Raw genomic sequence first — 70,856 nt, forward strand, 5'->3', positions numbered from 1 at the left:
GGGCTCCTCAAAGTGTGGTCCCTGGACCAGCAGCATCAGGGCTACCTGGGAGCTTGTTAGAAATGCAGTCTGTGGCACCACGTCCCAGACCTGCTGAGTTGGAGTATGCATTTTCATAAGATCCCCAGGTGATTGCTAAGCAGGAGGAAGTTTGGGAAGAGCTAGGCTAGTGTCCAGCCTTCAGCCGGTCATATACGATGAATATCCATTTCTGGCAGCCTGTACCGGAAATAGCCTTCTACATCCCTTACTTTAAATGGTAGTAGTAATGGTTGCAGTAGTGAACATATATTAAGCACTTGCTATGCGCCAGATACTATTTGGGGTGCATCCCAGCAACGCCGTGAACTCGGTCCTACAAGCATCCCCATTTTACCAACGAGCAACACAAGGCAAGGTTAAGTCACTGGCCCAAAGTTGTGGTGAGTGAGTAATGGGACCGCAATGCAAACCCAAGCCCCCTGCCTCCAGAGCTTATGCGTCAAGGGCATAGTACCTAGAAGAATCCACACCTAGTGAGCAAAATAGTCGATTCCATGCCACAGGCACCCACTGAATTGCTTCTCTGTCTGCTTGGTCTAGGCCCCAGAGATTCAGAGATAGACAAGACACAGGCTCTGCCTTCAAGGAACCTCTCAATCCAGTGTAGGAGACAGATATCCAAATAAATGATGAAAGGGGGTGGTCTGCAATCCCTGCTGCACCAGCAAGGATGAACACAGTGCAGCGGGGGATCGGAGGAGGGGAGCCGGGAGTCCTGCCTGCGGCCAGCTGGGAGGATTTCCACGCCGAGGCGCCTTTCCAGTGGGCTGGGTTGCACCCAGTCAAGGCTTCCTTTGTAAATCCCCAGGCTCTTAGGCATGATTAAAGTGCTTTCCAGATCAGCCAGTGAGGCTAAGATTTGAGGGAGAAGAATTTGGGCAAGGCGGGGTGAGGTGGTGGTGGTCAGGGCCTCTGGATTTGAGCCCTGTCTTAGGTTTTAACTATCCATATAGCCTTGGACAATTAGGCCCCAAGTTTCTTCAGGGATGAGAGATGATGCTACCGATGGGATTTTAAGCTGTAATTGAGGACCCAGGGGCCTGTTGGGATTTCTCTGGGGCAGGGACCACGTCTGCCTTGTCCACTGCTGTATCCCCCAGCACCCAGCCGGTCACCTGGGCTGGAGCTGCCGCTCCATAATACTTTGTTGAATGAATGTTGAGTGAGGAGTCACAGGCAACGGGGCCCAGAGTGACCAGATCCCAGCCCCCCTTATGCCCAGAAGCCCTCCATCCTCAGCAGAATCCAATCAGTCTCTTCTCTCTCTCCAGGGCTCTGCTCTCAACCCCAAGCTGGACTCAGTGATGCTTCTCTCCATCAGGGAAATGGGTCCCTGGAGATGCTCGGCCACTGCTGCCCAGTGAGAAACCCAGAACTGACAAGGCCCTCGGAGACAAGCCCATTGTACAGATAGGGAAAGAGGCAAAGGGAAGGTCCTGGCCCTGCGACGTGCAGGGAACCTGCCGCGGGACTGGAACAGGCAGCCACATGTTCTTGTGCCATGTATAGGGCTCCCCACCTGTCCCTGCACTTGCCCAAATGGGACTCCCAAGGGTCAGGGAAAGAGAGGGGTGCAGTGTGAATGAAGGAAAAAGGTCTGTCATGCAGAAAGATTGGCCTTTGAGGCCTAGGAGGCCAAATTGGGGGTGGAGGAGGGTCCGAGGTGGCAGTACCAAGGACAAGGCCATACATGGGCACGAGCTGGTGGGGAAGCAAGGGGAGCAGCAGGCAGGAAGCTGCAGCTGGAATGTTGAGGACACCTGTTTCCCATTAGGCGTTCCTCCTCTCCAGCCTACTCTCTCCTCTGGGAAGCAGAGGGAGAAGAAAGGCTGCGATGTGTAGGTGAGCCCCGTTATGCAGGACGTATTGGCAGGAGCTCCCCAGGTAACCCCCTCGGCTGTGCGAGTTATCAGGCCCAAGGCCCTCCTCCGGGCCAAAGCTCCAACCTACTTGCCCAGCTTGTCTGTCTTCCTGACGCTGGCTCGGCACCCTCAAGTTCCCTGGCCTGGACGCTCGCGAGATGCCCTCAACCCACTGGCTTTGAGTCAAACACACCCAGGTTTGAATCTCTCTTCCAACACTTGCCAGGTTACGTGACCTTGGTTAACTTACTTCTCGGAGCCTTGGTTCCCGCAACTGCAAAGTGGAGAAAACGATCCCTGCCCGGCCATGCCCTCCCAAAGCATAGTGGAGAGAAGGAGCCGGGACTGCACACTGAATTCCCTGAGCTCCTGCCTGTCCATGGGCACTGGCGGGGGTCAGGAGCCCCTCGCCTCTTTCCCCCCATCCATCCTGGCCCTGCCTGGTGGGGAGGCACCTCAAATATCAGGCCCTCTATGCAGTGGAGGTACCTCTGACCCCTCAAAACCGTGCCTTACACCAGCCATCCCCAAAGCAATCTCAGAAGCCTTTTCAGAGCACAAAACACAGCCACACATTCACCCTCTACACCCACACACACACACCCACACACACACAGGCTAAGGAAGGGAAGGCACCCAGAGAGTCCTCAAGCAGACCCCACCCGTAGCAGGGCCTCCACTAAGAGCTTGCCATGTATCACCTCCTCAACTCTTAGCCACACCCGTAAGAGTTGTCATTATCCTCTCCGTTTAGCAGGTAGAAAGGCAGAAAGAACTTTTATTTTTATTGAAGTATAGTTGATTTACAATGTTGTGTTAGTTTCTGGTGTACAGGAAAGTGATTTGGTTATACATATATAATATATATATATATATATATATATATATATTCTTTTTCGGAATATTTTCCATTATAGGTTACTACAAGATATTGAATATAATTCCCTATACTGTACAGTAAGTCCTCGTTGTTTATCTACTTTATATATAGTAGTTTGTATCTGTTAATCCCAAACTCCTAATTTATCCCTTCCCCCCCTTTCCCCTTTGGTAACCATGAGTTTGTTTTATAAGTCTGTGAGTTTGTTTCTGTTATGTAAAAAAGTTCATTTGTATCATTTTTTTCAGATTCCACATTTAATTGATAGCATATGATACTTGTCTCTCTGTCTGACTTATTTCACTTAGTATGATAATCTCTAGGTCCCTCCATGTTGCTGCAAATGGTATTATTTCATTCTTTTTCATGGCTGAGTAATATTCCATTATATATATATGTATATATATATATATATATATATATATATATGTATATGTGCCACATCTTCTTTATCCATTCGTCTGTCGGTGGACACTTAGGTTGCTTCCATGTATTGGCTATTGTAAATAGAGCTGCAGTGAGCACTGAGGTTCATGTACCTAGAAAAGACTTTCTTACTGCAAGTCCCCCAGCTCCAGAGTGGCTGAGGCCATATCCGTCAGACCCCAAAGCCCACCCAGCCTGTTTTGGCCATCTTATGTGACCATCTCTCAGACGTGAGGGGACACAGATCATTATAATTGAATGTACCAGGGCATATTCACATGATGGAACACTGCACAGCAATGAAAAAGAACAGTCTACTGGATGAATCTCCTGGACATCATGTTGAGTGAAAGAAGTCGAACCCAAAAAAGAACATACTATAGAATGCCACATTCATATTCCATTTATATGAACTTCAAGAACTGGCAGAACTGATCCACGGCGATAGAAGTCAAAATAGTAGTTACACTTGGGGCAGGAGCGGGGATTACTGATGGGGAGGAGGCCTGAGCCTTCTGGGGTGTTGGAAATGTTCTACCTCTCCATCTAGGTATTAGTTACCTAGGTTGATTCATATGTAAAAATTCATGGAGCCGTAACACTTAAGATCAGTGCATTTGATTGTATGTAAATTACACCTCAATAGAAAAAGTATTTTTAAAAATCTAATGTGCCAAGAGCTTCCCCCAGATGTCTGCCTGGCTGGCTCCTGGTCATTCAGGTCACCCCCTAAATGTCACCTCTTCAGAGTCCTTCCAGTATTCACCCCCTCCCCTAATCTAATCTAGTAACTTCTACCACCTCTGTGGCCCAGTTGCTCTCTCTTCTGTTAGCTTGTTTCCTTTTATTTTTGGCATGCACCACCAATGTGCTGAAGTCCCCGGTCACTGACCCTTCCCAACTCAGTGTTCAGTGATTTCACATTGGTCACTTGGAATCAGCCACGATGGGAATATTTATACCACAGAAATCAGCAGACACTGCAGGTCAGGATTCTCCCCCTCCAGAGCTGGCTGTTAAACATTTACCAGCACACCCTGTACATCTCATTCTCTGAAATTATCTTATAAATTTGATTACTTATTTGCTGTCTGTCTCCTCTGCATGTAAGCTCCACGAGGGAGGGGTCTGTGACTTATTATTTTTAATCGTTGTATCCCCGGTGCCTAGAACAGTGTTTGGCATCTAGTAGATGCTCAGTAAAGGCTGGCTGAATGAATAAGGGTCTGACGGTAACGCTGTGGAAGCACAAAAGAAGGAACAGTTAACTTTGTACCAGAGTAGGAAACATTTGTGCTGGAGCTTCAATAATAAGGAAGAATTTGCCCAGTGGAAAAGAGAGAAAGGATTTCCCAGCATTCCCAGCCGAGGGAAGGAAATGGAGGCCTGAAAGAGCATGGGAGAATCTGGGGAAAGCCCAGCAGCTGGAGTGGCCATGTTGTAGGGGGGTAGGTGGGGAGAGGTGTGGGGAGCAATGTAGAAAGGTAGGCTGGGATCGCAGTGTGAAGGGCCTTAACTCTTGAATGGAGGGCTGGACTTTCTCCTGCAGGGAGCCATCGAAATGTTTTAATTAAAGAAAGAATCTGATCAAGTCTTTGCTGGCAAGATGCCTCTGCTGGCAGGGTGGAGGGTGGGTTGCAGGGGTAGCTGCAGGCCCAATCACCTCTCCACGGTTGCCTGGGACGGAAGGCTAATCTTTTGAACCCGCAGTCCTCCTTGCTGTTTTCCCTGCCTGTTTCCTCTCCCTTGGCCCTCAGTGAAGATGGAAAACAGCTGGCCCTTCTCTCAAAGCCTAGTGACCCTCTAGGCCCTCGGCCTTAGTTTCCATTGGCCACACTTCTCAGTGTGTGGGGCAGCTCATGCGGCCCTGCCAAGGTTCTCTGAGCGGGGGGGGGGGTGCCCAGTGTGGGCACCGGGACTGTCTGTGCCTTCCTAGTGTTCTGTCAGCCACCCCACGTGTTCTGGGACCCAACCCGCCGAGCCCCAGAGCAACGGTAGCCACCGCCACGGTTGCCGCTAGAGGAGGAGGGTTAAGGGGCCTTTGTTGTCTAGGGCGTTGCTATGCAGGGCTGGCCACAGGCAGCTCTGAGGTTGGCTTGCGGTCTGGTGGGGGGCTCATGCTTGGCAGCGAGGCTGGCCACCCCAGCCTGGGCTCCTGCTCCAGGCAGGGAGGGCTAAATTAGAGCCTCCAGCCTTCCAATTTAGAGCACCAAAATAAACCCCGGAACATTCCTGCTGGAGCCCCAGCATTCCTGCCTCCAGGCAGAAGCCAAGCTCTGCCCTCGACCCCTAAGTTACAGAGGTCAGGGAGCCAGGCAGCCCGGGATAGCTAAAGGCTAGGCCACGGAGTAGGCAGGGGGCAGGGGTGTGGGCACCACATTGGGGCATTTGTCTGTGTTTCTATAATCACTCCACTTCGCTTCCACCTGATTCAACTCATCCCACATTCAATGTCAGGCACTGGGCTAGCTCAGCCCTGGGGATGACTTCGGGGAGTCGTATTAGGACTTACCCACCTGGGAGATGCCTTAGAGACCATCTGGGCCATGCTTCTCATGTTACGGTAGAAAAAGGAGGCCCAGGCATGAAAAAGGACTGACTCAAGGTCGCACAGCGAGTTAAGGGGCAGAGTCAGGACTCGAACCTAGGGCTCTAGTGCAGAACTAGCTCCACCTGAGGCAGGCCCAGGGCAACGTGCTGCTGGAGCTTCAGAGGGCATGTCAGCGGTGCCCTGGAGGATCCCTGGCACTCTGTTGACATGCAGGAACTGGGGGAGGCTTCCCAAAGGCAGGGCCTTGGAGCTGGGCCAAGGCAGAGGACAATTCAGGCACAGAGAACAGGTCCACAAAGTCGCGGAGGTGGGAAATCTCATGAGATCGTCTCCTAGCCAGAACCAGGAGCCTGACATGGCCCAAGAGTTGCATGGGTCCATGGGTGGACCTCCCTAGCATCAGTTCCAGTGGAAACCTCCCCCAGGAGTACCTGCTCCTTCTCTGAAAAGGAAGAAAGCTGAAACGATGATCATTGTCAAAATAATAGCAAACATTTGTTGAGAGCTTACTATGTTCCAGGCTTTATGATAAGTGCTCATGTATGTTGTCTTATTTGATCCTTGTGACAACCCTATGAAGTGGGACCTATTATGACCCCACCCCCGTTTGAAAGGTGAGAAAAGTGAAGCACATTGAGGTTTAGTGACTTGATTGCAGTGACACAGCTAGCATCGGAGCTGGGATTTGAACACAGGCAGTCTGGTTCTAGGGTCTGTGTACTTAATCACTATACTATAATAGTGTCATTGATAATTATAAGAATGAGTTAATGTTTATGGAGTACTTACTATGGGCCAAACATTGTTCAAAGTTTTTCACAAGGAGTAGCTTGTTTAATCCTCACAAACACTTTATGAGGTAGGTTTTATTATTATCCCCAACATACAGACGAGAAAACGGAGGCATAGAGAGGTGAAGTAAGGGCTAGTATTGCTTTCCGTAAGGCCGTGCCAATTGGACAAGGGAGAAAGGACTTGCCAGGCAGAGGAAACACAATGGAGGCCTGAAAGAACATGGGAGCATGTGGGGAGGCCCAGCAGCTGGAGTATATCGTAGGGTGTGGGGAGGGAGAGACATCGGGTGGTCCTGAAAGTTGCCCCATCCCCACTGAAGGGGGACTTTGCAGTGACCTGAGTGAGAGGGAATGAGGGCCTTTCCCTAGTTGATCAGGATTTGGGAGCTGGGCTGGTAAGCCAGAAACATCCTAAGAACGCCCTGCCCCAGCAGGCCAGGCTGGGCCACGGCAGGTACAAGTGTTGGAGGCAAAAGGTGCAGAAGTCAGGCCACCTCCCCCATGGGCAGGCAGGGCCGGAGGGCATCTCCGTAGGGTCTCTTTCTTTCCTCTTCACCAGGAACTCGCCCTCCTGGGGAGTCTGATCATTCTCAGAGACACGGAGAGCGTCAGGCCCACAAGAGAGGCCCTTAGTGTGACATCCGTTCTCCTGGCACGTCCTCATGGCAACAGGGGCAAAGCTAAGCTTCACAGTGGTGAGGGCACTCATCCACTGCCCCTCAGCTCAGAAGTGGTGGAGCTGTGGTTCAGCTCCCAGGCCCCAGAGTTCTTTCTTCTCCTCACCTCGCCACCTTTTGAGCAGGTCCTTGGAGTCAGAAGAAACCCGGGCATAGATGATGGTGGAGTTCTCACCCAAAACCATGGAGGCCAGAAGGAAGTGCCACCATATTTCTAAAACTCCAGAAGGAAAGAACTGTCAACCCCAAATTCAATCTCCAGTGAAAATATCCTTCAAGAGTGAAGTGGAAGTAAAGACGTTCTCAGATGAAGGAAAACTAAGAGAATGTGTGGCCAGCAGATCTGTTCTAAAAGAAATGCTAAAGAAAGTTCTTCAGAGGAGAGGGCAGTGAGGGAAACTCAGGAAAGGGGTAGACTTCCTCATTTTGTCAAGTTGGCCCTCAGCACCCTCCCCATCCCTGACCCTGTTGTTCTCTCACCGTCCCTCCCAGCCTGGACGCCCATGCCCTTTGCCCCCTGGCAAGGGCAGGGCTCAGAAGCCCTAGGCCTGGGTCTGTAGGCAAGGCAGAAAGCGAAGGGCGTGTGCACGGGATGTGGAATCCTGGAATGCAGAATGGCACCTATCATCACTGCTGACTTGCTGGGCAAACTTACGCAGGTTTCTTGTCCTCTCTGAGCCTCCGTCTGGCCACTGGGGATAATGACCCTTTTGTGTGGCTGAGACAAGAGGAGGAGTGGAGAGCCAGTTAGTGGTGTGTGAGAAGGCTGTCCAGATGTGAGGGATGGTTATTATCATTCCTCTGCTGGCCTCCCCTCTATCCAGCCAGCCAGGCATCTGCAGCGGGGGCTGGGAGCAGGCCACTTAGCAACTCGGCTTCCTTTTACTTCCTCCCTGGGGCCTTTGCAGTTCTGGATTCCAAGGCTTTGATGGAAGGGGTAGGAGCTGCCTCTTCCATTAGCAGCCTGGGCTGTCTCACCCGGGACTACCTCTTTCCATGGATTCTTTGTGGTACCAATTGCTTCTTCACACACGCTATTGAAAGGGAAGGACGTGGACCAGAAGCAGGGTGGCTGTTCCCCTGGGAGTGGCTTGGGGGTAGCAGCTGACCCTGCTGTGCTCTGTGCTCATGTGCGGGGCTGGGGGCTTCTTGGGCTATAGGCCGGGCCCTGAGTGCAGAGCTTAGCAAGGGATGGAGAGGGGAGCCGGGAATCATAGCTGCTGAGGCTTGGTTACAAGGTGAGCAGGACAGGGATGCAGCCAGGCCTGGACACAGAGCAAAGGCTACCGGAGGAGTCCAGAGATCTGGCTTCTAAGCCTGTTGAATTGTTGCCAATCTTTGGCATCATTCTCCTTTCCCTCCCCAAGCCTCACTTTCCCATCTGTGCTCCGAGCGTGCGTGAGTATGTGCGTGTGTGTGTACACGAGTGTGTTGGGGAGGACTGGATAACTAATTTTTCGGGTCTCCTCAAGTCCTGACACACTGTGGTTCTAAGTGAGTGAGTTAAGGCCTGAGGCAAGAGGCCCAGGGGAGGAGGGGGTCCTGAAAGCTATCTGGGGGAGTTGGTACGACATGGTCCTTGCTAGAGTACTTTGTTGCCTGCTCGAGGACCTGGGTATTCCAAGTCTGCTCATTGTCATCTACATAACCTTGTGCAAGCCACATAATGTCCCTAATGTCCTAAGGCGTGAAGCCTGAAGAAAAGCTTTTCTTTTTTCCCACGTCCCCCACCTTGGTAGGGCACTGCCATCTCAGCGGGTGATGGGAAGGACAGGAGATGCCCTTTGCCTCTGCTTGGAGGGCTCTCGGAACAGCTATGTGAGGGGCTCAGCACCAGTAGGTCCCCAATGTGGTTTCCACATCCAGCTTGGCCTGGTCTCCGGCACAGCCCGGCTCCTTGGCAGGCTGGCACCAGGTTCTCTCAGTCCGCTGGGCTTTGAGCAAACTGGCTTCCCTCTGACTGACTATCCTAGGGGCAATCACAGGTTTTGGCCATCCTGCTCCTGGCATCCCACTTTCACTTTTGACCCTGAGGTGACATCATGTTCAAGTTCACAGGGCTTTGAATTAGCCTGGGGCCAGGCAGAAGGTGATCCAGACTAGTAAGGGAGATGGCTAGGTTGGCCCCTCCAGATGTGACCCTAAAGAACACACGTGACGAGGAAAAAGAAGTTGTTTGGCCACATGGCATGTTCAGAAAGCCCGGGGGTTCTTGCGGGTGTTGAGTCCAGGGTTTTGGGTCCAAAACAAAGTCAGCTTCGGTCCAGGCTAAAGTAGCTGGAGAAATGGCAGGGAGAGAGGGGAGTTTGTGAGGAGAGAAGGTCAGAAGCCAGTCATTTTCTCCCCATGTAAAGAAACAGGGCCATTTAAGAAATGGTTCCCAATTTCAGTGTCAACTGTAAGGGCTGGAGGAAGAGCAGTGCCAGAGGTAGTAAACTAGCCTGACTGTCCCTTGGCCCTGTGACATTCTTCCCTGCCTTGCTGGGTGCCTGCCCTTTCTCCGACGTTGGTTCTCCGGCAGACTCTGAGCCATCTCAAAGTCTTCTAGGAGATTCTTTTCAGTTTAAATTAGCTGGAATCAGATTCACCCAAAACCCCTGCTGGATACAGCCCCTGCTGGCTGAAAGTTCAGAACAGGCGTCGTCATCCCACTCTCGAACAGATTTGATGCACAATGAGGGGTTGGACCAATTCAGAATCTAGGTCTCTTGGGTCGTGGTGCAACACGTTAGGGTGTCCTATTTCCAAGCTGTCAGGCTAAGGCACATGGTACATGTCCCATGATGGATGGATGAATAAATTAACGAATAAATCGCCCCCACTCCAAGCTATCCCATCTATCCTGTCCTCGGTGCCAGACTCCATCTACCCCTGAGCACCAGCCTGCCCTGGGCCTCCCTGCCCATCCGAGCTCAGGGAGAAGGAAGAGAAAATCAAAGTCACAAGATAGCAGAACTGGCCTGGCCCTTACTCTGTGGAGCCCAACTGACCCAGTTGGGGAGGCCACGGCCCTGAGAGGTGAAGGCACTGGCCAAAGGTGTTAGGACTCAGCTCTCCTGCCTCCATCGTAACACATGGCAGGAATTTTTGTTTAGTTTGTGCTCCAGAGGTCCCACTCCGAAGCCATTCCTTCCCAGGATGCACTGGGACTTCAAAGCATGGCAGGATGGCATCTGGGCTCTCCCCACTCCCCTTCGCTCCCAGCACTCCTGGGGCTAGAGGGTGGGAGTGCCTTTGATCAGCCAGGAGTGTTGACTGTCCTTCACCGGACCTGACAGCAGAGATGAGCCAGAGGCTGGCCCATGCCCTCTGGATGCCGGGAGAGCACACAACGTCACTAGAGAGAAAGTCCAGCCTCCAGCCTGGGGCCTCCCGCATCTGGGGCGCGCCACCCAAAGCCTGCACAGCTGGCCAGCAGGGAGGCCCCCAGCTGGGGGATGTTTGTGCTAATCCTTAGCAATGGAAGCAGCTTGATAGCTAGGCTGGTGTCTCCAGGGTGGGCTGCCACTCAGTGCTGGGGGCTTTGCTTCCCAGCGACTTTCCACTCCCACGTTCTTCCCCTTGACTCCCTGCCTTATGCACCCCCCACCCCCAGCTTCTCCCACTTGTCACCACTTCTTCAGGAAAGGTCATGGGTGTGGGAGAAAGGGCCTTGAACTGAGAGTCTGGAGACCTGGGCTCTGTCATTGTCTTGCTGTGTGATCTCTTGCCCTCTCTGGACCTCACGTTGCTCAGCTGCAATGCAAGGGGACTGAGGCAGGTGGAACTGTCTTGACATTGCTACCTGGTGAGTCTCTGAATCAGGAAGCGTGATTTGTGACTGATGACGACACATTCATGTCTAAGGTTCGCTGGTTTCCTGTCCTGTTGGGTTTGGGTGGCTTGTCTCAGCACTCTTAGCCCCTGGCCATGCCCCTGAACCCAGTGGTAAAGGAACAGGGAAGTCAGGTCCCAGGGCAGCCTTTGATCAGGCTGGGAGAGGAGAAGAACAGAGGGAAGAACAGACTGTGTGTTCAAACCCCCAAATGCCCCATCTGTCCTTGGACCTGTAGCGCAGGGGACAAAGCCAAGAAGCCTGGCGATTGATAAGTCCAGGAACAAGGTGTCCAGACCTCCTCTAAGAACAGGTTTTCTGGGTCCAGAGTTCATTGTTTGCTCCCAGAGCCTGATGATACTCAGGCAAAGTGCCCCTTCTTAGGAGAGAAGACCACGCCATGGGACACCCCCCCAAGCCAAAGAAGGATGGAGGCTTGTGCTTGGACTCCCAGGCCCGTATGTGTTACTCCTGGAGGCCCTCGTGCCCGGTGGAGCCAGGAACCACCACCGTCACCTACACAAAACATGAAGCAACAACATAGACCTTGCTTGTTAAGACTGTACAAAACCCGTACATTAAGCACCAGACTGAGACTCTCTGGCAAGGGGGTTCCCCGCCAGAGCTTTCCTCTCTTGGGGATCCCTCAGGACCACTGGGTTTTGGGCTGGGAGAAAAATGAAAGGGTAGAAAGCCTCCAGGCGGTGGGTGGTAGTTAAACAATCCTTGGCAGTGAGCTGTGGACCAGGGCCAGAGACCCTCAGGAGTGTGCCCGTGACCCAGGCTGGGAGGGCCTGGGTCTTCACTTGTCATCTTGCTAGGTACCAGTGACAGAGTCTTTCTGCCTGTCTTGAGATCCAGGTTGTAAACTGTGAGAGCTGTGGGCATCTGGGGCTCCAAGGGTCCCCGCCTCACCTCTGCTCATGGCATCCCATTCCCTCACATCGAGCTCGCGATCAAATATCTTCATATACCATAGCCCTGCACAAAGGCGATCCCCATGTGGCCACAGCTTCTATCCTAGGCCACTGCGGGCCTGAAGCTGGCCTCCTCAGATGCCCATCTATGGAGTGGTTGGGATCTGCCCCCCTTGCCGCTCTCTCCAGGGCAGGGGGCTGGATGAGCTCGTGGCTTTGAAGTGCTTTGGACATCCCCAGGAATTCCCAAGGCTCGCCCGTGCCCTAACCGCCCCTCAGAGGCAATGCAAATGCAGGTGCTGCTGGAATAGGAAGGCCTGCTCTGGCTTCTAATAGGCTGCCAATGCCCCCTGAGACAGCAGACAGACCTATCTGCAGGCTCCAGCCCCAGGCTGTGAGCAGCTCAGAGCCGCAGGGGCCTCAGTGATCACAGACTTGCAGCCCCCACCCTCACCCCGTGTGTCGCAGCTTTTGCCGAGCAGGGCACTGGGCTCACACCTGCGGTGGGTCCAGGGACGCAGGTGGAGCCTCCTGGGCATCCCTGGGCTGCCCATGCCTGTGTGTCAGGCAGCTCAGCCAACCCAGCTCTGCTGAGCATCCCTAGAGAGGTAAGCAGGGGCTAACGGAGTAGGCAAAGGGGCCAGAGCCTCAGGCTCCTTGGGTTCATTCCTTCTCTTTGGCAGGAGGGAACACAGTGGGACAGAAGAACAGTGAAATACAGGACTGAGAGAGGCTGGGCTCTTGCACTGGGAAGAATACGGGATGTGGAGTCAGGACAGAGTGAGCCCCAGCTGATTGGCTGGGCAGGCTTGGGAAAGTGACTTTTCACCCTTCTTGTCAGAAACAGACTTTATCTGAATCTCTTTTATGTGCCAAGCACACAGGACTTCCTCTCATCTTAACAATGCCTCTCCGAGAGAGGCCTTATTATGCCCACTTTACAGATGTGGCAACTACGGCCCAGAGAGGTGAAGTGACTTGCCCAAGCTCAAGCATCAGGAAAGTGGCAGAGCTCGTACTGAAATCCAGGTCTATGAACGACAAGGCCTTACTGTATTCAATCTTGTAACAACCTATAATGGAAAAGAATCTGAAAAAGAATATATATGTATGTATAACCGAATCACTTTGCTGTACACCAGAAACTAACACCGCATTGTTAATCAACTATATTTCAATTTTAAAAATTGCTATAGAAAGAAAAAATATCCAGGTCTATCTAAATCCGGGGTCCACGTGCTCTCTCCTGTACCCAGCTGCCTCTGGTTGAGAAAATAGAGGAGGCAGAGGAGGAAGAGTCCATGGCTGCTTAACTAGTGAGTGGTGAGCTTGAGTGGCAAAGCCGGCACTTGTCTCACACAGGGTGGAGGCTGCCCTGGAGCCTCCTAAACCCAGACATCTAGGTGCTGCCCACAACCCCTGCAGGCTATGGCCCCATGGAGGGGGCAAGTTCCTAAACACCTGGCTCAGAGAAGGCCTGAAGGCCTCCTCTCTGCAGCTCAGCAGACTGGGAGCACCCGTGCTTCTCCTCAGCGTCGTGTAGACTCCTTTCTACCAGTGACAGCTTAGGTGGTCACCTCACCTCTCTGAGCCTCAGCTTTGTCCTTGACGAAGTGAGGCTTAATGTTACCCTAGCCTGTTGGGATGTCATGCAGATTAACTGAAATAACTCATGGCAGGGAAGAAGTGGTCTGAGAATGCCTCACCCCTGTACACCAAGGTAGAGTTCACAAAATCACAGCCTCGTTCATTTCTAGGGCCTCCTTTGTTCTGTCCCACAGGCCCGATGCTGGGGACAGTGTATTGGTGGTGGTGGTGGGGATGATTGGGGTGGTCCATATGAAATGCAACACGTATCCAACTGAAACATGGCTGCACCCTTCGTTCCCCCAACTTTGCATTAGGAATTAGACAAATACATGAAGGATGTTTATTGCTTTCATGTTTGTATTAGTCAAAAGCGGAAAACAACCTAGAAGAAGTCCAGTGCTATGGGACTGGTTAAGTAATTTATGATCATGACACATACAGCACACACAATAGAATCAGAGTGCACTTCCAGTTAAGGTAGTCACAGAACCCTTTGCACCAAACCCAGAGTGATGGATCATCAGTATACTGTAAAAAGAGAAAACCCCAAAGACAGCCCGGCTCAAAAACAGATACGCAGCACGCACAGAAGCGCACAGTGGCGAGCGCTGCGGCAGCCCACCAGCCCCCAGGTTGGAGCACAGGTCGTGGGGTGCCCGGAAGTCAGCTCTTGGGGAGCTACAAGGGCTCCACCATAGGGAGCTAGAACCAGGTTCACTATGGAAGCCAGTGGGAGGAGGGAGAGGGCCCTCCCAGTAAGAGCTGGAAATGGCCACTGCTGCTGGGAATTTTGCCTACGAGGCAGCGTGGACTGGAAGGCCATGGGGAGCTGGAGGGGTCATACCCTGACTCATGACCAGGAAGTGAAGCGAGCCACAAGGGCTCCAGGTTGGAGCTGGAGACCCCTAACATCCCCAAGGGCAGAGCCCTGACCCGCCATTATAAGACCGGATTTTGGCCTGGGGGGTCTGGGAGACCAGAGTAGGCAACCATGAAAGCACCAGATGGGGACGGAGGGGTAGAACTGAGGGGCAGAGACAGACAATAAAACATAAACACAAACAAAACAGCACCGACTCTCCCTCTCCAAATGAGGCTGCAACCCCAAATTCCAAAACATATAAAGAAATATAACGCTCGGAGAGAGCCAACAAAATCTACAATCAGTACATAAATTTATTCCAGATGAAGTTTTGGAGAGCAGGCTGACAGATTTTGAAAATAAGCATGTCTAGGGTGTTCGCAGAGATAAATGAAGGCATGATAGTCCTTAAAAGGACAAGATATGATTGCACAAAGGCAGGAAGAGAGATAGGAAAAGAAAATCAATTAGAAATCTTTGAAATAAACAATATGGTCATTGAAATAAAAAAGAAAACCTCCATAAATGGGGTAGCTATAGCTGGGACCCAGTCAAGGAAAGAATTAGTGAATTGGAGGCTAATACCGAGGGAGTCACACCAGCATAGACACAAACTTTGAACGAGCAGTTAAAAGGCATGAAGGCAGATACTGAGAGGCTCTAGCCTAAGTCTCACAGAAGGTCCACACAGATGATGGGGAACAAATGAAGAAAAGGCAACACCTGAGAGATAATAGCGGAGAATTTTTCAGAATTGAAAGGAGGTATGAGTTCTCAGGGAGAAAGCTCATTCGCTCCAAGAACTGAGCAGGAGAAATAAAAATAAGTCTATACATGGACAATTTGTGGAAAATTAGCAGACCACTAAAGGTAAAAAGAAGACCTTACAGTCAACAGAAAAGCAGAGACGCACTCTGTCCAAGGGAACCAGCCCACCTATGGTGCTGCACAGCTGTCAGCAGGAGGCAGAGCCCTGCATGGTGGGTGGCCGCTGTGACTCCATGATGGGATAGGCTGTTGTTGAGGCCTCTCTGGTAGGCCACCTCTAAGGATGACCAGAGACACAGTTTTGATGGCTTTGAACTGCAGCTCCTCAGCATGGCATTCCTGCTGACCTGCCTCGCCTTTTCCAGTCCTTCTGAGTAAACAGCCATTTTCCTTCCTTTGTTGCTGCCACCGAGGAATGGGGGTGCGGGGACGCTGGGAGGAAAGTTCTTTATGAAGCTCTGGCCTCAAAGAGAGCCGCCCAGTGCACCGAGCATTGCTTTGGAGCAGGTGATCAGGATAAAGCAACCCTTTATAAGACCACCACCATCCCCCCCAGACCTTATATATGAGGGCAAAGGAGGGCTGGCCATGTGATGAAGAGCGCTTGGGAGTCACATGCACCCAGCTTTGAATCCCTGCATTGCAGCTTCCAGATGGCATGCCTTTGGGCCAATTATTTTCTCATTTGTGAAACAGGTATAATACCATCCCAATGGGATGGTTGTGCAGAATAAAGTGGACCCTAAAAATGAATGGAAATGTGCTGTGTAACCTGTAATGTGGTAGATTATTATGACAACCTCTCCCGGTTCCTAGCTTGCCTGGAATCCACCTTCTTCCCCTGAGTGATTTCAGTTAATCCTCACAACAGCCTTATGGGATGGGTGACAGTTTCCCCCATTTACAGAGGAGGAAACTAAGGGTCTGAGAGGTAGAAGATCTGCCTCTCCGAGTACTAAGTGGAGGAACCAGGACTTGAACCTGACTCTATCTAACGCCCAGCCTGTTTTTCCATGCAGGGCCTGGCCTGGCCCTGAATTTGGAGGTGGGTGATGGGAGAGAGGTCCTGCTGTGTTGGAGTCCCTATTCCTCAGGGAGACTGAAGAGGCAGGGCCGGCTCCCAGGCGGAGGTTGGGGACGGCTGCGAGCAGAGGAGCTCAAGAGGTTGGGGTGGGTGAGGGCAGACAGCAAAGAGGGGGAGCTTCTGATTGTACCACAGCCAGGGACTGCAGCAAGCAAGCAGCCTGTCTTGCCGATCCCAGCTCCGCTCTACGACGCCCCTGTCATCTAGGGCAAGCTATTTACCTCTCTGCACCTCAGTTTCCTCGTCTTTCTGTTAGGCGTCACAGCAGACCCTGCCTCCTGAAGCTGTGGTGTATGTAAAGCAGACAGCCCAGTGCTCACATAGGGGGGCCTCTCTGCACCCCTTCCCATCACCTTCCCAGTCCTTAGCTCTGGGCTCTGCCCCAGCCGAGTCTCCCTTGCTCCTCGTTCCTCCATGCCTTTTCTCGCCTCACATTCTCAAGGAGGCAGAAATCCAGAATGCCTGGTTGTTTGGAAAGATGGCGGTTTCTATGTCTGGGCCAGCCTTTGGTAAGTGAGAATGGAATGTTCATTCATTCTGTTATTTGCTCATTGATTCCAGTATTGATTGATCACCTACTATGTGCCAGGCACTGTTTTAGGCACTGGTGATGGAACAGTGGGCCAAACAGACAAGGACTCTGCGCTCACGGAGCTCATGTTTCAGTAGAGGAGAAGTCCACCTTCCCTGTGGAGGCCCCCAGTGCAGTCCTACACCCAGGTCAGCTGCCACGTTAGACATGGATTTTCAACTCCCTCTGAGCTGTCCAGCCCTGGGACCACAGCAGAGAGCCCAAGAGATAGTGGAACCTGTCTTCTGCCTCCAGACAACCTCAACCCAGACAGCTAAAACCTGCTGCTGTGTATAAAGCCAGTGACCTAGGATCCAAGCCTGACTCTGCTGCTCATTAACTTTTTGACTTTGGGCAAGTTCTGTAACTGCTCTAAGCCTCCGTTTTCTCATCTATCAAATGGGCATAAAAATAGCACCTACCTCATAGGGTCATTACGAGGATGAAATAACACACATAGCAGGCATGAAACAGTGCCTGGCACACGGCAGGTGCTCAGTGCAAGTTCAGTAGTATCATTATTATTATTGTTATTATTGCTGTTGTTGTTATTTTTAAAAGTTTATTTTTTTACTGAAGTATAGTTGATTTACAATGTTTCAGGGAACAACAAAGTAATTCATTTATATATATATATATATTTTTTTTTTCTTTTTCAGATTCTTTTCCCATACAGGTTATCACAGAATATTGAGTATAGCTCCCTGTGCCTGTGCTATACAGTAGGTCCTTGCTTACCTCTTTTATATATAGTAGTGTGTATCTACTCTTGTTATTATTATCATTACCTGACCTAGGGTGTCAAGGGCCTTTGGTTTTGTGTCCAGGTGCAGTTTTGGAAGATATGTCTATTCCTGACCCTGTGACCAGGCCAAAATCCATGTGGCAACCTCCCAGGAAGCCCTTCCACTGTGGTCCTGGGGGAAACCAGTCTGAGGTCAAGACCCCCTTCCAGGCATCCCCACAGCATAGTGTAGAGAGCCTGGCTCACATACTCGTCTCCTTCAGATTTACCTCAAATGCCTTCTTTGCAAGGAGCCCTTCCCTGACCACTCCATCTAAAATCCTAAACCCCCAGCACTCCCAATCCCCCTTCACTGCTTTCTCTTTCTCCAGAACACTTATCACCATCTTTCATGCCTCATACTTTACTTAATTCAAAAAAAATTGTGGACTGCCTCTCCCCGCTAGAATGTAAGCAGGAAGAGACTGTCAACTCTGCGGGGCCAAGTAGGCCCAAGGCAACTGGCCAAGAGATAAGCCAGATAGTTCAGCCTGCCAGTTAATAACTACAGGACAGTCTCTGCCTTAATCTGAACCGCAGTTTTCCCATTAGAAGCACAAGGTGGGTGGAACTAGTTGGTCTCAAACGACCTGCTCAGCTCTGACTTACAACATTCTGTGCTTTGTGCCACTTTTCATGGCACACAGAGCAGGGGCCTGGACTTCACTCAAACCTGCCTTCTGTAGGAGGCTGCACCACAAGCAGTGTCAGGGCTGCAAGCAGAATTCCTCTGCCCCTCAACCTGGCCTCCCCCTCTCAGACCTTTGTCAGGAAGGCCCTGGGCTTGGGAGCAGGGTGGCCTGGTCTCCCTCCACGTGGTGAGAGTATTCAGCCTCAGCTCCCTGTCCTGGCTCACGGGGCCTCAGTCTGTGCCTCCATCCCCTCTGATAGTTTTGCCACCAGCCATGGCCGGCTGCGCGCTCCCCTTCAGGGTGACACGGCTGGATATGGTACTGGCACGTGTTCTCATGAGCTGCCCTCTCTGATCAAAGGCTGTGGTTTGCAGATGGGGTGAACCAACCCCCTAGGACAGTTGGCTGGTCCGTGGACCACTGGCTTCTGGGTGTAAATCCTGCCTGGAATTCCATCCTCCCTCCTTATTCTGAGTATGAGGTATCTGCTAGAGTCCAGCACAGGTAAGGCCAGGACCTGGCACCTGGCACACAGCCCCTCTCTCTGCCTAGAAAGAGACCCCATCTGGAGGAGGCAGCTCTCCATTTTAGCATGGGGCCCCTCCATTCATGCACTTAATTAGGTGACTACTATGTGCTTTAGGGGCTGGGGAGACAATTGTAAGCAAGTACAGATACAGTCTCTACTCTTTGCCTCCACTTACATTCTTGAGGCAGAGGTGGCATTAATACAGGGGCCCGAGGCACATCACAGAGACCGGGGCAGGAAACGCACTGTTTGCATTTTCATGGTGATGGAAGCTACGAGCATGGATGAGATGGCTGAAGAGAGAGAGGGTGTGTATAGGGTGAGAAGCAAAGGGGCTTGGGATGGAACCTGAGGAAGTCCAACATCTCAGAAGTGGTCAGAGGAAGAGATGCTGGGGAGGATGCAGTCAGGCGGAGGGAGCTCCTGGGGCATCAAGTGGAGACAAGAGAGTGGATTTCCAAGAGGAAGGAATGATCAACCATCAGATGAGACCCATGAAGGAGAGGGAGGCCAGGGTAAAGGCCAGAGCGTTGTTGAGTAGGGAGTATAGAAGGTGACCTGTCACGGGCTCCAGAGCACAGAGGAGAGAGTGACGGCAAGGAGAGTGACTGTTGTTTTTTGTTTGTTTGTTTGTTTTTTTGGCTGTGTTGGGTCTTTGTTGCTCTGCGCGGGTTTTTTCTGGTTGCGGCGAGTGGGGGCTACTCTTCGTTGTGGTGCACAGGCTTCTCATTGCAGTGGCTTCTCTTGTTGTGGAGCACAGGCTCTAGGCACGTGGGCTTCAGTAGTTGTGGCACACGGGCTCCGTAGTTGTGGCACGCAGGCTCTAGAGCACAGGCTCAGTAGTTGTGGCGAACGGGCTTAGTTGCTCCGTGTCATGTGGGATGTTCCCGGACCAGGGCTCGAACCCACGTCCCCTGCATTGGCAGGTGGATTCTTAACCCCTGCGCCACCAGGGAAGCCCAGGAGAGTGACTTTTATTCATCACCTACTACATGTCAGGTCCTCTGCTTGGTCCCCTATATGCCTCATGCTTTCATTAATTCAGTCAACAATTTTCCTAGATGCAGGGGCTTCATGATAAGCAAAGACAGGTAAGGCCCCTGCCTTCATGGATCTCATGAAGGGGTAATAGGAGTCAGACATGGATCAAAGAATCAGACAGATAAACGTGAAACCACAGCTGGGACAAGGGTGATGCAGGAGAGGCATAAGGTACTAGGTGAGAACCTATAATCCTGGGCTCTGACTTGCAGGGAGGTCAGGGCAGACTTCCCTGAAGAGCAGGCGGGTAAGTTGAGATCTGAAGGACAATGAGGTGAACAGAGGAGAGGAGAGTACTTGACGTAGAGGGAACAACATATGCAAAAAAGAGCTCTGAAGGCGGCCAGCAGGGCAGAGTGGAGAAGGGGAAGGTGGAGTGGGTCAAGGTGAGGATGGACAGTGGGCACAGGAGGCTAGCTAAGGCTCCATGCCATTGTGCGGGGTTTGTCTTTACCCTAAAAGCACGGGAAGGCCACAGAAGGGGTTTAAGCGGGGGAATGACGTGACCAAAGTCATGATTTGGAAATGCACTCTGGCTGCTGTGAGAAGAGAGGGCAAGAGATGAGCTGGGTCGAGCATTTAGGAAACTATTTGGCCAACTCGAGTGAAAGGTGGTGGTAGCTTTCTTACAGTGGAGACAAAGGAGACTGAAACAAGTGGGTGGATTAAAAAATATGTTTAGGTATTGTTTACAACAGCAAAAGATTACATATAACTGGTGCTTAAATAAACGACGGCAGATCCAGAGAATAGCATGGATAAACAGAGTAAACAAGGTTTCCAAGCATTGAAGGGAAAGATTGACAAGATACGCTGTTAAGTGAAAAATGCCAGGTACAGAACAATGTATATTTGTGGAAGAAAGGGAGAAAATACACATTATGTTCACTTTTCCATAAAGATGCACGGGAAGGCTACCCTCCGATAATAAAAGTGGCTCATCTCTGTGTGTCTGGGCGGGTGGGGGGCTTCAGGTTGATGGAAGTGGAGTGAGACTCCTCACACCATCCCTTCTTCTGTTTATTTTGATTTTTGAATGTACTACCTATTTAGAAATAATTTTCCAAGCCAAAGTGACTTAGGAAGTAAGATGATCACGGTTGGCTATGGGGTTGGTAATGTGGGAGAGGTTAACAGTGGCTCCCAGGCTAAGGTCTGTGCCCAAGATGTAAGGGGTGCCCTTTGCTATGTATGAGAAGGGACGGGAGACAGCAGGTTTGGGGAGGAAGATGGTGTGATCAGTTTGGAACCGGCTGAGTGTGAAGTACCTTCAAGGAGTGAGAGAAAAGAGGGAGAGGCAGGGCAGTAGCTGGAGAAAGAAGTAAGGTCAGGGTGAGTGGTTTATTTCAGTGAAGGAGGCCTGAGCCCTTTCAAAGCAACTGGGAAAGATCCAGTTGAAAGGGAGAGCCTGGCTGTCCTGAAGAAGGATCACCGGTGGGGTCAGATTTTCCAGAAGAGGCAGAATGACAGGAGACCCAAAGTACAAACAGAAGTTTGGTCTACATAAAAGAAAGTTACTCTATTTTAATAAGAGGTGAGTAGCCAGGGAGGGAAGACTCAGGAGCCCATCTGGCTTCAGCCTTTGGCCCAAAGGGGAGCCATATCACCCCCTCCCAGTGGGCCGCTGGGTTCTGATATCAGCTGAGTGCCTTCCAAGCCCCAGACCTGCACTTGCTACTTTCCAGACGTTTCGCCTTCACAGCGGTCCTGGCTGCCATGTTATTACTATGAATCCCATTTTAGAGTTGAGCAAAGTGAGGCTCAGGAAAGCTCATGGTCACACAGCTAGTAAGTGGCAGAACCAAAATCAAGCCGCCTCTCCTGACTCCCAGGCAAATGGAGCCATGGGGAGGGGCTGGCAGAGAGCCATTTGAGAGATGGGATTAGTGAAGCAACCAGGCCCAGAGGCTCAGAAGACACCTGTGTATTCTGAAGATCCCTCTAGAGCAGTGGTTCTCATCCAGGGGGCCATTTGACAACATCTGGAGACATTCTGGTTGTCACAACTTGGGGTGGAAGGCTGCTACTGACAGTGAGCAGAGGTCCCGGAAGCTGCTAAATGTCCTTCGGGGCGCAAAGGAGTATGGGGCCCAGCGTGCCATAGTGCTGAGGTACCGACTCTCTGCTTCTGGAGCTCTGGGAACAAGCAACTTGTCAGCATCTCCCCCACCTGCCCTCCACAAATTCAAGTACCTTCATCGGTTCTACTGACTTTTGACTTCTGTAATTTGTGCACATTGTAAACCATTCCAACAATGCCCAAGTGTTTAAAGTATTAAGTAAAAGCCATGCCTCCTCCCTTTATCCTAACTCCCCAGAGATAAATTGTTGTTACTGTAACTTTTAGCACACAGCTTGAACTGAACAAGCAGAAAACAACTTCATTTTCTCCCTCAACTCTCTCTGTGACCCATTTCTCCTCTGCTTCTTAGGTGAAATCTCCTAAAGATCCATACATTTTTCAGTCATTTTCAGAGAATTAAAAAAAAAAAAAAACAAAAACTCCTCCAATTACTCTCAGGAATTAACATATCCAGTTCAGTGTGACAGATGAAACCCCAAACTTCACTAAAAGTTGAAGCTTCTCACCTCTCCTCCTCTGGGCCTGTCAGGCCCGGAAGCAAGGCCGCCACAGGTGACGGTGGGGGTGTGTGTGTGTGTGCTCTCTTGTCCCTCCTAAATGGTTGCAGAGTAAGCCCCTGTAAGGGAGCATCATGATTTCCTTAACCAGTTTCCTACTGATGGGCATTGAGGTTGTTTACAGCTGTTTTACTCTTAAAAACAATGCTGTGACAACCTTGCACATATGTCTATCTGTACACGCTTGTTATGTCTTTAGGATAAATTTCTGGAAGTCAACGTGCCAAGATATGCATATTTAAAAGAGTGGAATATATTTCCAGGTTGTTCTCCACGGCAATTATATCAACCTATCAGTTTATACTCCCACCAGCAGCAGAGTATGAGAGGGGCCATTTAAGGGTCTGGGTCTGTATTTCTCTCTCTCTCCTTCTCTCTCTTTCTCTCCCTCTCTCTCTCCTATAACACAGTGCCTGGCACATATGAATCAGGCTAGGCTGACATTACTGAATGAATGGGTGTTGGGAGAGTTAGCTGGGCATCTTGAAGCCCGTGAGGAAGGTGCAAATCTTTCTCTCAAGCTTCTTCCTCCTTCTTCAGCCCCTTCACAATCACTTCCTACTCCTTACCCACCCCCACCCCTCACAGTTCAGTAGATCCTAGGTCCTGAATTGCTCTTGAATCTGTCATCTCCTCTCTGTCCGTGACCAATGCTAGAATTCAGGCCTCACCATCTCTTGCCTGGAAGAGTTCCTGGCTGGTCTCCCTAGCTCCAGTTTTGCCATCGCTGATCCATTCTTTCTTCTTAATTTTAGATTTTTAAAAAATATTTATGTATTTATTGGGCTGCGTCGGGTCTTAGTTGCGGCACGCACGCTCTTTGTTGTGGCACACGGGCTTCTTTCTATTTGTGGCACGTGGGCTTCTGAGTGTGAGGGCTCAGTAGTTGCACGGGCTTAGTTGCCCCGTGGCATGTGGGATCTTAGTTCCCCGACCAGGGATTGAACCCAAGTCCCCTGCATTGGAAGGCGGATTCTTAACCACTGGACCACCAGAGAAGTCCCTCTGATCCATTCTTGACACCTCCAGAGTGAAAGTCCTAAAATGCCATCTGGTCAGTTCCTCCCCTCTCCTCCGGAGGCTGGCTGCCTATGGCCCACTCCATGGGGCAGGCTGTGGTCTCTTTTCTCCCCACTCCTGTCTCATCGACTGGGGGGCTTCGCCTTTCCCCCGACACTCCAGTCATATGATGCTGCCCACCTGCCTCAAGCCCAGCAGGGTTTGGCTCTTTGCCCATTTGGTTGTCTCTGCCTGGTCCCTTCTCCTCTTCTTTTCCTGTCATCAGCGAGGAAGTGGCCATTCGTTGGTTTGTGGCTCCGCAGCATCCATTCCTCTCCCTTCCTTAGACCCCTGTTTGCTTTAAGTGAATTGTCTCTGCCTCATTTGGGGTAAGGTTGGTGAAACAGCAAATCCAGGCGCCTGCCGCCTGCCATGGAAGCCAAAGGCACATAGTCTTCCTATCCCCAGCCCAGGCTAGCCACAGGCAGGCATAGGACTAAGCTTCGTCACTGGACCCTCTCTTTGGACTTTGAATCTGGAGCCAGCAGTATGAGAATAGAGGAAACAGCCCTCATCCACTTCAGCAGCAGCATCCGGATCAAACCATTTCTGCTTCCCACACCTTCCCAACCCCTCCCCCAGTGCTGCCTTTGCTTACATCTATTTCCAAATCTGGTTCTCCAGCCTTTCCCTTGATGTTGTAAGCTCCCTATAGATTACCCCCCAACCCCACAAATTCCCTTTTCTCTTCAGTTAGTCAGAGATGATTTCTGTTGTTCACAACCAAAATTTCTGATGGAAGCCCAGATCAAATGTCCCTTCCTCCGTGAAGCATTCCCTGTTCCAGCACAAGCATACTTTTCTGTATGTTCCCATAGCATCCTGTGCAAAGTGCAGCTCATACCAGGGTGTTTTTTCCATCCCTTCCACTAGTGTAGGAACTCATTTTGGTTCCATTCTTGTGAGCTCAGGACTCTAGCTCAGTGCCTGGTTTGGAGTCAAACATTTAAGGACTAAACTAATGGACTGGTAGCTCTGCCTTCCCCCCATCTGGTGGCCTCAGTGTCTTTGACAGACTCTTGTCCTGCCGCAAAAATGATGACTCCCTTGTGAGGCTGGCTGGTAATAACATGGGCTGATTTCTGTTCGGGACGCTCATTCTGTCTGTGCCATGGAGGATGGGGAGGGAGGAGGAAGGGAAACAGGGCAGAGGCGGGGAGGTTGTTGTTGGAGCAGCTTAGGTAGGACATGATGGCGAGCGGAGTTAGATGGTTGCAGTAGGAAGGGAGAGAGGAAGAGGCTGACTGGCGAGATCGTGAACTGAGCATTAGAAGTGAATATGAAACTCAATTGTTGTTGGTAATTCTCACAGCAGAAGCTGGGCATTTGTGATGGCTTCCCTCAGAAGGAGGTGGCAGGGGAGCACGTGTGTGCGCGTGTGTGTGTATGCATGGGGGATTGTTAGGGGAGGGTGTTGCACCGGCTCCAGCATCCCCCTCCCACTCGCAACCATGCAGGCTGCCTGGCCTGTTTTCTAAAGAGCTTCCCCAAGCAGCAGGGAAGAGAGGAGAAGGGGGGCCAGCCAGGCACTCTGTTCAGCAGAGGTGAGCTGAGAAGTCCTCCAGTGCCCCTCCCTCCAGCCACTACAGGCTGCCAGGTACCTTGTTTGTGATGAAAGCTTTTAAAAACCCATGGGCATGGATAGTCATGCATTCATTTTTGTTCATTTGACTAATACTCACTGAGCCCAGAGCACGCAATGGAGGGCAAAGCCCGCCATGGACCCTGCTCTCAAGAAGCTCCAGAGCTGGCGGGGGAGAAGATGCGTAATCAGGCAATTAGGAACCAGTGTGAGCGGGAGGTAAGCACTGGTTGCTATGGGAACGCGAGGAGAGGCCACAGCTGCTGCTCCTCTCCGAAGAGTGGTGGCAGGCAAAAAAGGAGGCATGAAGCAGGCAGATCTGCTTGCCAGGCCCAAGTCTGCATGGCCCAGCACCTAGTCCAGGACAAAATCGGGCATGACAAAATCGGGCATGACAAAATCTGTTACTTCTCCGCGCCTCCATCACTTCACTTAAGAAATGAGAAGGGGGAGCGTGATACCAAGGCCACATAAGACCCTGTATATCTGTGCCTGCCCCCCAGTAGGTCTACAACACAAGGTAGCTGCTGGGAAATTTTTTCCAAGAAATATTTGTGGGTTGAAAGTTTCTGGGCTACTAGACACCAGAAGTAGAGCTGTGAACAAGATAAACAAAGCCTCTGCCCTCACAGAGCTCACAGGAATTTGAGAGGAGAGACAGCTATAAAAAAAAAAAAAAAAGGTGGCACAAATAATTACTATTGTGATGGGTAATGCGATGCTACAAGGGTGGTTCAGAGTAGGAACTGGCCCATGATAGGGGGCCAGGAGGAAAGGCTTCCTGGAAGAGGTGGCATTTCAGCTCAAGTCAGAAGGAAGAGTTAGTCAGCAAAGAGGTAGGAAACTGCATTCCGAGTGTGGTGAATAACAAGTGTGCAGGTGCTGAAGCAACAGGGAGTCTGGTATGTTCTAGGCCAGGAAAGGGGGTTAGTGGAAAGTGGAGTGGGGAGACACAACAGAGGCAGGAGGAGGGGAGGCTGGAAAGATAGACAAGACACCAAGGAAGCCAAGCCTGTAGGCCATGGTGAGGAGTTCACATTGGATCCTAGGATGACCCCCAAGTCTCAATGTCACTCTGACTCCCACAGCTGATCAACTCACCCGTCAGTGCCTGAGGCAGGGCTGAGTTCACGGGGCTTTACTCAGAGCCGACCTGTAGAAGATTCCAGAATATGAGAGCTGTCAGAGCCCTTGGAGAGCATTTAGGTCCAAACTCTCATCATGCAGATGGGAACACTGAGGCTCAGAGAGGAAGAAGACTTGTTCAGGGTCGCATGGCAAGCAGGGTTATCAGGCCTGGAACTAGAGCCCAGTTTAAGAGGCCAGCCGGTGCCTCGTGCCTCTGTGGAAACTCGAAGGTGGCCTTTCTCACTTGTTTTTCGGAGGTGCCATTTTCTCTCCCTCTCAGGGCAACCAGCAATGTTTACAGCCTTGTTTCTGCACTTCCCCTAGTGTTCTTTTCAAAGAGGCACGTTTTCCATAAACTTGGCCCCCATTTGCTTATCCTCCACCCTTCTACTGTGAAGGGAGCAGCCAGGGGCAGGGCTAGGATCGCAGGCGGGGCCCAAAGAAGCTCTTCCCATGCCAGCCATTGGTACGTCTTCCAGGCTCACCCTGTCTCCTGCCCTTGCCACTCCCCCAGTCATGTTCTGTGGGCAAAGCTCTCCCCGCTGACATGGCCCCAGCACTTCCCCACCACACGCACACTGGCAGAGTTGCCATAGGCTTCAGCCATCATCTAATACAATCTCTCCATTGCTGAAGTGGGAACAGTGAGGTCAGAGGAGGGGAAGTTCCGAGTTCTTGCCTGAACTGACTGTGTTCTGGCCTGTTGACTCTGCCCAGCCCTCTCTCCAGCCCTCCCCCACCCTGGCCAACTCCCACCATCACCAGCTGCTCCCTTCTCTCCTTGTGGATAGAAGCACAGAGGCGCTCAGGGTTGAGGGGAAACCCTATGGAAAGACAGTGGCCCAGTGCTGCCTGAGTTGAGGCTGTAGGTGAGGCGTGAGGGGAACGTGTTCTCTGCCTCTGTAGCTTAGCCAGCATCCCAGCCCAGTGAGCCCTCTCCACTCACTCCCTGCAGCTCAGGGCCAGGAGCCCAGCCATGGATCCAGTAAGCGGCTCTAGGCCTCCACCATGGAACTCCTTACCTGGGCCTCCCTTTTAGTTAGGAACCGAGGCCCCCTCATTCCTCTCACCTTAGGCCTGGAAGTAGCTGGCTTTGGAGTCGACAGTCCCAGTTCTAAATTCTGGCTTGGCCACCTCTAGCCTTAGACAAAGCCCTTACAATCGCTGAGCCTCAGCTTCTCCATCTAAACATAAGAATTGCTACCTCACCAGCTTGCTCTGAAGACACACTGAGAGAGTAGAAGTAAAGTATCTGGCTTATGATAGGTATTTGACAAATGTTAGTCCCCTCCCCACACTCTGGGCTTGCCCCTCCAGCCCCACTCCCAGTAAGCTCTGCCTGATTCCTGCCAGAGATCCTTGGGGGTAAGGCTGGGACCAGATCTTGGCAAGAGCTTCCCGGCTCTGGGGAGAAGAGAAGGGAGCTGTGTCCCACGGTAGACAGCCCTAATCCCTGAAACTCAGCAGGCGGCACGCGAAGGGAAGCTGAGCCAGGGGAAAAGATGAAGGGCGGGGGCAACTGGAGGGAAAGAGGAGGAGGCAGGTGGCTTTGGAGCCTGTGGAAAGTCAGGACAGCCGGGAGAGGGCCAGGCAGCATGGGGTCCCAGCCTCCGGTCCAGGCGGTGCCAGGTGGTTGGGAGAGACAAAGGAGGAGGCCGCTGGGCTACAGGCTGCTTCGACATCTCTCGATGGCAACTCCTCTTCGCTCATCCCGGGGCACAGGACCTTGGGACCCCCCAGGCTCTAGCAGGCAACTCAGTCCAGCCACATCCAGCTCCTGATGGCTGGCCCTCCCCACATCCCTGCTCTGTCCCCACTTCCTTGAGCTAGGTCCAGAGTTCACTGCCCTCATTCTCTACCTCCACAAACCAAACCCCTGATCCCACCTCCCACTGGGTTCCCTTTTGATCCCTTATTCCCCGCAACCCAGAGGCCCCCAAAACATCTCTGACTTAGATTTTACCAGTTATTCCTCACAAGAAATTCCCCTCTGTCTCCAAAGTGATCAGCATTAGTTGCCACAAAGAGGCCTTTACTTTTGGGTTCCAGGCTCTGGATGAAATGTACCCACTAGCTCACCTGCCCCCCTTGCAACCAGGAGCACCCCTCAGAGAGATGCCGAGCAGGGGTCAGGGAAGTCTGGGGCCAGGAATGGGCTTCAGTCTCTGACTAGGGCGAGGACTGAGTCTGTGGCCAGGATCAGAACTGAATCTGTATCTGGGCTCGAGGCTGAGTTTGTGACCAGGTTTAGGGATTTATGTTTCTTTTGGTTGTAAGCAACAGAACTCAACTCTGGCTAACTTGGGCAAAAAGTAAGACTGTCAAAGATATTGGGCTGGTTTTCAGAGTTGATTGATGTGAACACGACTCCACTCCAATCTCCCCAGTCTCTGCGTGTCTCTTTTGAGTTTCACATCCACAGGAGAAAAGTCCAATTGGCCCAGCATGGGTCAGGAATCTCTGCTCCAGGATCAGTCAAGTGAGCCATGCTGTAGGCCACACCTTGCTGGTGGAAACAGGAAGAGTTCTAGTCTTCGGGGAAAACAATCCGGTACCATCCACTAAAATTAAAAAACATATATCATTTGACCTAGCCATTCTACTTCTGGGACACCATTCCATGGAAATGAAAGCCCTGGCACCTAAGGACCTATACGTACAGAGACGTGTGTTGAAGCATTGATCGTAGCATTTAAAAAACTTGAAAATCGTAATTATTTATCAGTAGGTTGATGGCCGAATAGATTATGGTATATCCACATCATGAAACGTTAGGCAGCCATTGAAGGTTAGTAATTAGAGTCATACCAATCAATTTCAGGGAGTGTTATTGGGTGAGAACAGCAAGAAGTGATAGAATGAAATTAGAACGCTCCCTAACACCATACACAAAAATAAACTCCGAATGGATTAGAGACCTAAATGTAAGAGCAGACACTATAAAACTCTTAGAGGAAAACATAGGAAAAACACTCTTTGACATAAACCACAGCAAGATCGTTTTTGACCCACCTCCTAGAGTAACGGAAATAAAAACAAAAAATAAATAAATGGGACTTAATTAAACTTAAAACCTTTTGCGCAGCAAAGGAAACCATAAACAAGACAAAAAGACAACCCTCAGAACTGGAGAAAATATTTGCCAATGAAACAACAAAGGATTAATCTCCAAAATATACAAAGAGCTCATGGAGCTCAATATCAAAAAAAACCAAACAATCCAGTTAAAAAATGGGCAGAAGACCTAAATAGACATTTCACCAAAGAAGACATACAGATGGTCAAGAGGCACATGAAAAGATGCTCAACATCACTAATCGTTAGAGAAATGCAAATCCAAACTACAATAAGGTATCACCTCACACCAGTCAGAATGGCCATTATCAAAAAATCTAGAAACTATAAATGCTGGAAAGGGTGTGATGAAAAGGGAACCCTCCTGCACCATCGGTGGGAATGTAAATTGATACAGCCACTATGGAGAGCAGTATGGAGGTTCCTTAAAAGACTAAAGACAGAACTAACATATGACCCAGCAATCCCACTACTGGGCACATACCCTGAGGAAACCATAATTCAAAAAGAGACATGTACCACAATGTTCACTGCAAGTACTATTTACAGTAGCTAGGACGTGGAACCAACCTAAGTGTCCATCGACAGATGAATGAATAAAGAAGATGTGGCATACATATACAATGGAATATTACTCAGCCATAAAAAGAAACGAAATTGAGTTACTTGTAGTGAGGTGGATGGACCTAGAGTCTGTCCTACAGAGTGAAGTAAGTCATAAAGAGAAAAACAAAAACCGTATGCTAACGCATATATATGGAAACCAAAAAAACCCCAAAGAAACCCCCCAAAAAACTGATGAACCTAGCTGCAGGGCAGGAATAAAGAGGTAGACATAGAGAATGGACTTGAGGACACGGGGTGGGAGGGCGAAGCTGGGGTGAAGTGAGAGTAGCATGGACATATATACACTACTGAATGTAAAATAGTTGGCTGGTGGGAAGCAGCCGCATAGCACAGGGAGATCGGCTCGGTGCTTTGTGACCACCTAGAGGGGTGGGATAGGGAGGGTGGGAGGGAGGCTCAAGAGGGAGGGGAGGGTCTCGGCGGCAGAAGCGAGATGATGAAGGGAACGTCCTCGTTTGGAAAGCGTCGGAATAAGACGCACACGTTGTGCCGCCGCTGTGGCTCTAAGGCCTACCACCTTCAGAAGTCAACCTGTGGTAAATGTAGCTACGCTGCCAAGCGGAAGAGGAAGTATAACTGGAGTGCTAAAGCTAAAAGACGAAATACCACCGGGACTGGTCGAATGAGGCACCTAAAAATTGTATACAGCAGAATCAGGCATGGATTCCGTGAAGGAACAACACCTAAACCCAAGAGGGCAGCTGTTGCAGCATCCAGTTCATCTTAAGAATTTCAATTATTAGTCATGCAATAAATGTTCTGGTTTAAAAAGAAAAAAAAAGAGGGAGGGGATAGGGACATGCGTGTATGCGTATAACTGATTTGCTTTGTTGTGCAAAAGAAACTAACACAGTATTGTGAAGCAATTATACTCCAATAAAGATCTATTAAAAAAAAGTGATGATATATATATATGATCTCATTTTAATAAAAAAGGGCAAATAAAAACCCACACATGTATTGCACATGTATATATATATATATATATATGTATACATAAGTATACATATATCTGTATATGATTATACAAGTATGAAAAAAGCGAAATAATGAATACTAGGTTATTGATATAGGTTATGGGGAGCAGTGATATAGACAGAGAAGGGAGATAAGTAAAACTAGAAAGAAGAAAAGACTATAATTTTACAAAATATGCACATAGGATTCTTTATGAGTGTATCTAAAATTATATACCTATTTGTGTATAATTATAAAGATGTTACCTTAAAAGATTTTAAAGAAGAGATGAATAAAAATATACCAGAAAAAAATTCTTTTCAAAAGAAAATTGGGTAACAGGATCACTGACAAGATTGACTTTAACACCAAAAGCATTATTAGAATCAAGGAGAGTCATTTCTTAGTGATCAAATGAACGATTCTCTGGAAGATGGAGCAATCCTTAAACTACATGCCCTCTATGTGTTGGAAAAGTATATATAAATGCTATTATGCTGTGAATATCTTCTGACATCTTTTTTCTCATTCAATATTATCAGATGTATCCATTGTGATACATGTAGATTTAGATTCTGCATCTTAGTTGCTCTATAGTAAGTATTCTACCGTAATAATTATTCATTTCTCTTTTGATAAAGATTTAGGTTCTTTCTGTTCTTTTACTGTTAAAAACAATGCTGCAATGAATAGAATTGCACATATTTCATTTCAAATCATGTGCAAGCATATTTGTAAGTGAATTCCTAGAAGTAGGCTTTCTGGGTCAAAAACTATATGCATTAGTAATTTTGATAGATACTGTCAACTTGCCAACTAAGAGACTCCACCAGTTTACTTACCCACACCCCAGAAATGTTTGAAGGTTCCTGAAGCTCCACACCCTCCACCACACAGTGTTTACAAGCTTTTTCATACTGGTCAGTCTCACAGGTGAAATGGTATCACATTTTATTTTTATGAATGAACATCTTCTTGTGTGTTTCAATGGCATTTGTATTTCCTTTCCAATAAAATGTCTATTTGTATCCTTTGCTCATTTTAACATTGGTTTGTGGGTCATTTATTGATTTATAGGAGCTCTTCATGTATTTGGGAAATGAGCCCTTTGTGAAATTCGCAGAAAATATTTCCCCCAGGCTTTCATTTATTTTAAAATTTCCTTAGAATTGTTGATTTATAGACTTTTTTTTTTGCCTGCCAGAACATTTTGTTTTTGTGAAGTTGAAACTTTCCCTTTTTTGCTCCTGTACATTTTGTCAACTTATAGAGGTCTTCTCCACTTCAGGCTTATAAAAAACATTCCCCCATCGTTTAAGTACTTTTATAATTTCATATTTACATTTAAAGAAAACACCAGCTAGAAGATATTTGCAACTGTACAAATATAACTAACATCTGGTATGCAGAACATAAATAGAATTCCTAGAAATCAATAATAACAAGACAAACAACCCCAATAGAAAAATGGACAAAATATATGAACAAACAATTCAGAGGGGAAGAAATCTAAGTGGCTAACAAATGTGAAAAGATGTTTAACCTCTCTACTAATTTAGGAAAAAGCAAAGTCAAACAACAGTGTTCCATACTCAGCTTGACAACAATTTTAAATTATGAAGGTATCAAGAATGGTGGGATGTGGGGAAACACTGATGTGAATAAACTGCAGGTGGAACAATAATTGGTAAAATCCACTTTGGAAAACAGATTGGCAATATCTACTGAAGTTGAAATGCTCCTGCCCCCTTCTGCCCCAATGACCCCTACCTCCTGGAACTCCTGGCCTTATGTAATCCCTTCCCCTTGAGTGTGGGCCAGACTTAGTAATACATTTTTAATAAATAAAATTTGGTAAACAAGTGTTGGATGTCACTTCTGAGATCTGCCTTGAAGAAATGTTAGAAGTTCTTCAGAAAGAAGAAAATTGATATGGGTCAGAAACTTGGATTTGCATTAAAAAAATAAAAGGGAGGAGGGACTTCCCTGGTGGCACAGTGGTTGAGAGTCCGCCTGCCGATGCAGGGGACACGGGTTCGTGCCCCGGTCCGGGAAGATCCCACATGCCGTGGAGCGGCTGGGCCCGTGAGCCATGGCCGCTGAGCCTGCGCGTCCGGAGCCGGTGCTCCGCAGCGGGAGAGGCCACAGCAGTGAGGGGCCCGCGTACCGCACAAAAAAAAAAAAAAAAAAAAAAGGGGAGGAGTTTTTGAGAAGGAATAAATGAAGTTATAAATAAAATCTTTCCATATTCTTATTCTAACTGATCCAATGAATAGCAGTTTCACCAAAAAATAATAACAACAATGTATTAGATGATTATAGCTTATGGATAAGGGAATGATAGCAATGCTATAAGGGACAGGAGAAAGGAATTGGAAATATTCTGTTATAAGGTGCCTGCACTACCCATGGAGTAGTATAGTGTCATTTGAAAGTGGGCTTGGATCAGTTGTAAACATATACTGCAAACTCCAGGGCAACCATTAAGAAATGTAAACATAAGAAATATGGTTGAAATTCTAAGAGAAGAGAGAAAATAGAATCATATAAAATGCTCAATTAGAAGTCAGAGAAGGCAGAAAAAGAATGGAAGACTCTCCCCACAAACAAGAGAGAAACAAAGAACAAAGGCAATGAATAGGAAACAGTTACAAACGTGGTACATATTAAAACAACTATTTCAACAATCACTTTAAATGTGAGTGGTCTAACTGTACCAATTAAAAGGCAGAGACTATCAGAATGTATTTTTTTAAAAAGGCCCAACTATATGTTGTCTGCAAGAAACCTATTTTAAACATAAAGACACAGATTAAATGTAAATTAAAGAGAAAGATATACATGCTGTTAGTAAGAAGAACACTGGAGTAGCTATGTTAATTCCGGACAGGGCAGATCTCAGGACATGGAAAATTATCAGGTATAAATACGGATATTACATAATGATAAAAGGGGTCAATTTGCCAAAAAGACATAACAATCCTTAATGTGTATGTGCCTGACAACAGAGCATCAAAATACGTGAGGCAAAAACTGGTAGGACCACAAGGAAAAATTGATGAACCCACTATTATAGTTGAAGACTTCAACGCCCCTCTATCAGTAATTGACGGAACCAGCAGGCAGAAAATCAGTAAGGACATAGTTGAACCGAATTGCATCGTCAGTCACCTGGATCTAATTGACATTTATAGACTACTTCATCCGACAACAGCAGAATACACATTCTTCTCAAGCTCACATGGAACATTCACGAAGATAGACCACATCCTGGGTGATAAAACACACCTTAACAAATTTAAAAGACAACAAATTTAAAAGTCTAGACATCATACAAAGTGTGTTCTCAGACCACAGCAGAATTAAATTAGAAATCAATAACAGAGAGATAGCTGGAATCTCAAAATATTTGAAGATTAAACAACATACTTCTAAACAACACATGGGTTCAGAAGAAATCTCAAGAGAAATTTTTTAAAATTTTGAAATAAAATGAAACCAGAACTTATCAAAATTTGTGGGATGCATTAAAAGCAGTGCTTAGAGGGAAACTTATAATATTGAATGCATATATTAGAAAAGGAAAAAGATCTAAAATCAATAATCTAAGCTTCCACCTTAGGAAACTACAAAAAGAAGAGCACATTATATCCAAAGTAAGCAGAAGAAAAGAAATAATAAAAGAGCAGAAATAAATGAAATTGGAAACAACAGAGCAATAGAGAATATCAATGAAACAAAAAGCTGACTCTTTGAAAAGATCAGTAAGATTGGTAAATCTCTAGCTAGGCTGGCCAAGACTAAAGGAGAGTAGACAAAACTAATATCAGAAATGGAGGAGCCATCACCACTGATCCTGTGGACATTAAAAAGATAATAAAGACGTTATGAGCATTCCCATGCCTACAAATTTGATAACTTAGATGGACAAATTCTATGGCTTACTTCTGATAAATAGGATATGGCAAAAGTGTTGGGATGTCACTTCTGAGTTTAAGTCATAAAAGAACGATGTCTTCCATCTTAGGTGCTCTCTGGCTCTCTCTCTCACCAGCTGCCAGGTTGTGAGGAGACTCAGGAAGCCTATGGACAGGCCCGCATGACAAGGAATTGAAGCCAGAGAGCAACCACATGAGTGAGCTTGGCAGTGAATCTTCTGAGGCCTACCAACAGCCATGTAAAAGAGCTTGGATGTGGACCTCCTACCCCAATTTTGCCTGCATCTAAGACTGCAGCCCCGGATGACAGCCTGAGTGCAAATTCATGAGAGACTTTGAGCCAGAGACACCCCAGCTACCCCAGGTATAGATTCCTGACCTATGAAACTGTGATATAATAAATGTCGGTTGTCTTAAACTGCTAAGTTTTGAGGCAATTTGTTATACAACAATAGTTAACTACTACATACTCTTTGACCCAGAAATTCTACTTCAAAATACATACACTAGAGCAGTTTTTTCTAATCTTTTTCACATCATAGCATACGTTTAAAATGCTAATATGTGTACCAGCTCACTGGGGTGAACAGATAGCCTGCTCTTAGCCAAAGGGAACAGCCCCCAGGGCAGCAGCTGCGTGAAGCCAGGCCCATCTTTCTGGAGGGCTAAGGGAATCAATATATTAGAACCCCCGTTACCCAGCTGGGAAGGTCTGCCCCAGAGAAACTTTTCAATATGGGCACAAGGAGACATGCCCCAGGATGTTCATTAAATCTTCACTTATAATTGCACAAAACGGGAACAACCCAAGTCCATCAGCAGGCAAAGAGATAAAGAAATTGGATAATTCATGCAACAGAAGTCCGTACAATGATATATTATAGTAATATCATATTGGAAAATAGATACAATCATATTCAGTAGTTAAAATGTATGACCTAGATATAAATGTATCAAATCACTAACAAAAATAATATTAAATGAAGATTTAAGTTTCAAAAGGCTATATTTATTATACCATTCACATAATGTAAAATACATAAAACAATAATGTATATTGGTTACATATATATATATATATATATATATATATATATATGTAGAAAAAAGAAAAAAACATGCACAAGAAAGAAACTTCTAAATGGTGCTTTTTTGGGAAAAAGAAGTAAGATAAATAGGATAAAGTGAGAGCTTCAACTGTAATATTTTGTTTCAAAAACAGAAGAATCTGAGGATCCGAAGAAAATAAAATGTGCTTGGTCTGTGTGACAAGTACATGTGGGCAAAAGTACGTTTAATTCTCTGTACTCTTCTGTATGTTTGAAATATTTTAAATAAAAAATACATTATTTCTTGAGTACAAAAATACATATACATTAGATGAGGCTTATTAATTGGGTTGTGGAATTTCTCTATATCCTTGTTTATTTTGCAATCTATTTGCTCTATCTATACCAAAACAAGCGTGGTTAAGTCTTCTACTATAATTGCAGCCTTTCTGATTTCTATAATTCTAACAATATTTGCCTCATATATTTTGAAATTACTTTGTTTGGCATATAAATTTCAGTGACTATATCTTCTCGGTGAATGAAACAACCTGATTTGTTTTCTTTAATGCTTTTTACTTTGAGTTCTTGATTTTTCTGATATTAACGTTGCTACATGTCTCTTTCCTTACCTTTTTTTCTTTCTTTCTAAAATTCCTTCCTTCCCCTCCTTCCATCTTTCCTCCTCTCCCTTCCTTCTTCTTTCTTTCCTTCCTTTCTGCTGGTATTTAACTGGCATATATATTCTATTCCTATTTCCGCTTTAGGTGAAGCATATAAACAGCATATAACTGGATTTCTATTTTTTTAACATCTTTATTGGAGTATAATTGCTTTACAATGGTGTGTTAGTTTCTGCTTTATAACAAAGTGAATCAGTTATACATATACATATGTTCCCATATCTCTTCCCTCTTGCGTCTCCCTCCCTCCCACCTTCCCTATCCCAACCCTCTGCGTGGTCACAGAGCACCGAGCTGATCGCCCTGTGCTATGCGCAGCTGCTTCCCACTAGCTATCTATTTTACGTTTGGTAGTGTATATATGTCCATGCCATTCTCTCACTTTGTCGCAGCTTACCCTTCCCCCTCCCCATATCCTCAAGTCCATGCTCTAGTAGGTCTGTGTTATTCCCGTCTTGCCCCTAGGTTCTTCATGACCTTTTTTTTCTTAGATTCCATATATATGTGTTAGCATATGGTATTTGTTTTTCTCTTTCTGATGTACTTCACTCTGTATGACAGACTCTAGGTCCGTCCGCCTCACTACAAATAACTCAGTTTTGTTCCTTTATATGGCTGAGTAATATTCCATTGTATATATGTGCCACATCTTCTTTATCCATTTATCTGTTGATGGACACTTAGGTTGCTTCCATGTCCTGGCTATTGTAAATAGAGTTGCAATGAACATTTTGGTACATGACCCTTTTTGAATTATAACTGGATTTCTAAAAACTAAATGCTAAAACTAAAATGAGAGTTTACTTTTTTATTTTTAATGGGAGATGTTAACCCATAATACATCCTGACATGTTGGGATTTATTTCTGCTCCCCCCTTTTTAAACATACTTTCTTGTTGCCTCCCATCCCATTTCTGCCTTTTGTTAGATTTTTTTCTCTTTGTTCTCTATATTATTTCTTCAACGGTTTGAAAGTTATACATCCTATTTCTATTTTGTTGTTACTCCTAAAATTTCTTGCTCTTCTATTATGCATTTTATTCCCAGTAAAGAACAAAGCTTTGCTACTGCTGTGAACGTAGGCAGTCTTTACATTTGACGCAAATATTAGAGATATATGTAAAGCGCAATTTAAAAAAAAGATTTCGGAGTTCAGTAAAATTGTATAAATCCAAAAGGCATAGCTATAATATTTTGAAGAGCAATGCAATTACGAAAATGTGACCCATGTTGTGCTGCAATGATTGATCATTTCTTTTGGATAGAGAACCTCGATTTTGTGATTAACAGCAACAAATTCTACTGTCAACAGTTCGATTTGCTTCAACCACCAGGTCAAACAAAAGTCAGCTGACTGCAACCCTAAGTACCGTGATACTTCCACTACAGATCATAACATAGAACATAAGATAGGATATATTAATATCATTACTTTCACATCAGAATGAATCAGAAAGAATTTGCGGATTTCATTTTATTTCAAACAACAACAACCACCCAAAGCCCAGAACAGAAGGGCAAATGACTAAATGTTTAACATTTGTTAAAGCTGGCTGTTGGTTACATTTTTCGCTGTCCTCTTCTGTATCCTTGACGATTTCATCATTTCAAATGAAATAATGTTTTCGAGCCCACCCTGATTTGTCGAGAGCAGCTGCCGCCCCCGCCACATCAAGGGGGCGGGCCGCCGCGACGCTACAATCACTTCCGCCGCCGCAGTCGCGCCCGTCCCGCCGCTGTCTGGAGGGGGAGGAGCTGGAGCCCCGGGAGCAGCGGCTCTGGCGGTTGTGGCGGTTGGAGGTCCGAGGGATCTTCTCTTTCCGAGAGCGTGCGGGGGCCGCGACTGGGTGAGTGAAAGGCTGTTTATTTCCTCGATTCCCTCCAGACGTGGCGGTGGGGCGAGTGGCCGGGCGTGGGGCGAGTGGCCGGGCACCGGCGTGAGGATGTGGAGTGGGGGGTGGGGGCTCTAACGAACAGATTTTCGGGCTCGCCCCTCGGGAAGGGGTGGGGCGGACGCGGGACCTGACCGCAGAGGGAGGCCTGTGCCCTCCACCGGCCCGATTTAGGGCTCCATCCTTCATTCCCCGGCCCCTTACGTGTGGCTCGGTCCCAGCTCGGGTGGCTTGAATCGCTATTCGAGAGGGGAGTGGTGGTCGCGGCCCTCTCCGCCTGTCCTCCCCTCTCCTTCTGCCTCCCTTCTTGGCCCCTCTGTGGAGCGATCCGTGGCCTTTCTTTCCCCATTTTGAAGTTGTTTTGATGAATGGTAAATGGTGAAGATTTTTAGGCAAATATATTGTTACCAGGAAAAGAATTGTCAGAAAAGCAAATCATTCCCAGGGAAAAACTATAACCCCACACGCCCTTTTCTTTTTTTTTCCCCCTTGCCTGCCACATCGGTTTGGATCTACCGTTTGAGCCTATAAACGTTTCCCCGCCTCATTATGACATTGCGGACCCCCTCCCATCCCCGTGTCTCGCGTGCGCGCGCAGGGACACATACACGCACATGCCCGCACATACACACATACACGCACATGCGCGCGCGCTCACACGCATGCACAAAAACCTTCCGTTGCAGCTGCCTTATCGCCGCCCCCCCCCACACTCAAGGTTCCTTCGTGTCCCCCTCCCCCGCACATGCTTGGACAGACATGCACACACACCCTCTCACACACTGTCACACTCTCCAGTGCCTTCCCCTGAGAGAGACAGAGACAGACTCACACACACACACACACACACACACACACACACACACACACACAGCCTCACACTCTCCGGTGCTTTTCCCTGCCTCTCACCTCCTGCCACATACACACCTCCAGAAGCATCCCCCTCCTCCCTCTGCCTCTTCTTGCTCTAGTGAGCACACACACAACATACACACACACACACACACACACACACACACACACACCCTGTGGGCCGCCTTACCCCCTGCCTGCCACTTACACAGATTGCTGGCTCCTCTTTCCTATGCCACTTACATGCATACACACCCACACGCTCTTTTACATAGCCCTCTCAGGTGCTCCCTGTCTGCTACCTATGTGCCTAGACAGCCTCCTTCGCTGGTCCCTGCCATGCACACACACTCACATAAATCCTTCTCCAGGGACATCCCCCTCTTCCTGCTCGCCACATCCATGCGTAGAGACATTCTTTGATTGCTGGTGCCCACCCGCCTGCCCGCCTGCCATACGCACATCCCTCTCCAGTGCTGTCCCCATATCGATGCATTTGCTCACACTGGCCCTTCTCCATTGTTGCCTCCCATTTTGATGAACACACGCACACAAACTCAAGGACACCCCCTGTTCAGTGCCACTATACCCTTCCTGGCTTGCCACAGGCACATAAACACAGGCATTCCTCCCTAGAGTTCCAGCCATCACACATCGGAACCACATGCACGTTCTCTGTCTATCGTGCGTACGCATGCCCCTCTCCCCTGAAGCCACCCCATCATCCATGCCCGTCATTTTCATACCCACATCCAGAATGGGTCTCATTCTGCCTGACACTCACGCCTCTTCCCAGTGCCACTGTCACCTGCCCTTTCCCCCTACAAATACAGGAGTCTCTCCACTTCATGAGTGCTGGTCCCCCTTCCACCTGCCTGGTCCCCCTTCCACCTGCCCCTCTCCTCCTGCCAGACAAGTAGACACTCTCGCATACACAGTGATGGTGATCTATATTTTCCACCCCTATTCCAATTTGCATTGCTCCTGTATGTATACAGGACTCAGAAAAATGCAGATACCCCATAAAAAAAAAACCCACAGCCGTCTTTCCTCTTCCCATGTTGGCACAATCCCAGTGCTTCACCTATCTTCCCAGCATCCAGTCACCCCTCCCCCGTCTTCCGTCAGATTCTCCCCTGAGTCTGGCTTTCCTACAAACCCAGTTTTGTAATTATTTTGCCAACATTAAAAATGTGTTCCAGGTCTACACCTGACAGTCACTGGAATGCTACTCCAGGCCATAGAAGAAAGTGAAACTAAGTTTAAAGGCCCCTTATTCTTTCTGTAACCTGTCTGCTGAAGTGAAAATAAATCTCCCTGCTCCTTTATTCCGAACTGATTTGACCTTCCCATCTCCAAAGCGTGCGCAGGGAGCAGGAGCCTTTCCACTCAAGCCCCAGATGTACTGGAAACCCTCCTAAGTCAGAGCAAATGGGTCAGGAATCTAGCAAGCCTGTATGGCCCAAGCCAGCAGGAGGGTATCAGCCCAATACAGGCAGGAGGTATGGAAGAAGGCATGCTTATGTCAGTTTCAGGCCATCCACGAGCCAGCAGGAAAGGATTTCCGGCCAGAGACAGACGTCATCCGAAGTCCCGATGCACAGGTCAGCCCCCAGTCAAACCACCAAGAGGAGCCGATCACCATTTTCCACCACTCGTCGTAGTTGGGACGACAGCGAGAGCTCGGGAGCCAGCCTGAGTGTTGATAATGAGGACTACTCCAGGTACCCGCCCAGAGAGCACAGGGCTTCGGGGAGCAGAAGAGGAATGGCTTATGGACGCGTTGACTGTTTCGGGGTAGATGATAGTGAGGAGGAGGGGGCTGGGCCTGTTGAGCGAGTGCCAGTGAGAGGGAAAACTGGCAAGCTTAAAGATGACAAGCTGTATGACCCGGAGAAGGGGCCGAGGTCTCTGGCTGGGGTGCCCCCACAGTTCTCTGGTTTTAACCGTGACGTGAGAGAGGAGCTCGACAAGTTAGACCCAGCCCCTACAGCACGGGGCTCTGCTAGCAGAGCTGAGTTCCTGCAGCCAAACAGCATGGCCCCCCAGCCATCTTCTGCTGAAGGCAAGGTGGCCACAAACGGCAACAGCCTGGAGAGGGAGAGGCGGGAGCAGAATTTACCTGCGTGTCCCAGCAGGGCTCCTGTGAGTATTTGTGGTGGTGGGGAAAACACCCCAGAGAGTGCAGAGGAGCCAGTGGTGAGGCCCAAAATCAGAAATCTGGCAAGTCCCAACTGCGTGAAACCAAAAATATTTTTTGATACTGACGATGACGATGATATGCCACACAGTACTTCCAGGTGGAGGGAGACTGCCGACGCTGACGAAGGCCACTCGGATGGCCTGGCAAGAAGAGGCAGAGGCGAGAGTTCAGGTGGCTACCCTGAGCCGAAGTACCCTGAAGACAAAAGGGAAGCCAGGAGTGACCAAGTGAAGCCGGAAAAGGTGCCGAGACGGCGACGAACCATGGGCGACCCTGACTTCTGGACGTACAGTGACGAGTACTACAGGTACTTCGAAGAAGACTCTGACAGTGACAAAGAGTGGACTGTGGCTCTGCGTCGCAAGTATCGAGGTCGGGAGCAAAATCTGTCGTCCAGTGGCGAGAGCTGGGAGACTCTGCCAGGAAAAGAAGAGCATGAAGCCGAGCAAGCCAGAGTGAATGCCAGTGCCAGTGCCAGCCCCAGTGCTGGTGCCAGTGCCGGCAGCAGTGGCGGCAATGAACTTGAAGAAGTTCGAGGGCCATCTCTCCAGGAAGAGGAACGGGCAACTGCCGAAGAAGGAGAAGTTCCTTGGCTCCAATACAATGAAAACGAGAACAGCAGTGAGGGGGATAATGATTCCGGTCAGGAGTTTCTGCAGCCCAGCGTCTTCATGCTGGACGGCAACAACAACCTTGAAGATGACTCCAGTGTCAGTGAAGACCTCGAAGTGGATTGGAGCCTCTTCGATGGGTTTGCGGATGGGTTGGGGGTGGCTGAAGCCATTTCCTACGTGGATCCTCAGTTCCTCACGTACATGGCACTTGAAGAACGCCTGGCCCAGGCAATGGAAACTGCCCTGGCGCACTTGGAGTCTCTCGCGGTGGACGTGGAGGTGGCCAATCCACCAGCCAGCAAGGAGAGCATCGACGCTCTTCCCGAGATCCTGGTCACGGAAGATCACAGCGCGGTGGGGCAGGAGATGTGTTGCCCCATCTGTTGCAGTGAATATGTGAAGGGGGAGGTGGCAACGGAGCTGCCGTGCCACCACTATTTCCACAAGCCCTGTGTGTCCATCTGGCTTCAGAAGTCAGGCACTTGCCCCGTGTGCCGCTGCATGTTCCCTCCCCCGCTTTAAGACCAAGGCTCTTCACTCCTGGTCTGATGATTTTCCCCATCTGAAATCCACAATACTGCAGGAGCCCTCTCCAAATTAACCATTGAAGTGAAGTCAATCAGTCGATTAATCTCCACCTGTCGATTCCTTGTGATTATTTCCAGTGTGAAAACGGTTGTGTACGATTGCATTGAAAAAAAAAACCAGCCTGTGTTTTAGAGGTTAGAAAGGGAAAACTGAACTTTCTAAATGCTACTTGCGATTGCAGTAAAAACATAAATTTTCTAACCTGAACGATGAAATAAGTTGCATTTGTTTTTTTCAGTAGAATATGTTGCTGTTGATTGTAATGTCAAGTTTATCTGTTAAACTTGTCCAAAGGGCATCATCATTTCTGTTGCATGTTATGGGTTAATGTTCCTGTAATTGCAGTGCCGTAAAAGCTTATTAAAGTTCTCCTTTTGGTTTTACGTGGTATAGTGGAATTGTTTGCTTTTGTCTAAAACGGTGGTACTAAGTGACTTTATAATTGATCTCTCGCATTTGCATCCCAAATAGGGTTTTCTGGTGTTCCCACTGGGAGAAAAACTTTAGTTTCACTGGAAATGCTGACTCCAACAACAGCAAAAGTAAGAGTAATTCTTTCTAAGTAGGGGTAGAGTGTATGGTTGTCAGGCTACTAAAGGGGCAAAGGTTGAGTAGAGGATACTCTGTCAGTCTATGAGAAGGAAAGAAACAGTGAGAAAGCATAGTAAAAATAATGATGGTAGGAATACATCCAATTGGAGTGTAGGGGTGAAGGAGTTAAAATCCCCTTTTAGAAAAAAGCAAGTCTCAGAGGAAGTGGGTAAAAAAAAAAAAAAAAAAGCAGTATGCTGATTGCATACATTAACACAGTGACACAAAAGGAACAGAAAAACATATGCCAGACAAGTGCTACGAAAAACAGAGGTACCCACTCACACAAAGTGAACAGGTTTGAACATTTAGCCATATTGGCTTCAGATCTCGCTCTCTCTCTCCAATAAATTTACACTTTCAGGCACAGGTGAAGTTCTTCACCCGTCATATTTACCTTCCTCCACAGAGGTAAGCACTACCCAGGAAATTGTTTACTCCTCGTCTACATTTTTAGATGTGTGTGTGTGTGTGTGTGTGTGTGTGTATTTGTGTACATATGTATGTATGTGTGTGTGTGTATCTCCATAACCAATATAGAGTGTTTGTTTTTTAAATGGACATAATTGCTAGAATGTATGTATCATTTTGCAACTTGCTTTTTTTCACTCAACATTGCTTTTGAGATTTAGCCATTTTGATACATGCCTTCTAACGGCTGTATACTAAATATTCCATTGTATGAATTACCACAAGTTATTTATCTGTTCTCCCACTGGTGGACATTTAGGTTCTTCCCAGTATTTTGCAGCAATCAACATACTTTAAAGATGTTCCTCTGTGCACACGTGTGAATTTCCCTAGGGATAAGTATACGGAGGTGAAATAATTTGGGCATCTTAGGTTTAGAGCATCTTCATTCTAACTAGATATTGCCAAACTGCTCTCCAAAGTGATTGTACTAATTGATGCTCCTCCCAGCAGTTGGAGAGCTGTTTTCAGCTCCAACAGCTTGGCTATTGCTAATGATCAACCTCACTGGCAATCAGTGCCGTGTAAATTAACACGACAATGAAACCGATTGTGTCCATCAGAAAGCAATAGTTTTTCTTCGTGATAATATCTACTCTGGGCTACAAAGAGAAGAAATGGGAGCACTCGTGCTGTGGGTGTGAATGTAAATGATAGCAGCCTTTTCAGGGGGCAGTTTGGGGAGTAGCTTGCTTTCAAAATGTAAAATGGTACGTGTCCCTGAGCGCAGCTTAGATACATTGGTTGTATAGAATTAATACTATGCAACAGTTAAAAACTGTATGTACTGATATGGAAAGATCTCCAAGACATAATGTTAAGTAAAAAAAGCATATTGTAGAGCAATATGTACGATCTCGATGTAAAACAAAACCTTACAAAACCAAACTATATATGCAAATGCATAAAAGTGTCTGGAAGGCTGCATACCTAAGTGATGGCAGTGGTTACCTTTGGGGAGGGACAGGGGCTTCCAAGAAAAGAGTAGGGAAGGGGGCTTTTGATTTTTTTCACCTGAAATAGTCTGCTTGATTTTTTTTTTATAATGTCAGTGTATTTTCGTGAATGTTAACAAAATAAGTCAAAATAGTTTCCAATTGATAAAAAATAATTTTTCTCTCATTGCAAGCGTGGAAATATGTGGTCGAAGCCACAGTCTTTTTTTCCTGCAACTGGTCAAGCTGCTATTTATAACTTCGTCCCCCACAGCCATTCTGTGTCCCCCCTTGGCCTTCAGCCAGCACCTCAGCTGTCATGGTGTCTTAGAAGTCTGCGACCTTGGAGGGCCCTTGTTGGGTAGCGTTGTGGTGGTTGGCCTAACGTTAACCTTTGCTGTGCCCTAACTGGCACCACACAAGGAGATGTGTTAGGAGCCCCCTTGGGTCCTGGTCGTCTTCCTCCCTGCTCCTTGTGGAGCGGCAGCCCCGATTTCCCTTAGGGTCAGCATTAGTACATCCACGTAAAGGGACCCCTCCCCAGGGCCTGTCTGAGAAGAAGCCTATTGCTGTGGAGGGTTGCGCCAGAGGTGAGGCTCTCCTGACTAGGGACAGCAACAAGGACTGAGACCCAGGCCCAGGGCCCAAGCAGCCTGAACTGAGACCTCAGTCTCAGCACATCAGACACTTATGCCTGCCTGGAGGTAGGAAATCAGAGGAGCGGGGGTCTTGAAGCATTTGCTCCTGTGCTGCTTTGGTGCTGAAGGTGGTGGCGGCCCAGGGGGTGGGATGTGACCGTGTCCTTGTCTGCCTGGTTCCCCTGTTCTTGCCAGTTTCTGACTCTCTATCCTCTCTGACAATTCCCCAAGCTCCGCCATTGCTTTCCAATAAAACTCTTCTGCTTAAATTAACTAAAGTAGGTTTCTGTTGTTTGTAACTAAGAACCCCAAATGGCACACTTGCCAACACCATAGGCCACTTTTGTGCCTGTTTTCCTAGTCATATGAGATATCCCCAATGACCAAGGGTCAGGTGATTTTCTGTTTACAGCGCAGTGGATCCATTATTGGCACCTCCTGCCATGGTTCTAGAACAGCAGGCCTTGGGGACACACAAAGCAGTCATGTTTGAGGGTAGGTTATTTGGTGTATCCATGGAAGGTGCCACCCATCACACTGGACGTCTTGGTTTCTGGACATGTTTCCTGGCTGCAGGATTAATAGCCTCCCATTTTGGTCACTGATTTGGAGTAGAAACCACTTCATCTTGCGAGAGAGCACCTCAGCTTCCTGAGGTGGTCCCCACGGCTGGCACTACAGCTGAGCCACCATAAGGCTTTTCCTGGCTCTAAGGCATGACCTTCTCTCAGCCCTCTGTTCCAGCTAGGTCCTTCTACATTTGTGTCTGGACCTCTGACCTGAAATGTCCCTACCAGCCCTGTCAATTCTATGAATTTTCTAAGAAGCCCTGTTCACATGCCAGTTCCTGAAAACAATATTTTATGATACCCCTAGCTCCTTCCCTCTCTGCATCCCATCCCCGTGAGTCCTCGCGGTCAGGAGCTCTCTGTGTCTGACCCATTTCCATAGTCCTGGCACTCAGTGTTGGGCTCAAAAGTGTTCAGCAGCATTTGCTGACGGGATGAATGAGTTCCCCAAGGTAGGCTCAGGGCAGGGGGTGTGTTCAGAGAACCTGGGAGGAGCCACAGGGATCTGGCCGGACCAGGTGCGTGTGACCCACCCCCAGCCTCGGCAGGCTGCGCCCCCCTCCTCCTCCCCTTCGTCCCCATCAGCCATCCTCTCCTTCTTACACCTTCTGTCCCATTTTCTGTTTGTCCTGCTGAATCCCCAGTGTTTCAGAGGCTGTTCTTAGGCCCAGGGCCGGTGGCTAGGAAGTGGTGCTCATCTTGCGGATCGAGAAATACATGGCAAACAGCCTCAGCACATCCCTCTTTGGCTTGAGTTGAATCTCTGACAAACATGGGGCTGATATGGTGCTTGTCCGTCTGCCACCGGGCCCCGCCCTCTGGCAAGGCCTGGCATGGATCAAGCTGGGTTCTGGGACCGTTGAGCAACACTTTCAGCCTGCCTTGGCATTCACGTCTGCAGAATGGGACTTCGCTGCAGGTTTCTGCTGGCCCCTGCGTGCCTCTTGTACTATTTCCACCGTCTGGACTTCACTGTCCCAAAGAGGGTGGTGGAATGTTAGGCTTTATGATCCCTTCCATTTGGATAAGATTTCCCCAGACCTCTTCACATTCAGTGATGTCGCTGGACCCTCCTGTCACCCCCACGAGGTGAACCATAAGGAGACCGAGGTTCATAAAGGCAGTGGCAGGTCTGAAGGGAGAGCAAGAGTACGTGTGCGTGGAGGGGAGGGGGAGGGCAGCAGGGTTGTCTTCTCTGCGCCTGTCCCCGTCCCAGTGTGGTGAGGAGCAGGTAGGGGTCTTGGTCCTCAGTGTAAAAGCCCAGCCTGGCTCCAGCTTGACCCCATTCAGGGGTGCTGGCCGCAGGTACCCCAGCCTGCCAGCCTCCCAGCAGCTCGCTGAGGGATTGGGCAAGAGCTGCCCAGGGGCACCCAGACAAGAGGGCACTAGGCATTTGGGTGGGAGGAAGAGGAGAAACAATACCCAGATCATAGAGGACTTCCTCCACAGCAGCTAAGGACTAGGAGACAGTAACTGCTTACACAGTTGGAGGAATGCAGCTCAAGCAGGGCCTGGGAGCCAGCCTGAAGGAAGGTAGGGACTGAGCACCAAACCCATGAAGACAAATGTCCGGGGACCTAGAGGAACCAAGCCGAAGGCACTGCTCAGCTCAGACCACGCTTGGATTCAGCAAACTCTGTGCTTGGAGCTGGGGATTCAGAGCTGACTAGTTTAGTTCAACAAATATTTATTGACCTTCTGCCCGTGGTGTGTTGGACCAGGGCCTGCAAGAGATGAATAAAGCTTAGTCCTTCCCTCAAAGAGCTCGCAGTCTAGGGTGGGAAACAGATGTGTAAAGAGAGGCTTGCAATCTTTTGTGAAAAGCACTATGTGGAGGCAAACATGGGGTGACTGGCAAGAGTCACCCCATGGGGGAAAAGAGCCCTGCTGGCTGTGCTGGGCAGGGGGGCTGGTCCTTGGAGACATCCTGGAAGAGACCACTCCGAAAGCATGAGCTGGCATTAGGCAGATGAAGAAAGGAGGGAAGGAGCGTAGGATGGGTCCTTTCCAGCGTTGTCCATCGGCGGGAGTTTCAGTCGGTTTGTTTGAAGGGATATTTAGTGAAATGTATTGACATTTAAAATCTGCACACTCTCTGATCCAGCAATTCCACTAGTAGAATTTCTCCTCCATGAGCAAAAGCACAAGGTTGTTTGCATCAGGATATTTATTGTTGCATCACTTGTAGTAGCAAGAGACTGGAAAGCATTTCAGTGTCCATCATTAGGGGCCTAGTTAAATAGATTATGGCCCAGCCATCAGATGCTTCACTAGACAGCCTTTACCCAGCATGAGACAGACCTGCAGCTAATGCAGTGTAAGAGTGTCCAAAAACCAAGAAGTTACAAGAGTGAGCCACAGAACAGTGGACACGCGTGTTTCACAAGAGGTACATGCACATCAGTGCTTACTTGTACGTAGAATATCTCTGGACAGGCACAAGAAATACGCACTGAGGTCAGGGGTGAGAAGGAGCCACACCCTTTACTATATGCCCTTTTGTCCCTCTGGAGTTTTTGTTAATTCGATTTTTTTTAACCGTGTGTATACATGACCAATAGAGAGAGAAAGGAGGGAGGGAGGCAGAAGGGCAGAGACCTCTGGCAAAGGGAGCTGAATGAACAAAGGCAGGGATATGACATAGCATGGTGTGTGTGCATGGGCCCCTGGGAACCAGAAACTTCAGCCGGAGCGAGCCTTACAGAGAGACGAGGAACCACAAGTTCAGCTGAGGACACAGTGTGGGGCTGGCAGGTGGCCCAGCACCTAGAGCAGGTCCACTAACATCTCAGGTATGTAAAAGAGATCTCCAGATTGTATACGTGCGTAACAGAGGAACTATCAGGAAATCTACCTCAACCATCATGTTAGCCAGAAGTGGTAGGATTGTGGGTAATTTTAATTTTCTTTCCCTTTTGAGGGCCTTTCTCAAATTCCCTTCAACAAGCAGGTGATCAGAGCAAACAGGGAAAAACAAAATTGGAATGTTACTGGAACACTGACTCAAGGCTGGCTCTTCCTGAGGGAAGGCAGGCAGGCTGTGGGCAGCTGCCCTTGCCCTTCAGCAGTGCGGGCTAGCAGAGAGACCAGGGCATTTGGAGTCAGGTCTGCGTCGGAAACAGTTTTCATGCTAATTCACTGTGAGTGGCGAGCAAGGCACACACCCTTTCTCGGCCTCGGCTTGCTCATTTATAAAATGGGACAAAAGAATCCCTATTTCATGGGGTGGCTGGAATGAGCAAAGGAAATAACAGAGGGACAGAACACGCAGTATAAGCGTAAGAGGATGGTTGCTGTTCGTTATCATTTCTCCTGGCTCTTTTTTCTGAGCTGGACCAGCAGGAGCCTGGGTCTCAGAAGAAAAACCACTACTCCCTGGGTCGAAAGAATCCCCCCACACACATCGTTCTCTCTTCAGTGACCAAGCAAGGCCGACTCCGGATGCCTGGCCCTGGTCTGGAGAAAAATACTTAACAGGAGTCCAGCATTCCCTTTGGAAGCAGAGTGCGGCGAGATGGGGGAGGAGGAGGAAGTAAAATGTTTGCTATTTTTTTCTGTGCAATTGCCTCTGCCGGCCGAGGTCCTTTGCTCACCGCTGTCTGTATGCACAGATGGCGGCTGAGCCCCTCTCGTGAAGGGCTTGGCTTCCTGTGGAGCGTGCCCACCCCATCCAGGCCCGCGGAGGAATGTGGGCTGGTCCCGGCTGGATGGGCTCTGTGTCTGCCCTGGCCCCTCCCTGAGCCCCGGCCTGACCCCTCCTCAGGCCTGGATGAAGGAGCTTCTGTGTCCTGGGGCCCCGCCTGATTAGGCACGGCTGCTGCACTGACTCCTCCCTCGCAGGCTGGGCACCGGGAAAGAAAAGCCCGAGGCTTGTCCAGAGTCCTCCCGGCTAAGGGAGTGGAGCTCCTCTGGGTCTGTGCGAGTCAGAAGTTCCCACAGGTCTCTTCCGTCCCTAAGTGAAGGGGTCCCAGAGTGATACGTTCACGCCGGCGAGGGGTAGGGGCTCCTCTGGGGTCTTCAGTGAAAGCCTAGACCATATACGGAAGACCCGTGGTCACCAAAGAAGTGTATCATTAGAGAGTTAAAATGTACCTTCCTCCTCAGCCGTGTATGGGGGGCTGGGGTCTTTGTCTTTTCTGGGTTTTTTCTCTTCTCTGCGTTCAAAGACTACTTGTGAGCTCCGGGCCTTGAGTGAGTCACTTGACCTCTCTGGTCCTCAGTTTTCTCATCATAAAATGGGGACGATAACCTCATGGAACCGCTGTGAAGAGGACATGAGGGGCTAGTGCAGTGGCCATATATAGGAGACCTTCTAGAAGTGGCATTTCCTTCCTATATTTACTAAGCACTTCCTTTTGTGGAGCACTGAGGAATCCAGGCGAGACCAAGACGGTCTCTGCCCTCAAGCAGTTCCAGGGGTTCGAGTCCCCTTGGCCTCTAGCCCAGGCTTAACCTTGAGCCCTGCTTCTGACCAGGGGATTCTGGCCTGTCCCCGCGACCCTGGCATTGCTCAGGTCCTGTTAGATGCCTGAGGCCCAGGCTTCCTCCTGACTCAGCCCAGCAGCTGGATGGAGCCCACAGCCTGGAGACAGTCCTCCTTGGGCAGCCTGCCAACCTGCTACCAAATACTTCCAGAAGTATATCGCGCAATTTTCACAACAGCTCTGCAAAGGAGGTGCGCTGATCGCCAGTCTCAAAGATACCTGCTTTCAGGTCCTGGGTCTGCATTTCACTTACTCTGTGCCTCAGTTTTCTCATCAGTAAAATGGGAGTTCAATAACAGTAGCTCTCTCTGAGGGGCAGTTAAAGTGCTGAGAGCTGTGCTTGATGCATATTAAGCTTTTTAGTATTTGTTAACTGCTATCCTTAGGAAACCAAGTCTCGAGAGGGAAAATGACCTGCTCAAGGACACACAACTAGAAGTGGCAGAGCAGGGGCTGGCACCCCAGCCTTTCTGACAGTAACTAATCTGCCACCCTTTGCTTCCTACCCTTTGGATTTCTGGATCCTATACCCGGATTTCCTATGCCAGACGTCTGCTAGCTAATCTGGACTCTGTTGGATTTCCCATGCGGACTTCTTGACGGGGCCATCGCAAGCACCCACTGCCATATTCTTGCGATCTGATCCATTGCCTCTCAGGCAGGCCTCCCACTGGGTTCCGATAATTTGGTTTATCATCAGGCCCTGCCTCACTCCATACTCTAAATAATAAAATTAACCATGCTAATAGAACACTGTGCTTGCGCTTAAAATATACATAAATATTAAAATGTATAAAAAATAAGTACTCAATCATTATAGTAGCCCTATGAGGTAAGCGCCATTGTCACTTCCATTTTCCATGTGAGAAAACCAAGGCACAGAGAGATTAAGTGATTCGCCCGAGGTCTCACAGCTATAAGTGGTAGAGCCAGAAATCAAACCCAGGCAGGCTGGCTCCAGAATCACTGCTCTTAACCCTTCTGCTCTGGAGGGAAGAGCCTTGGAAGCTGGCTCATCCAGGGAGCCCCATCCCACTGCAGTGAACCCAGCCATGTCGGGCACAAAACTCCACAGGAGCACGAGCCAGCTGGATTTGTTCACAGCTGAATCTTCAATGGCTACAGCACAGTGCCTGGCACATGGTAGACGCTTAATAAATCATTGTTGAATGAGTGAATGAATGAAACTAACATAGAATGATGGCCACAGGGAGCGGGAGCGAGAGAAGAGACAGATTCAAGAGATAAGAAGGAGAACTGACCAGATTAGGCAACTGATCCAATTGGGTGGTATGAGGAAGTCTTGGATGCCTCCCAAGATTTAGGCTTTTGGGTGACTGGATGATGAGGTCATTTACTGAGATAGGAACCCTATAAGGAGGGACAGAATGCAGGCATGGGGAGAGTAGCATTGATGAATTCAGTTTAGGATGTCAAGTTTGAGGTGCCTTTGAGACATGCCAGGGGATGTCCAGGAGGCTGTTGGATGCAAGGCTCGGAGCTTAGAAGAGGGGTTTGGGCCTCCTGCACAGCCCCCTCCCATTGGCCTGCCCCCTTCAATCACACTCTAAACCTCTGGCCCAGTGGCCTTTACTCTTCCTACTGGGAAGGAAAGGAAGGAATCTTTGATGGTGGGAATGGGGGGGGGGTGCTTTTCTAAACCAAACAAACGCATACACAGTGCCTGCTTGTTGAGGATCAGCTTGCCTGGCTCTGGGCACATGTAGGCTGGCTTCCAGGGTGGACCCCCCTCCTACCACCCGCCGGCCCCTGCCGCCTGCTCCCTGCCAAGGTGAGCTCTGACAGGGCGACTTGTCATCTTTTCAACACCTCATTTTTCCCTCCTTACTCACTGCCCGGGGAGAGGTCCTTCCTGTTTGCACACCTCGGGGGCTAGGCCAGGAGGAGGAACAAAAACAGCCTTCATGGTACAGGCGGAGGGGAGGGCAAAGGGAGAGGACTGGGGGAGAGGAAGAGAGGGAAGACATGGAGGGGAGGAGGAGGGGAAAGAGGAGAAGGTTACAGACCCAGCTCCTGCATCCCCTCGGCCAGCCCATCACACACCACACACACACACTGCCCCCCGTAGAGTCCTAGCACTGGGGAGGCTCATCCCCAGGTCGCCCAGGGAGGTCAGGATCCAAGCTGGCTTTAGAAATTAGCTACCCTGTCTTTCCTACCTCCAGCCCAGGCTTGGGCCTAGAGTTGCCCAACTCAGAACCCCCTGCTTCACCTCCACCCCCGGCCCCGGCCCCCCACACCCACCCTCTACCTCTGGGTGTCCAGCTCAGTGGGTCTGCACACCTGGCCCCAGGCCCGGGGCTCCTGTACCCCGATCCAGGATCCCGGCAGGACCCCCTCCTGGGAGCCCCGCCCCCGTGGGCCGCCGACCCGCAGGTAATCCCCTCCCCCTTCCTGCCCCCGCAGCTCCAGCCCCTTCCAATTAGCCCAGTCTCGGATCCCCTCCGCTGGGAACGGGCGCCCCCCTCCCGGCCCCTTCCCCACTCCGCTCCCACGTGGGGAGCCCCGCTCCCAGGCCCCGCCGCCCTATTCAAGGCGCTCTCCTCCACTGTCTCCGCCTGCCACTCACTCAGGTCATTAGCATTTCTAAAGCCCGCTTCTCCTGGTCGCCGCTTTGGCCTCAGCCTGGACAGAGGAACTTAGCCCTACAGAACAACTAACAATTCCAACTAACCTTCAAGAGCACCTTGGAGTATATAATTCACTTTTCTATGTAGCCATTTCATTTGCTTCTCTCAACAGCCCTTGGGGGTGGGACACTGACATCCCGAGAAGTTCGGTGATTTGCCCAAGGTCACAAAGTAATTTCTAAAGCCAAGATTTCAGCTTAGGTTTGTCTGATGCCAGAGGCCACATTCTTTCCACTACGCCACCTTGCCTCTCTGTCAGGCTGAGCTTGCTTCTGCTTGGCTGGGCTTTCTTAAAAGGTGAGCATGGCGGCTTGATGCTCCTGGGGAATGGTTGCTGGATTCAGCCTGCAGAGGAGGTCCTGGGTGGTTTCCCTGCTGCTGCTAACCCAAGGATTCCTAGGTGGTGACTCCAGGCCACTGCCTGGGGAACACAGCCTGGCTTAAAGCGCAGCATGGAGAAGTGGTTAAAGGCTCCGGAGTCAGATGCCAGGTTCAGATCCTGGCTCTGCCACTTGACAGCAGGGTGGCCTTAGATAAGTGACTTTGTGCCTCAGCATTCTCTTCTATGCGACCAGGAGGATAATAATGGTGCCTAGCTTGTAAGGTTGTAGTGAGCGTTAGTGAGTTAATGTGAGCAAAGGGACATAGAGTAGTGCCTGGACAGCACTATGGGAGCCTGGCAGCGTCATCATGTGCTCATCCACAATTCTTCTGAAGTCAGGGGCAACATGGTGTGCGCAGAGGATAGCTTTATTATCAGATAGCCTAGAATTCAAATCCTGGCTCTGCCATTTACTAGCTGTGTGACTTTGGATAAATGACTTACCCTCTCTGGGCCTCAGCAATAAAATGGAGATAATCATGGTTCTCGCTTTCCAGAGTTGTTATGAAGATTAAGATTTGCCCAAGTGTTTTCCGAAAAGGTAGAATACCATAGGCACTCTATGCTTTGAAAATTATTATTAATAATTCTGTTCAAGACCATATTTAAGATCTTTAAATCCTTTGCCTCCTCCTGCCTCACCTCTGACCCAGGGAATGCCTGTCTTCCCTCCTGGGCTCCAGTTGCTTCCTAGGGTCTGGTCTACCCCAGGACCACAGTGGACAAAGCACTTTCTGAGTCTCCCCATGGACACTGAACATGCCAAAGACAGCCAGAGGCCACCAGGAATCTTCATGTTTGCACCCCTGTTTTCCTTTGGGTGAGCTCAACACTTGGAAGTTTATAGAATCCATTTGCAACTGTTAGTTATGGCATCAGGGCCTCCCTCACAACCATTCTGGGCCACAGTAGCACAGGGAAGGCTCCGTTCAGTCCCACCTTGCAGATGGGGATGCCGAGGCTCAGAGAAGGGAAGAAACTTGCCTACAGCTCCCATGGCCAGGAGCTGAGACCAAGTATTCAACACAACGCTCTCAGGGGGTAATGCACAAGCAAAATACCCCCTTTTTCTGTGTCCTGGTACCCACTTGCAAGATTTGCCCCTCTAGGCACTTATGCTGGCCTATTCCACCTTCATAAACAAATCTGGAATCATCACAGAAAAACCATTTCATGAACTAGAAGTACAATTAATCCTACAGACGTTTGACCTTGGTGGTAAGAAGGTCACTTTACTCCAATACTAACTTTAAACAGGTTATACTTTCTTTAGAAGAATCTTTTTAACAGGCCAACATTGTTCCAGTTGGATTATAACTAGTCCAAACCACTAGGAAATGCCCTTGTCTCCTCAACTCTCAGGATCAGAACCATAGTGAAAAAGCTTATCTAGAGGCTCTAGGGTTTCAGTTTCAGCCAGTGACTCTGGGTGGGGTGGGGAGGCAGGGACATGCGGGTCGTGGATTACAGAATTCCCAAGGGCGTGTGCAGTTGGTAAAAGCATCTTTAATATACCTAGTCTCCCCCCATGGTCTAAACTCCATAAAGTCAAGCTTGTACCAAACCTTTCTGGTTGGTGTGTGATACATAGAACATGGAGGGGGTTGTACACGAGAAACACTGAGCTGGCCAGGTTTTCTAGAAAGGCGAAGCCCGACTGCCCGCTACGCTGTCGAGCTCACCTCTGCTCAAACTGCTCCTGTGACTGGAAAGGTGTCCAGTCTCTATTTGCACAGATTTAGGAGTCTCTTGGTGATAGTCCAAGGCCAAGTCCACTGGTCATGAGGAATAAAGGGCCAAGCTCCAGGTAGCCAGGGATATTTCTAGAAGAGGCCACAGTTGTATGCTCTGGAGAAAGGGAGCTCTACCAGTGCTCATCACTTCCTGGGCTTTGTTCTTACTGATAACTAGATACCATGGACGTGTAGGGGGGACAGGAGGGGTGTGGGAGTAGAATGTTCCAGCTAGAAGGGTCTTTAGGCAAACCCTCTTATTGTAGTATCCAGAGAAGGTGAGGGGGTTACTCAGGCTCACCGGTGACTTGGCCTCAGTACCGAGAGGAGAACCCGGGTCTCTGAACCCCCGAGTCGGCATCATTTCTGCCCCCCCAACAGTGCACCATCCCCCCTCCCCAGGTTAGTTTAGTTAATGTCTGTCCCCGGGGTTCCTCAGGCCCACAGTCTGCCTCTAGATTTATGCTGTTCCGTTCGGTAGTGCCCAGGTCAGATGTGCTGGAAGCATAAAATACACACTGAATTTGGAAGACTGAGTGTGGAAAAAGAAAGTAAGAGCTCTCATTAATAATTCTTATACTGATTACATATTGAAATGATAATAGTTTGGATATAGTGAGTGAAATAAAAGACGTTATTAGAATTCATTTCACTTTTTTAGTTTTACTTTTTTAACCTAGCCGCTAGAACATTCCACACGTGGCTTGCATTATATGTCTATTAGACAGCAATGTGCTAAGTATCCAGCAGCAGTAACCATCCTGTCAGTTCTGAAGAGATGCCTGGACAGGGCAGGATAGGAAATGGAGGAAGGTCCCAGCAGATGGCGAGGAGCCAGGGCCCAGACTGGCAGGCGGGAAGGTCAGTGAGCCCCGAGTCAGAAGCTGGGCCAGAGTCAGGCAGGTGGGTGATATCCGGAAAGGAGACTCTGATAGGTAGCTCATGGAGGCAGAGCCACAGGGCATGGGGTTGGGAGGCCTGGCTGCAATCTTGGGAACCCTGGGAGGATAGGGAGAGGGCAGCAGTCCTGGAGGGCAGTGATTACATGCTTAAGAGCCTGATCTCTACACCGGGCTGAATCCCAGTTCTGCCACTTGCCGGCTCTGTGACCTTGGACAACTCCTCTGTGCATCGGGTCCCTCTTCCGTAAAATGAGAGTGATGTTGAGAGTTCCTATGTCACAGGATGCATGTAAAGCCCTCGGAAAAGTGCCTGGCACATGGCAGCAACTCGAAAGCTGTTGGTTATCATTATGATCATTACTCGTCAGGGAAGCAAACCGGGATTGTACTCTTATGGTGTCCTTCTGCAGTCCTAGGATGGGCCCAGGCTGATGGGCTAGGGCGCTAGCTGTTGGATCTGGGGTACAAGGCAGAGGCACACATTGGTGTGAGGCCAGCTGTGGATGTTGTCGACCCCCAAGCCAGGAGTCCCGATGAAGTTTCAGCTGAGGTTGGGGTCAACCCTAGGGGCCAGGGTGTTGGCTCTGTGGCCACAGCTGTGGGCATAAGAGGCTGCAGGCCCAGGAAACCAGGCAGCTCAGCCCGACTCGGGTCCCCCACTGACCTTTCTGGGACCATCCCTAGATGTGAGAGGCTTTGTCCCAGCCCTGCCGTGCATAGGGATTCTGGGCCTCGACTCTGCGAGGGAAAAATCACACAGAGACATATAAATCCCTCTGTCTGTAGCTCAAATAACAAGACCCAGCTCTTGCTGCAAAGCGAGAAGCAGCACTCGACTGCTCCAAAAGCTGTCTTTGCTGCCACTTCTGTTTGTGCTCGTCTCTGGGCTTAAAGAGCACGTCCAAGCGGACACAAGGCTCCATTGATATTCTCGGTCATGCCCAGGAGTTGAGCTCTTCTTTCCCCTGATAATGGGGTTGCAGCCTGGGTCTGGCCCTGCAGATAGCTGAATCCTTGAAAGTGGGTCCTGCTCCCCTCCCCCCAACTCTGTTTGACGCCCCGCCGAGAGGGAAACGCAAGTGTCAATAGTAGACTCGGAACAAAAAGGATTTAGGAAATACTTGTTAATATCTGGCTTAATCCAGCGAGGCGTGAGGCACTGGAATAGGAGACCCAGTGAGGCTGGGATGATCCACTCTGAGGAAGGGAGTGATTTCTGGTTCCCCCATGGCTGATATTCCCCCTCAACTTCAGAAGTGGGAAAGAAGCTTGCCCATCTGGTTGGAATTTACTGCAAGAAAAAAAAGAGAGATGGAGAGGGAGGGAGGGAGGGAGGGAGGGAGAGAGAGAGGGGAATGATGAGGACGTTTGTGTGTGTGTGTTTGTGTGTGTGTGTGTGTGTGTGTGTGAGAGAAAGAGAGAGAGAGAGGAGGGTGCGAGTACGAGAGCATGGAAAGAGAATCTAATCTCCTTGGCCACCGTCTCCCCAAACCTGTTCCTTAGCATTGATCTTTGGCAGCATTGGCCTAGATACCCGCAGTCGGGAGTTTTCAAAAGCCCCCTGGGGCCAGGGCTTTTAGCATATAGTAGGTCATGGGTGACTGCTGGGCTGCTAGTCTTAATGGTTGGGTAAGGCCAGGCCGGATCCCTAGGCCCAAGTAGCAGAGCGACCGTCGCCAGATGCTTCTGGAAATGGTGTACGTGTGTGCACGCGCCAAGTGTGCGTGCATGTGTGTGGGCGTGTATGTGTAGTGGTGGGTATCTACAGCCAAGCCCTGCCAGGAGCACAGAGGGCATCCAGAGACAGCCTCACCTGGCCTCAGGTGGGCATGAATGGAGATGAGGGCTAGGGCAGACCTGGCCAGGTGGGGGGCAGATATGAGAGGAGGGGGGAGCTGGGCAGAGACGGTAACAGGGCTGGACAAGACTCTCCTCCTAGGGGAAGGCCTAGCCAGTGGCAGGCTGGAAGCCCTCTTGCCGGAGATAAGGTCACTGGCCCTGTCACCTGAGCTGGGTGCTCACCGTTTGACCACACTGCCCACAACCAGCTATGGGTGTTTGAGGCTGGCCTGGGCAGTGGGGTGGAGGTGGGGTGGCGGACACTAGTATAAACCTCCTCATGGAGGACCACGGCTACCAAGCAAATCGAGAGAGACCTTTCAGACTTCACAGAGAGCCCATGAAAGAGTGAGCCCAGAGCCTTGGTTGGAGCCGGGGCCAGACACGCTTGAGAGGGCTGGGGCACCTGCTTTCCTAGAAAAGTCAGAGAACCCTGAGAAAGGGGAGCAGTGTGAAATGAAAGGAGCACTGGACAGGGAGTCAGGAGGCCTCTGATCTAGACTTAGTCCAGGGTCTGGTCTGCGCCACCCTGAGCAATGTCTTCCCCGCTCTGGGCCGCAGAGCCTCTATCTCTGCAAGGGCCGCGCTCCATGATGGCGAATGCCAGCCCTGATTAAGTCAGGACTCAGCGAATCAAGATATAGAGATTCTATTCATATCTGCAGACATCTTTGAATCCTTTCCATCTGAAACTCAGTGGGACCTCCCAGAGCAATCATCCTTCCAGGCATACCCCCTCCCCCCAACAACTGCCCAACCCCAGATAGGAATCTTCACGAACTTGTCTTTAGGAGAAGGGGCGAGCTGCTTCCCACCTCTCCCATCTCACGTGCACCTCTGGAAGTCCTTCCTGTATCTCCCTTTCATCCCTTCTTTATACTAGGGTTCTCTGGGGTCTCTAGGGTCCCATTTTTAATTTCTTTTGTTTCCCCCAACCAAGGAGAGGAAGAATCTGACTGCACATCTGTTTGGAATTTGGGGGTGGGGGTAGGGAAATGAGGCAGCTTGCTTCTCCTGCACTCCATGAGTTCCAGGGTGGGGAGAACGGTGAGAGCCAGGGCCTCCCCCTCCCACCCCCCATGGTCCTTGTCAGCTGCCTTCTCGGCCTTTCTCATCGCGAGACAAACAAACAATCAGGAGGCAGACCTGAAACCTTGTGTGGAGACGGCAAACAGCATGGCTGGGCTCCGGCCTTAATGGGCCCCAGCCCCGGGCTGTCTGCTCCCGCCCTGCCTGCCTCCAATGTGTTTCTGATTTGTACTGAGCTAGCGGCTCTGCCACGCTGAATGTGGCAGCTGCCTCAGCCCCGCCTCTCAGGGATCCAGGGGTGGGAAGGTTGGGAGAAGCCAGCTTGGGGTAGAGGCCATGGCAGGGACTTCTGAGACATATACACAGACGTAGCTGGGGGAAGGGGTAGGAGGAGGGATGGATTTCAGCTGGCTATAAACAAACATGCTTCTCATTTAGGGACCTAGGGGTGCCAGTCACCAGATCCCACTTACCCATTTTCCAGGGGGCAGGCAGAGCTAGAACTGGAGTGGGGATGCTTAGGGACTAGAGTGGACTCTTTTCAAGGAGTCCTGCTCCCAAAAGATGGTAGGGATTTTCTGAGGATGGGAAAGGCAGAAGTGAGTGTGAAGAAAATTAAATTCCAGGAAGTCTTGAATCCAGAAAAGGCAAAGGGTATGGAGACAGGAAGTTCAGTGTCTGCAAAGTAACCAAGCAGAAAGGGCCAGAGAAGGCAATGTTTCTGATCCTCCCCACCCCAAATCCTAGAATGGGAGAACTTCGGATGTCATGGGGTCATTTACTATACACCCTACTTGCTCCAGGTAGCAAGTGTTTATCAAAACGTGGTCCCTGGGCCTGGATGGCTTGACCCTGGGCCACTAAGCGGGGTGGCGGGGTGGGGGGGGGGGTGGGGGGGGTGGGGGTGGGGAGGTGGGTGTATCCTTTCATTTTGCTCGTTTGCCTTGCACGCCTACCCTTACATTCAGATGGGCGACTTCTTGAGCACCTGGGCAAAGCATCTTGGAACAATTTCCTTTGCACTTTCATCCTGGCCCTCTGCATTAAGATAATACCTATAAAAAAAAAAAAAAAGATAATACCTATACGTTCTTCAATGCCGAGGGGACTAGCTAAGGAGATAAAGAAGTTGGCCACTTTTTGGCCAAAGTGGTTCTCCCAAATCATCTGGTAAAATCAGCTTCCTTTTTTATCCCCCCACATCATTCCCAGGTCTTTAAGCCACTGCTTCCCGTCTCAGGGATGGCTTCATCACTGGAATTTGGGCTAAGATTGGGGTCAGGGTCAGAGTTGAATTGAAACAACTGGCTTCACTCTGTAGACCTAACCGGGGTGCATGGAGACATCCCTTTAGCCCTGGCACTGAAAGCTGTCTGACGGCTGCTCTCCCAGCCTGGGCATAGCCTAGAGATTGAACTGGTGGGAAGCCAGGCCCGGTGGGTAGTGGGGTGCTTGGCCAGCTGGGCAAGAAGATGAGAGGCCACAGAGAACCTTGGGCTCTGCCCACAGAGGAGAACCCGGCGAGCCAACAGGGCCAGTCTGGGCCGCTGAGATGAGGGCTTGTCCCGTGTCTTTGCAGCTTGCCTTCCAGACCCCCGTTCATGAGAGTGTGGGAGGGTGGGAGAGCAGAATGTCCTCAGGAAAGAAGCCTCTGGGACTCTGTGGCTTTGTGGCTATTTATTCCTCCTCTTGCTTTTTCTCAAGCCCTGAACGTTTCTCACAGTGTCTAGCCAGTTCCAGTTATGCAAGCAGCATTGTGTGTTAACAAGAAAAAGTGGTATGCGGAATCCAAGAGCCTTTGTCCCCCAAGCCACCCAGTACTTCCCTGCTAGCTGTAATGTCAGGCCCTGCTGTGAGGAGCGGGGGATGGAGACCGTCTCCATAACCATCGCCTCTGTCACGCAGTGGGACACATACCCTGGGCTTGTGTGTGCGTGCGTGCCCGTGCGTGGTGTGGTGTGTGGGGAACACACACATCGTCCCGAGGACCTTTGGGAGTGAGGGGCACTTGGCTTAGCCTCACCAGTGTCAGGGTGGTCAAAAGGGGCTGTGGCAGGCATCTGTCTCCAAGAGGCATGGCCCTTATTCACAGCCAGGAGGCCCTGCCTCTGCTTCCCCAGAGTTCATCTCTCGTCTTTCTTATTCTTTCTCCACCCTTCCTGGTTTCCCCGTGGCTCTCCCACGCCCAGAAACCATCGAGTCTGGGGCTGAGGGTGCTGCTATAGAGGCGACAGAGACAGGCGGTAGCCAGGGGAAATAGTGGGTTGCAGACACCTGCTGGAAAAAACAAGCTCCAGGCTGAGTTCTGCCACCAATGGGCTACAGGATCTTGGAAAATTCATTCCCCAAACTGAATCTCGGTTTCCCCATGTCAAACAGAAAGGAAGCGAGGTTAGATGAGGTGGCCATGAGGGGCACTGCCACCCAGGCAGGTGAGGAACCAGGGCCCCACCTGCTGTGCCCACAAGGTGCGGGGAGGCCACCTGGTGCTGCCAGCGGTGCCCAAGGGCTCAGATTCTTTTCTTGAGGCAGCAGTTCCTTTAACCTTTCCACCTGCGGCCGGCCTCGTGGAGCCAGCCCTGGCTTTGAGGTGGGCTTGGGCCGGGCTCTTTCATGGTGATAAAGGGAGACAGAGCTCATTCATTCATTCACGTACTCATTCATTCATCCATCTAGTAATCATGTGTTGGTACCCACAGTGTGTCGGGCGCTGTCCAAATGGCATCCAGCCCAAGAGACCTATCACCCTCGTATCTCTGTGGTCAGAGGCCTCTGCCTGGCCCCTCCTCAGCTCAGCAGTTCTCCTCCAGGCTCTAGAGAGGCTGCCCCCACTTCCACCGCACCCCTCTCCAGCCCAGGCTAATGTCCAGTAGCCTGGATAGCTGCCTGGCTGCTTCTCCAGGACACTCTCCACCTCTGCCAGAACAGGCCTCCACTCCTGGGCTTATATTTTGCAGGGTATTTAACCCTGTCTCTTTCTCTCTCCTGTTCTCTCTCAAAACACTGAAGATTCCTCCCCTTGCTCTGCTTTATCTAAGGTGTGGCTGGGTCCCAGGACTTCCAGGGGAGACTTCTGGATCCAGCCTACAATCATACAAATACCACACACACACACACACACACACACACACACACACACACACACACACACACATCCCAGCTCTGTGGTACTGAGCACCCATGCTCCCCCCGCTCCAGGAGCACCTCTGAGCCCGGCTCTTCTCTGCGCAGCTGTGGACAATCATATCGACAAAGAGAGACCCGGGGCTGCCGGCAGGGAGGAGCATGTGATTCAATGTGGGACTGGCTGTGAGCTTGGGCAAGGATGGTGGAGGGGATGTGGGGTGGAGGGGATGGGGGTGGGTAGGTGCCGGTGAGTAAGGATGGAGGGGTATGTGTCGGGGGACAGCCAGCCGGGGTATGTGTCAGAGTGAATGGGCTGGTGTGTGGCTCCATGTGTGACCCTCCCAGCAGCCGTCAGCCCACATTAGTGCACACGTGGGTGAGCCTGCACATGGGCACAAGAAGCAGCAGGGTACAGGCGAGGGTGGAAAAAAAGCATTGGCTGTGGGGGCAGAAGAGGTTTCTGGTCCTGGCTCTGCTGCCGGGTTTCTAAGGCCCTTCCCCAACTCTGGGCCTCAGTTTCTCCATCTGTAATCTGAGAGGGAGGAATCGGAGGTCTCTAAGGGCTATTGCACCTCTAACCTGCTCTAGTTCCTTCATGTTCTGTGCACTAGGACAGGCTCAGAAATTCTTCCTTTATGCAGAAGGAGGACACCAGGGAAAGACACACAAAGTCACCTCTGAAATATTGATGCAACTTCCTTTACTCTCATGTAAATCTCAGACTTTCCTTGCACTTTTGTCTTCCCAGAGCCAATGTCAGGGAAGAGGTGGAGGAGAGTGGGGCTGCGTCTAAGAAACCTCCCCTAGTTAAGGAGGGCTGGGGGTGGGAGACCCAAGGCCATTAGCCCTGAGCTGAAAGGAGAGATCCAGGGATGGAACGTGTTCACAGATGTATAGAGGAGGCTGCTGGGGAAGACTGCAAAGAGCCCATGATTGCTGCATCCCCACCGGGAAGGCCTTCAGGACAGCAGCCGTCCAGTGGAAGGTGGGGCATCTCTGGAGGCCAGCAAACACTGTGATTCCTTAGAGGATGGGTGTTACAGATAAGCAAAAATTGCAAAGCTTTCTGAAGATGCTTTTATTCACACCTTACATAGGATTCGAAATATGCCTTTATTGCCGGTAGTATTTTATTGGGAATGGCTTAGGGGGGCCGGTGGAGGCTAAAATCTCCCATGCCACTTTTGGTACCATCACTGCTGAGCTGGATTTGAATCCTGACCTTAGCACTAGCATCCCTGGACGAACTTGAACAAGTCACTCCCCTTCCTTCACCTCAGTTTGCCTATCTGTACAATGCTGGAGGGGCAGGGGGAACTTCCATTGGTCCCAAGGGCCTACGTAGCCAGCTCTCACATGCAATAATTCCAGGTTCTCCCAAGACCTTGAGCTGTGGAGAAGCTGTGGGAGGGGAGGTCCGTTCCGTTCACGTTCCAGTGAAAACAAGAGGCCAGGCTTTGGAACTCAGGCAGGGAAGCATACTTTCTAAGTCTCGACTGGAGATCAGAGAGATGAAGGGACTTGCCCAAGGTTACAGAGCAGGTGGGTGGCAGGGCCAGGTCTTCTGTGTCCCAGTTCAGTGCTGCTCCATTGTCCCCCACCCATACGCGACTGATTTACCTTGGGGCGGCGTCTAGGAAAATGGATGGGAACTCAGAGAGCTCGCAAGAGCCACAGCTGGGTCTGAGAAGGTTAAATTCCCAGCTGGAAGCATTCATTGAGGCCTCCAGAAACCGGGCAGTCCTTACAACTTGCAAATAAGTACTTCAGGCCACAGGAAATGATCCCAGACCACAAGGCCCCGGGATTGCACCAGAACAGTCCTGCCTGCGTGTCAGCCAGCTTGTGGGAGAGGAAGCCTGGGGTGGGGAGGGGAAGAAGGCACCCTACAGACCCAGGCTTTAGGCCCAGCTCTGTTAGTCTGCTAGCTGAGGAACCTTGGGCAAGTCATGAACCCAGCCCCATCTGTGAACTGGTAGCAGTAGACAGTAGCTACGCAGGGTGTTGCTGTGAGGTATAACTGGATCTTGGGTGTGCAAAGGCATTGCAAACTGTAAAATGCTGTTCAGGTGGGGGGGGATCGTTCTGTTCTGAGAATTGCTGCTTGTACACTTGACCACTGAGTAACTTCAAAGGAGGTCACCCCGGAGGTGCCATGTTCCAGGGCCACTGCTTCCCGTTTGGGGAGAGTGGGGAGAGCCGGTGATTATCTGTTCTGTGTGGGGGAGGTGAACGGATGTGCCCTTGGGGTGGGGGGGATATAGGAGCTGGAGGCCTGTGGAGCAGCCTTTCATGTGGGGGCTGAACCGAGGTGTCCTGAAGCAGAGCTGGGGCCTGTGGGCAGGAATGCCGTTCCACAAAGCCACGCCCCCATCACTGAGTCCAGCCTTCCTTGACCACAGCAGCGCGTGGGGACCTGGGGGCGGGGGGCGGGGCTTCTAGCCTTTTCTCTGGGAAGAATCTGCTTCCAAGAGGGTCCCAGCCAGAACACAGGATTTCCATTTCAATGCTCCCTGGCAAGCTGCCCTCCCCCGAAATCTGCTAAAGGCTCACGGAAAAGCCTTTAAAAACACACTAATTACAAACAATTCCTCGGCTTCTCCTGATTTCCCTCCACGCGGCACCGGGGGCGGGGCCGGGCCGGGCTGGGATGGGGAGCGGGCAGAAGTGGGGAGGGTTCACTTACTCGCAACTGCAGCTTTGTGCATCAAAGCCCTGCCGGGCCCAGCCCCAGCCAGATCACTGACCCAAGGGGGCCAGGACTGGGTCTCCTGCTTCCTTCTGGGCGTCCAAAGGCCTAAGTGGGCCTGAGTCGTTGGGAGAAGCTATGAAAACCCAGAGCAGGCCCCTGGGAAAAGGCAATGGGTCTCCAGGAAGCCTGTTGTAAATGAAGTCAGAGCAGGGATTTCAGGGAGCACCCCCTGCCCTCAGCTGGCTAGGCCTGGACCGAGGCACCAGCCCTCAGTCCTGCCCAGGCCCCATTAACCCAAGCCCCTGTAACCTGTGCAGCCGTAGGCTCCCGAGTCAGGTGTGTGAAAGATGGATTCATTCCTGAATTCCCACCTCTGGCCCCACAGGGAGTGAGTGGGATGGCAGGTAGCGGGTTTCTGAGCTCTCCAAGCCCAACAAAGCTTTTGCAAGGGCTCTCGACAGCTCTGGCCTAATCCGGGAGAGAGCCTGGGGCATCTTGGCTAAAGTTCGGTTTGCTCACAGCAACCCCTACAAGCAGGGCCCCAGCCCTGGAGGAGTCATTCTGTGCCTTTAGGAAGCTGAATGAAAGGAACCCCATTAATCTGTTCTGACTGGCCTCAACTAATGTCTTTGTTCATGAAGAGGTGGGGGGGGGGCTGTTTCATGCCTCTCAGGCCTTTGTCTGATAATAACAATAATCACCCACACGTACTCTGTGTCAGAAGCTGTTCGAAACATTTACATGTATTCCCTCATTTAATCTTTGCAACCAGCTCTGTGAGGAAGAAACCAAGGCACAGAGAAGTTAAGTGATGTGTCGAGGGTCACACAGCTGGTAGGTAAAGCAGCTGGGCTTGAAATCCACGTGGTATGGCTCCAAAGTCTTAATCACTGTGTCTGCCATGATGAGTGTGTGCCCCTGTGTCAGCCGTTCCACACGTGTTCTCTTATATACAGCAATTGTGTAAGGCAGACACGAATGAGGCAAGAAAGACTCATGGGGTTACGTGCCTTCCTCAAGGCCGTACCATTGGTAAGGGGCAGAGGTGGTATTTCAAAACCCAGCTCTGCCTGAGTCTTGACACTGACTTTCCTCCAACACCTTCGTCACTGTTGCAAACGCTCTAAGAACTCAGGTGCAATGTTGTATCTGTTGGGTGCTTAAAGGTGCACTGGGCATTTGCCTGATTGTTTTACATATATCACCTCGTTTGAGACTTATACCTACCATGTGAGGTTGGGGGTGTCATTTCCATTTACAGATGAGAATACTGAGGCTCAAAGACCTTCTCTTCTGTCTTCTTCCAATCCTCTGGCCAGGCCACCTCCAAAGCATCGCAGCATTCACATACCCATTTCTTTTCTTTTTTCTTTTTTAACATCTTTATTGGAGTATAACTGCTTTACAATGGTGTGTTACTTTCGGCTTTATAGCAAAGTGAATCAGCTACACATATACATATACCCCCACATCTCCTCCCTCTTGCGTCTCCCTCCCTCCCACCTTCCCTATCCCAACCCTCTGCGTGGTCACAAAGCACCGAGCTGATCTCCCTGTGCTATGCGGCTGCTTCCCACTAGCCATCTATTTGACATTTGGTAGTGTATATATGTCCATGCCACTCTCTCACTTCATCCCAGCTTACCTTTCCCCCTCCCCGTGTCATCAAGTCCATTCTGTATGTCTGCGTCTTTATTCCTGTCCCGCCCCTAGGCTCTTCATAACAATTTTTTATTTTAGATTCCATATATATGTGTTAGCATACGGTATTTGTTTTTCTCTTTCTGACATACTTCACTCTGTATGACAGACCCTAGGTCCATCCACCTCACTACAAATAACTCAATTTCGTTTCTTTTTAGGGCTGAGTAATATTCCATTGTATATATGTGCCACATCTTCTTTATCCATTCATCCGTCGATGGACACTTAGGTTGCTTCCATGTCCTGGCTATTGTAAATAGAGCTGCAATGAACATTTTGGTACATGACTTTTTTTGAATTATGGTTTTCTCAGGATATATCAGTAGTGGGATTGCTGGGTCATATGGTAGTTCTACTTTTAGTTTTTTAAGGAACCTCCATACTGTTCTCCATAGTGGCTGTATCAGTTTACATTCCCACCAACAGTGCAGGAGGGTTCCCTTTTCTCCACACCCTCTCCAGCATTTATTGTTTGTAGATGTTTTGATGATGGCCATTCTGACTGGTGTGCGGTGATACCTCGTTGTAGTTTTGATTTGCATTTCTCTAATGGTTAGTGATGTTGAGCATCCTTTCACGTGTTTGTTGGCAATGTGTATGTCTTCTTTGGAGAAATGTCTATTCAGGTCTTCTGCCCATTTTTGGATTGGGTTGTTTGTTTTTTTGATATTGAGCTGCATGAGCTGCTTGTAAATATTGGAGACTAATCTTTTGTCAGTTGCTTTGTTTGCAAATATTTTCTCCCATCCTGAGGGTTGTCTTTTCATCTCGTTTATGGCTTCCTTTGCTGTGCAAAAGCTTTGAAGTTTCATTCGGTCCCATTTGTTTATTTTTGTTTTTATTTCCATTCCTCTAGGAGGTGGGTCACAAAGGATCTTGCTGTGATTTATGTCACAGAGTGTTCTGCCTGTGTTTTCCTCTAAAAAGCGTTTGATAGTGTCTGGCCTTACATTTAGGTCTTTAATCCATTTTGAGTTTATTTTTGTGTATGGTGTTAGGGAGTGTTCTAATTTCATTCTTTTACATGTAGCTGTCCAGTTTTCCCAGCACCACTTATGAAGAGGCTGTCTTTTCTCCATTGTGTATTCTTGCCTCCTTTATCAAAGGTAAGGCGACCATATGTGCGTGGGTTTATCTCTGGGCTTTCTATCCTGTTCCATGGATCTATCTTTCTGTTTTTGTGCCAGTACCATACTGTCTTGATTACTGTAGCTTTGTAGTATAGTCTGAAGTCAGGGGGCCTGATTCCTCCAGCTCCATTTTTCTTTCTCAGGATTGCTTTGGCTATTCGGGGTCTTTTGTGTTTCCATACAAATTGTGAAATTTTTTGTTCTAGTTCTGTGAAAAATGCCATTGGTAGTTTGACAGGGATTGCATCGAATCTGTAGATTGCTTTGGGTAATAGAGTCGCTTTCACAATGTTTATTCTTCCAATCCAAGAACATGCACATACCCATTTCTTAGGGGAAGAACCTTCCCCAGCCACGGTCTCATTCTCTTCAGACTTCCAGCTGGAAGGAAATGGAGCTTATTGAAGCCTTTATGTGTTGATTAGATGTTGGAGTCCCGGCTTTGCCACTTCAGGGCTGGGTGACTTGGGGTAAGTCTTTGCCCCATCTGAGCCATGACTACCTCATTCCAGGTGCGTGAGGCTGATCAAATGACAAAATGGGATGGGAAAGAATTTTGTAAACTCTAGAGGACTGTACAAAGGTAAATGGGGGCTATGAGATGAAGGTCCTCATCTCTGGGTTTCCATCGTTAGCATTCTGGCATGACCTCATTGCACACGTGTCCAACACATGTTTTGGCACCACTATTGAAACACACATACCAGCACCGGTAAGCTTCAAACAGATGGGTGGGAGGCGACTGTCCTTGCTCCTGAGTCGTCTCCTCCAGACATCCACTAGCTTCTTTAACCCTTCCTTCCAGGACAAGATTTCAGGAGTCCCTCCCCCAAGGCAGTTAGATAAGGTGGAATGGTTAGGGGGCTTGGCATCATGCAGACCTGGGTTTAAATCCATGTTCTGTCAATTTCTAGCTGTGTGATCTTGGGAAATTCCCTTTTACCTCTCTGAGCCTCAGTTGCTTCACCTGCAAAATGGAGTTAGTATTGATATTATCAGACTGGTCTGAGGCTCAAATGAAAAGTCCTGGGCTAGGGGCTAGAGATGCGAAGATAAATAAACCTCAGTCCTTGATATCAAGTAGCAGGGAAGGAAGGTCAAGCAGTAGACAGATGGTCTCAAGTGCCACAGTGGAATTTAGCCAGGGCTCTAGGGGCCCAGAAGAGGGCTACTTATCTTAGTCTCAGAGGAGGAGGTGGCTTTGCAAGGATGGTAATGTGTAAGCTGGTCCTTGAAGGGAGAATAATAGCTAATAACAGCTAACACTTATACAGCGCTTAATATGTGCCAGGCAGTGTTCTAAGTGCTTTACAAGCGTGATCTAATTGACTTCCTTATGAGATAAATACAACCTTATGAGAGAAAAACCTTTGTTATCCCCGTTTTACAGTTAGGGAAACCAAGGCACTGAGAAAGTTAGTGACTCGGCTGGTTAGGCAGTCAGGCTCCCTAGCCCACACTCCTAGCCAGCCCACCAAGCTACCCATGTGAGTTGGAGTTTGTCACCTGAAGAGGAGGCTGAGAGTACCAAGTGTGACATGAAAGAACACGGTACATGCCAAGGCTCAGAGGTGAGGTAGGTGAGTAGGGCCAGATCCTACCGGGCATTGTGTGCCAGGCTGAGAAACTTACACTCTACTCTGGAGATGATGGGGGAATTACTGGTGGATTTTAATTGGGGAATTACATGTTCAGATTTGTCTGCAGAAAAGGGCTTCCTGGCTGCAGCGTGGAGGCTGGTCAGAGGAGGTAGCACTCTGGTGGCAGAGAAATGATAAAGGTCTGAATTAGGGCCGTGTTTGTGGGGATGGAATGCTTGGGATGGATTCCAGAGCTATTAAGGAGGTAAAATTGGCAGGTCGTGGTAACTAATTAGATGTGAGGGGTTAGGGAGAGAAGGTATCTAGCTTGAGAGCCTGAGTGGATTGATAAATGAAACTAGCGGAAGTGTGGCCTGGGAGTATGATAAGTTCTACTTGGGACAAGGTGGGTCTGCAGTGTCTTCGAGATGACCACTGGGTACATGTTTATACCAGCTATAGCTTGCGGGGGTGGTCCAGGCTGAGGTGACATTTGGAATTCACTTGCCCAGAGGAGGTGGTAGAAGCTACAGGAGGGCCTGAGCCTGCCTGGGAAGCATCTATGGGGAGGTGAGGCTTGCAAGCAGCACCTTGGGGAACCCAACATTTAAGGGGGCTGCTGAAGAAGAGGGGCCTGGGAAAGGGACCGAGGAAAAAAACGGTCAGAGAAGTAGGAGGATGAACCGGGGAAGCTGCATCTAAGTAGAGCAGATAGAATTAGGGAGTAGAGATTTTCAGGAAGCTGGAGGGAGTCACAGATATCAAACGTGACTGAGAGGTCCACTGGAATTAAGGATAGAAAAGCATCCACTGACTTTTGTAATTCGATTTCTGGGGTCAGGGTGAGAGCTGAAGTAGGGATGGAAGCCTGACAGCAGTGGGCTGAGGTGGCAAGAGCAGGTGGGGAAGTGGGAACGGGTGAGCAAGGACCCTGGGAAAAGGAGCTAGAGAGAGACATGGGGTCAAGGGGTAGCCAAGAGCACATGATGGGAATGTTAGGTCCTTCCCTTCTGTCTTCTTTGCTCCCTGTCCACCCCCCTCCCCAACCCCATCGACTTGGGTCTCTGCCCCGAGCATGCTGGGGTTTGTCAGGGCCTTTCAACATGCCAGGCCCTCCACCTCTCCTCAGGCTTCCTCACGTCTCCCAGCAGAAACCTCCCTTTGCTTGGCTCTGGAATCAGCCCCTGGGAGAGCAGATGAGACAGCAATTAGACCAGTTGCAAGGGCCATCCGCTCACAGCTCTGTGCCAGGGCAGGCCTGGTGGCACCCCGCCAAACTCTTCTGGGCCAGCCTCACTGCTTGGTCTCCCTCCCATGTGGTCCCCATGGGTGCCCTCCACGGAGGGGCTTCCGAGGAGCTGGAGGCCCGGAGTTGGCCTTGCCAACCTCTCTGGCCTCTGCCTGAGCTGGATGTCTGTGCATTCAGGAGCCAGGGGCAACCCTACCGATCCCAGGCCTGGGTTAGTGCCCACCAGTTGAAGGGCAGGGAAGGTGGAGTGAAAGGCAGGAGTGTGGGGCTCTCTTCCACACCCCTGCCCTTCACTTGTGTGATTCAAGACTCCTGTGTCTCCCCACGATGAATCTTCTGAGGATCCCAGCTCCTAGAAAGGGATCTGCCTTTGTCTGTGGGGTTGGCCCTTGGGGGCCTGCAGCATCTGTCTGCTCCATTGCTGCTCCATGCTGTCAGGA

The 70,856-nt window shown here is 49.6% G+C and overlaps 2 protein-coding genes across 4 annotated transcripts; both read left to right on the forward strand.

The window, feature by feature from the left end:
• The first annotated feature begins 28,479 nt into the window (after positions 1-28,479).
• Positions 28,480-30,827, forward strand: LOC149744295 (large ribosomal subunit protein eL37-like). The gene has a single exon (XM_089903868.1). It carries the CDS (start codon positions 30,369-30,371, stop codon positions 30,660-30,662), a length of 294 nt encoding a protein of 97 aa, XP_089759994.1. The 5' UTR covers positions 28,480-30,368; the 3' UTR covers positions 30,663-30,827.
• Positions 30,828-38,292: 7,465 nt separating this feature from the next.
• PJA1 (praja ring finger ubiquitin ligase 1) lies at positions 38,293-44,668 on the forward strand. Of its 3 annotated transcripts, XM_089904446.1 has the most exons (3): positions 38,296-38,409; positions 40,509-41,030; positions 41,598-44,668. In XM_089904446.1, exons 2-3 carry the CDS (start codon positions 40,738-40,740, stop codon positions 42,643-42,645), a joined length of 1,341 nt encoding a protein of 446 aa, XP_089760572.1. In that variant the 5' UTR covers positions 38,296-38,409; positions 40,509-40,737; the 3' UTR covers positions 42,646-44,668. The 3 variants fall into 3 exon arrangements, with proteins under 3 accessions (XP_022416758.1, XP_089760572.1, XP_022416757.1); XM_022561050.2 differs by having other exon boundaries at positions 38,293-38,409; positions 40,836-44,664; XM_022561049.2 differs by having other exon boundaries at positions 40,509-44,665.
• Positions 44,669-70,856: the final 26,188 nt, after the last annotated feature.

This window comes from Delphinapterus leucas, chromosome X (genome assembly GCF_059928025.1).
Source record: "Delphinapterus leucas isolate spDelLeu-1000000601 "Yukka" chromosome X, BTC_Dleu_Yukka2, whole genome shotgun sequence".
Lineage (NCBI taxonomy): Eukaryota > Metazoa > Chordata > Mammalia > Artiodactyla > Monodontidae > Delphinapterus > Delphinapterus leucas.

Bases quoted from the DNA above. Each gene is read 5' to 3' on its own strand.
- LOC149744295 (XM_089903868.1), top strand. From the start codon at position 30,369: ATGATGAAGGGAACGTCCTCGTTTGGAAAGCGTCGGAATAAGACGCAC.
- PJA1 (XM_022561049.2), top strand. From the start codon at position 40,738: ATGGGTCAGGAATCTAGCAAGCCTGTATGGCCCAAGCCAGCAGGAGGG.